General features: G+C 41.7%; 3 protein-coding genes across 6 annotated transcripts in view; 2 read left to right on the forward strand and 1 right to left on the reverse strand.

Annotated features, from left to right (window-relative positions):
• Positions 1-5,959, reverse strand: part of coa1 (cytochrome C oxidase assembly factor 1) — a 12,307-nt gene extending 6,348 nt beyond the window's left edge. The window contains exons 1-2 of one of the 3 annotated variants that reach the window (XM_085139412.1): positions 5,838-5,959; positions 3,136-3,243 (exon numbers count right to left, since the gene is read on the reverse strand). In XM_085139412.1, the coding sequence (XP_084995538.1) occupies positions 3,136-3,229 (94 nt within the window). In that variant the 5' untranslated portion in view covers positions 3,230-3,243; positions 5,838-5,959. Of the gene's footprint in view, positions 1-3,135; positions 3,244-5,551; positions 5,816-5,837 lie in introns of those variants that run through there. The other 2 variants (XM_085139414.1, XM_085139413.1) reach the window with 2 other exon arrangements.
• Positions 5,960-10,258: 4,299 nt separating this feature from the next.
• Positions 10,259-12,420, forward strand: LOC146498461 (tripartite motif-containing protein 16-like; the record flags this gene model as incomplete). The annotated part of the gene is made up of 1 exon (XM_085140526.1): positions 10,259-12,420. A coding segment is annotated over one exon (1,437 nt), but the record flags the coding sequence as incomplete, so codon positions are not given.
• A 23,409-nt stretch (positions 12,421-35,829) lies between these two features.
• Positions 35,830-57,093, forward strand: blvra (biliverdin reductase A). 2 transcript variants are annotated; one of them, XM_085139411.1, is made up of 7 exons: positions 35,830-36,025; positions 47,753-47,872; positions 48,941-49,060; positions 52,051-52,148; positions 53,590-53,697; positions 54,120-54,288; positions 54,737-57,093. In XM_085139411.1, the coding sequence occupies exons 2-7, from the start codon at positions 47,754-47,756 to the stop codon at positions 54,990-54,992; spliced, it is 870 nt and encodes a 289-aa protein (XP_084995537.1). In that variant the 5' UTR covers positions 35,830-36,025; position 47,753; the 3' UTR covers positions 54,993-57,093. The 2 variants fall into 2 exon arrangements, with proteins under 2 accessions (XP_084995537.1, XP_084995536.1); XM_085139410.1 differs by lacking the exons at positions 35,830-36,025; positions 47,753-47,872 and adding an exon at positions 47,884-48,646.
• The last annotated feature ends 14,792 nt before the right edge of the window (positions 57,094-71,885 follow it).

The following is a 71,885-nucleotide window of genomic DNA, read 5'->3' on the forward strand; positions in this document are numbered from 1 at the left end:
AATTTTTTACACATGGAGGGGCAAACACCTGGAGTGAAAGACTCTGGTCTCCACAAGTCTAAGCATAATTTCCAGTATTACTATTGGGCATCTAATATATGCTGGACCATATATGAAGGTAGTCACCTCTGCCCACTCTGCACCTTCTTTTGTTGAATCCACTTGACTCTATGTTTCTTATTTTTCCACTCAGTTCTCCTTGGCTTAGCTAAATGATGCAGTTTTCTATCCACTGTCTTCCCAAACATCCCACATGCAGGTGGCATCATTAGTTCCTGAACTGAAACATCCTGTCATGAGCCTCAAAACGTTGATTCTGATCATCTGGACGCAGCGTTTTCAGCGTTTCGTCACTCATCCAACTCAAGACACGGTCATAACAGTTTGTGCCTCAGTGAGCGACTCTTTGGTATACAGGGTGAGTAAATAAGTTTCATTTATATCACCTTTCAAAATGCAAATCACAAGGAGCTTCAAATCAAATAAAAACCATCTAAAAGGGAAATAAAATAAAATGCCAGTTTAAAAAAAGCAGGCTAGTCCCATAAAAGTAGACCTATCAGGCTGACCGTGGCTCTCCAAGGTAATGAGGTAGTGCAGATACGAGTGGGCAGAGGTGACTACCTTCAGAGGGCTGCAGATACAACAGGGAAGATGCAAGGAAAAGGGCCAGGAGCAACGCTGCACAGTAATAACAGGTCAGACAAGTGGGACTCAAAGCCAAGGTTTCAAACCACAGCGCAAGAAGGCAGGAAGTGGAGGCAGGCGAACCGACGGTGCAAAGTAGTCCCTCTGAAGGCTGCAGCACGTAAACACACGTTGTGCACCAACAAACGCTAAAGTGAGCAGAAAATATAGAAAGGAAAGAACCAGGGTGGACACAGCCAATCAGGTCGCCAAGAGAAAGGGAAGTGACTGTAGCTGCAGGAGCTGGAGGACGAGCTCAGCATCATCCTGAAGCATTCAGCGCATGGACGGGTCGAAGCTAAGCTTAGCTTCATGACGACATGTGCGGAGAAGAAGGTTCGAAAGAGGGAGACAGATCAAGCAAATGATGAAAAGCGATGGAGGAGCAGAGATCCAGCTCTGAAACTGCTACGATTCTCTTTGTTGAGCTGATGTGGGAGGAGGCTTTGAGGTTGGCAATGAGAGGAAGCGATCCAAGGAATCGACCTGGCAGCTGAGTCTCGGGAGGCTGACTGACATGCTGTAATATGCTCACTGGAAGTCAGGTATCAGGGCTCTGTTGGCTCCTCAACTTTACTCCTCTGCAGTCTACGCTGCACAGGAGCAGCGCTGATGCCAGAAAACTAGACAAACAGCACACTTGTTTTCATATTTGTCCGCTGAGTCTGCAGCAGCCCATCCTTTTGTGGCCATGGACTTCCTGTCTTATCTGTGATATATCCTGTTTCTTGGTTAATCCCCCTGCTTGTGGCAGCTGCTGGTTTTGCTCCAAACATCACTTCAGCACAAATGTCATTGATGCAAAAGTTAGATCTGAGCAGCGTCCAACAATTTAAAGGTGAAATCTGAACTGCACAGTTCCAGCTTGTGTTTGTGCATCACTGCATCACGTTCAGAGTCTCTGATGTAGTTTTCGGGTATGTTGTGGGTCTCTTATTATCTGTTGGTGGTAAGAATTGATTGATTCTTGATTCTTGTCTCGGTCACCGCTGTGCTAGGTCACTTTCACTTTACTGGTGGATGTTACAACTGTTACTGTGGCTACAACAACAATGCTCCTCTCTGCTTCTCTTCACAGTAAAAGTGCAAATGAAATAATCTTTGTAACCAAAACAGAAAAACACTCTCAGCTGCAGGAGATCGCCCCGGCAGCTGTGCACGTTTGATTTCACCTTTGTAACGGCCTTATGAAGCAGCTTCTCACCGTTTCAGGGTAACAGGATAAAAATACAGCAAGAAAAGCTACAAATGATTTTCTCATTTCACCTGAAACATTCTGCAATCAAAATCTACCCATTGTTACAGGAAACTGTCGTCAACATTAATATGGGTTTTTGAATGTACACTTTAATATTTACATTTTCTAAAAGGCTCCTCGCTTTACTCTGCACATTCATTTTAAAAGGGTTTTCTAAGTTATCTTAGATTAGACATTAAACTAACAAATGATTTTGAATACGGCTTCTGGAAAAGTCGGTATAAGAGGTTCAGACTGACAGCTGTCAGAGGTCGAGGCAGAAGAGGCTCAGATATTAGAGCAAGAAGGGTTAGGCCAGGGGTGTCGAGCTCCAGGCCTCGAGGGCCGGTGTCCTGCAGGTTTTAGATCTCACCCTGGGTCAACACACCTGAATCACATGATTAGTTCATTAGCAGGCCTCTGGAGAACTTCAAGACATGTTGAGGAGGTCAGTTAGCCGTTTAAATCAGCTGTGTTGGATCAAGGAGACATCTAAAACCTGCAGGACACCGGCCCTCGAGGCCTGGAGTTCGAGGCCTGGAGTTCGAGACCCCTGGGTTAGGCTTTATCATTCACTCACTGCACACATAACGTGCAAAATATTTACCATTAGTAAAAGTACATGATCATGCACCTCTCTTTTATCATTTCCTTTAACCTCCTAGGACCTGCGTCCACATGTGGACGTCACATTTTGGCTTATTTAGACCAAAATACTCAATTTAGCTCTACAAGGGCCTGATATCCACTTACGAGGACATTAAACTGCTACTGTTCTGTCAATATTTTAAACAAATATCCTCATATGTGGCTTTGATTTTTCTTAGAAACAAAAATAAAGTAAATAAATAATCTGGTAATTGTTTGTTTTTACATTCATCTGGTCCCAATATGACCAAATATCAAAGAGAAATTAAAAATGCTGCCGTGGAAGAGTTCAGGTCTTAGGAGGTTAAACCCGACTTAAATGATGTTAAACCACCAAAACAGGTGATGACATTCAAACAGTAATTAGATCACCATGTTTTTGAACATGTGCAACAAACCACAGGGTGGTGCTGATTCCTGAAGCAGCCCAGGTCAGCTGGAGCTGAAACCTGAAGATTCACTCTCAGCAGCTGAAGTTCACGTGTCAAATGACACATTTGTGAGAGCTACAGTACACGATCGAAGCTGCTGTAAATGAAGCACTACAGAGCTTTCGTACTCACGCTGTAGCAGGTAGTACATCGTGCCGATGCCTCCACCCGTCAGCACGGTGGTGAAGATGGTGAGCTGCTGCAGGTGACTGTTGGAAACCCTCATGCTCGCTTTCTCTCCTGAAAATAAAAACGATGATGTGGTCAGTGTACAGAGAGCATCTGTGTTTTAATAAGGAAGCATTCATGATTACCGTGAACTCTGTGTTAACTACAGGACAACCTGAACGTTTCTGAGACGCTTCAGTCTGAAACATTTCCTATTTTCTGATGTTTTGTCATTTTTAATAGCAAAACATATGGTGACCCACTGACCCCCCCTCCTACACGCATTAATATCACCGCCTACGTCCATGAGACAGTTCAGCTGATGGTGCTAAAGGTTGCCAACACAGGCAAAGACACATGCATGCACATCCAAATAACTGAATGCATCCAAGTCTGGTTCATGCTTTGATCTTTTCCCTTATTTTCAGTCACATGTATCCTGTGTTTATGGTGGATGCTAACATGAACATGTCCACACCTAGCACAGGTAATCCACAGGGTTGTGTGCTTAGCCCCCTCTTTTATTCCCTGTTCACACACGACTGTGGGGCTAAACATGAGTCCAACACCATCATCAAGTTTGCAGATGACACAACCATCAAAGGCCTCATCACAGGCAACGATGAGACGCCTACAGAGAGGAGGTGATGGCGCTGTACGAGTGGTGCCTGGAAACAACCCAAACTAGAGACATGATAGTGGACTACTGGAAACACCAGCCCATCCACATCAACGGTGTCGAGGTCGAAAGAGTCAGCAGCTTCAAGTTCCTTGGAGTCAACATCACTGAGGACTTCTCCTGGACCCTTCACACAGACGCTGCTATCAGGAAAGCTCGCCAGCAGCTCTACTTCCTGAGGAGGCTGAGGACGTTTGGCATGAACGCCAACATCACCTCAAACCTCTGCAGGTGTGCGATCGAGAGCTTGCTGATGAGCTGCATCACAGTCTGGTACGAAGCTGCTCTGCCAGCAGCCGTAAAGCACTCCAGAGGGTGAAGGCAGAAGAGCACATCACTGCCATCCGGGACATTTATCTTCAGCGGTGCCTCCGTAAAGCTCACAGCATCACCAAGGACCACAGCAGCACGTCAGCTGTTCTCCTTGCTACCATCTGGCAGACGTTACAGGAGTCTGTCTGCTCGACTACAAGACTCAAACACAGATTTTACCACCAGGTCGACACCTCGACCACAACACTTCACAGGATGCACTCAGCTGTCCTGCAGCTTCTCAGGTACATAACACACTCTGCACTGGTCACCCTTACTCTTACTGACTCTTAACCCTTACTGCACTGCTGAGGGACTGTCTCCTGCTCGTCAAATACACTTTGACCCTGTGCTAACTTGCACATGACAAATATAACTGAAGCTAATGAGCCAAAACGTTAGGCTCAGCCTGGCAGTTTTATATCAGGATCCTCAGACTGAGGAAGAAACCAATGGCTGCACCACAACAATGGGGAAGTTTAACTGCAGCTGAGAGTCTGTTTAGCTGACATGCAGAGGCCTTAGAGCAGGGGTGTCAAACTCAAACACACAGTGGGCCAAAATTTAAAACTGGAACAAAGTCGCGGGCCAGAGTTTGACACCTGTGCCTTAGAACAACTCATCACGAGTTTTTCACAAGACAAACGATCTACATAAGAAACAAGTAAATAAGTGCAGTTAAGTACACGGGGTTTTGAAAAGTAACACTTTTCTTTTTTAAATATCATTTTGCTTCTTGAGGGAAACCAGCAGAGGGCTGAGGTGTGCCGGGTTAAAGAAAACTGGACTGAGTGGTTCGTTTAAAAGTGACATTTTTGGTTCTGATTGTTGTCAGTCTGTCAGCAGAGCAGGGAGATCAGTTTCAATCTCATCAACATTGATGTTATTCTGACTGCAGAAGAGAGCTGTGGGGTTTTAATATGACCGGAAACAGCTTCACTGTCGGTGTTTATGGAGACACGCTCGCCTTCGACCTGCAAACGTGTGTTGGACGTCCAAAGAGTTTTTGACCGGACTGTATTACATGTTGGTTTTACCTATTACAGGATGTTTCTTGTATTAAACCTTGTTATGAGACCGTCTTCATAGGCCACCGGTTGGGACTGAACCAGCTGATACTAATTTGGAAGATTGCTTTCTAATTACTGACAGATTTACGACGGTGTCGCGACTTTTCGCGCCTCCCTTTCTTCGTATGTTCAACACTTTTTCCCTGCGTCGTTTCTCGTTATTGCACATAATCATCTGCGGTTTGATTTCGTTACATGTGTGGACTGGATGGGTTGCACCAGCATCTGCTCTATTTAGCATCGCACTAAGTCGGTGCACGAGTGAAACACGCAGCGTTAGCATGGAGAGAAAAAAGGAAAAGAGATGTAACAGCAGCACCGTTGTTGCTGCGCGGACTGTTGGTCGTTGTTGAGGGCAGATGAGCACCGGTGTGACGTACACGAGGCAGGCAGACGTGCTCTGTACCGGGTCCCAGCAAGAGTAATGCTGTAACTGTCCGGTTTGCTGAAACTCATGCAGCCGCAAACACCGCGCATGCGCTGCGTGTCCAGGTTATCTTCTATATACGTCGCTGCTCACAATGATATGTAAACAGCTGAGGTGCGTCCTTGGATACTATAACTATAACACCACACGCCGGCCACACATCCACACAAACACTCACCTTGCGTTACGGTGGACCACTGTGTTCTCTCTACATCCGGTAACGTCACAAAACCCGTAGCCAATCGGTTGTGGGTGCGCTTTATCAAACAACCGGTTGCGCCCGGTGTCGCTTGTTCGCGCAGGGGGTGTTTATGGAAATATAATATTAGACCCTGTGGGGCGTGGTTCTTCCTTTACTACATGTAAAGACAGCCTGTACTTCTGATTTTCAGACAAACTTTCTGAGCCATTTTAACATTAGAGTCTATGGAAGAGTTGGAGGGAGGAGGCTGTGCATCAGTGACATTTATGAAAAAACCATAACACGTATTACTATAATAAACACATTGGATGAAAGAGGACAGCGATGGCTACGTTTTGAGGGTAAAATCAGACCTGTAGAGCAAATGGTGCAGACACAGCAGCAGTTTTAAAAAAGATTTTAAGATAAATTTTTTTGCTCCTCTCACTCTAGCGGCAACATGTTTATGGTGGTTCATCAGCAGCAGCACGTCTCACCACCATCATACAGGCCCTGCATCACCTCACGTGTCACTCCTGACTTCTTCATAGTGATGTGATGGATACTGAAATATCGATTCCTCCGATACCAATCATTTATATTCTACAATCGATTCTCACATTAAAATATCGATATTTTAGTAATTTAGGGTAGATTTGTAGTTTATCATTAACAGGAACACAGTGGAAAGAAACTATATCATTCTGATCATCTACATTGGAAGGAACTACTTCCTCTTCCTCTTTCATAGTCATGTGTGAAACACAGCTGTATAAATGTGTGGCAGCTCCTTGGCGTGCACACTCACAACAATAGCTGAGCGTAAACGGAGTCATGTGCGGACGTATTTTACCTCCACAAACAGCAAAGACGTGGTTTGCGATACATGTGGCAAGACAGTGAGGTGATGTGGCAACACCACTAACCTCATCAAGCACCTCAGAGTAAATCACATCACAGAATATGACGAGCGTATGTTGAGACGAACTGAAGAGGAGGAGAGGGACAGGTGCTGCTAGGGCGAGACAGACGTCTCTCACGGAGTCCGTTAGTGCTGCAGGCAACGTGTTCAAATAGCACAGCTTCAGGTTCTTATTTCTATATGATAATTGTTTATTATTAAGCAATAAGAACAAGTAATCTGCTGTCCTATAAGCATTATGAAGCTATAATTTGAGACACAATAAATAAAATAAGTTTTTGTACAAAGTATCGGATCAGTATCGTCGATACCTGAATATTACTTGTATCTGATCGGACAGGACATCGGTGGTATCACACATCACTGCTTCTTCATGCCGCAGCTCCGCTCTCTGCGCTTCATCATCTGATTCATCTGATTTCTTATGGGGTTAAAAGAAGCCAGTTTAAAATGAAACAAAAAAAAAATATTGGCATTGAAAAATAATATCGTAAGTGAAAAAAAAAACTCATTGAAACTCTAAATATAGACATTAAAATAAATAATTCCCAACCAAGTCGCCCTTTTCTCCACCGCTTGTGTCGCCATCGTGTTCTTTCGATCACCACAGAAAGCTCGTGACCACAGGTGAGAGTAAGGATGAGACTGGTCTGTAAATTGAGAGCTTAGCTCAGCTCTCTCTACAATGGATCGGTGCAGCGTGTAGACCAGTATAATGGATTAGAGTGAAAATAGAGACAAATGTGAAGCAGAATTACAGAAACTGACTGAAACTGTCACGAGGGCTGAACCACGTCACCGTAGAAACTCAGCACTGATGTCGGCTCCACCAACCTCCTCAACCAATCCAGCAGAGTTCAAAAGTTCACAATAACATTCATATTTCCATAAGTTGAAGCTCTAAACGAGTCCCCAGTTTTGCTGTAAACTATCTGCATTGTGATAACGGATGATGAACATTTCCTGGGGAAATAATTATTCATGTTCCAGATGACTTAGTCTTAAAACCACATGCAGTGCGTGACCACGACTGTTCACTGAGACCATGAACGCCACTTCGCTGAAGCAGTCTTCTTCTTCTTGCCATCATAATGGAAGCAGACAGAGCACGAGCTGCTTTGATCTACTGAAAGGAAAAAGCAGAACATCTGAGCTGAAACCATTAAGACAGGAACAATCATTCAATGCAGTGTCTCAGGCGGCTTAGCCTGTTACAACTGTTGATACAAGCTAAATACGGTTAACACACAGTGTCAGGGAGCTCCAGTGTGGCAACTAGTGGCTTTAGGTTTGTAGTCATTTAACTTTCATCCATTCATTCATTTAATTCAGGAGGAAGAAATGTCAGGTTGGTGCAGGCTGGTTACATGCATTTGGTCCCATGCTGTCTTTAACTAAATAACTTGGTTCACTTTATGGCTGGGCTGTATGTGGGGTTATATCATGTTATTTGGGCAGGAGTACCTGTCCCCTGTTAGACTTAGAAGGTTTCTCCATAAGTAGACTCTTATAGCTTTTAGCACATCTGTATCTGTGCAGGCTGACAGCCTTTTGGTGGCTCTTTTTACCCCACACTGGTTGTGAGTGTGTAAATAGCCCCACTAGTTCTTTTGGGTTGCAGTTAACTTGGGAGGAAGAGGTGGGTCTGCCAGGACTAGATGAGTAACCATTATCTGGGATACATAAATTTCATAATGCATGCATGTATCTCTATCAATTAAACCTGGCCTGAGGGCTGCCATTTTTTACATTCAGTTATTTCTCTTAGAAATGTTGGAACTAAATAATGAATGTGTTACAGTTAAACTGACACTGGTCAGTGTAAATGGCTCATAGGGACAAAGAAACCTTCAAATTAAAGCTGATATCGAGTGTCAAACAATATCAAAGATGTTTACAGTCAGAATTTATAAAACTATGATTGTAAATAAATTCAAACAAGTGAGCTTTTCTCTTTGTGCTGAATATCAACACTGTGACTTTAAGCTTTACTTCAGCACAGTTGTAGAAGCCGTCACTCCAAATGTCTTTTGATAACAAGAAAAAATACCTTTTCAGTACACGGCCTGAAGTTCTTCTCCGACATCTTCTGCCATCAGCTTTGTCTGCTGGTTTGAAGACAATAAACCACAAAAAAGATGATTTAGTCACTTTGTCTGCGTCATGCAGCTCGAATGTGTCGTGTGACGATGTTGAATAGCCGTCGTTATCCCTCTGCTGTGTCAGTTTGTACTGTACAGCATCTCATTGATATGTGAGGAATGCTAATGTAACACGATAACAGACGTCTGGTCTTACATCATTAAAATATAACAGGCAGGAGATATTTAGATATTTTTATACTTATATTACATTTTATAGCTGACAGATATTACTAAATAGAATTTACTAAACAGCTGGATGAACATGAAAATATGTCCATAATCACAAATGACCATGAGAGCCAGTAGAATTAATTCAACTGGACACTCAAACGACGTCCTTAAATGCTCTTTAAGTGGCAGAACAGATGAACAAACAGTTAATCGCTTACTTAAGATGAAATCTGCTCAGCTACTTTGAAAACAGCTTCTAACTGGTTCCTCCTTTAACAGGATGACTGCTCAGGGCCATCATGCAGTCCAGCAGCCTTTATGGTTCTGCTTTGATTCACCAGGAACTATTAGGGAAACCGTCCAGCGCCTCCTGTGAAAGACACAAACATTTATTAACATGTTCCACAGTCTTCCAGTCTGATTTTCTCATCCTGTGGACAACAACGTACATGGATGCAGGTTTATTGTTAACTTTTGTGAGGTTTATTTACTGAACATATCCAGCTGCAGCTCCACTGTGATCCTGAACTGGATCAGCACTTAAGAAATGTGTCAATAAATGCACAAACATCAACTTACTATATTTATCCAAACAGACGGGACCAATAATGCTTCACTGAGTTAGAGACTTTAACAGACTCTTCTATGTAAGAATGTCTCGTACTGATATACCTGCAAACTTGACAACAAAGGTTTTTCAGACTGCATGTAGCTGTCGTCTATGTCAGCTCACACATTTACATTCATGTCACCCTTATTTCTGCTTTCTTATTTGCTTATTTGTTTATTTATTTACTTATTTATTTGCTTATTTCTGCTTTGAAAGTAATTGACCCTGTGTACGAGAAAATGCTAACTTCCTGGTTTGAGACCGGATGTGGGGTTGTACATTTCCGGTAACTTTACTTTGCGGTCAATCGCTACTGCGAAGATATTCTCCACAATCATGTCCACAACTCGAAAACTGAACGATCGCGTTAAGTTACAAAGAGCAGAAGGTGGGAACACTCACCACTGTTGTGTCATAAAAATCTAATGATCAACTTTGACGTTTAAAGAGTTTAGATCGATCAGTTGTTTCCATCACTCAACACAAGCAGAACTGCAGCAGAAGACACATCGTCCACATTCAGAAGTATCTCTGTGTAGTGACTGGTCTCATGATTTAAACAGGTAAATGTTCAGCGGTTAAGCTGAAGAAGACTGGACTCCAAGCTGCTCCAGCTGATCACTGCTATGCTGGACCTGAAGATGTGGCCTGTGATGTCTGCACAGGGAGGAAGCTGAAAGCCATCAAGTCCTGTTTAGTCTGTTTAATTTCTTACTGTGAGAAACACCTTCAACCTCACTATGATGCGGCTCCATTAAAGAAACACAAGCTGGTGGCCCCCTCCAAGAAGCTCCAGGAGAACATCTGCTCTCGTCATGATGAGGTGATGAAGATTTTCTGTCGTACTGATCAGCAGAGTATCTGTTATCTCTGCTCTGTGGATGAACATAAAGGCCATGAAACAGTCCCAGCTGCAGCAGAAAGGACTGAGAAGCAGAAGGAGCTCGAGGTGAGACGAGTAAACATCCAGCAGAGAATCCAGGAGCGAGAGAAAGATGTGAAGCTGCTTCAACAGGAGGTGGAGGCCATCAATCAGTCTGCTGATCAAACAGTGGAGCACAGTGAGAAGATCTTCACTGAGCTGATCCGTCTCATCCAGAAAAGAAGCTCTGATGTGAAGCAGCAGATCAGATCCCAGCAGGAAACTGAAGTGAGTCGAGTCAAAGAGCTTCAGGAGAAGCTGGAGCAGGAGATCGCTGAGCTGAAGAGGAAAGATGCTGAGCTGAAGCAGCTCTCACACACAGAGGATCACATCCAGTTTCTACACAACTACCCCTCACTGTCAGCCCTCAGTGAGTCTACAGACTCATCCAGCATCAATATCCGTCCTCGGAGCTACTTTGAGGATGTGACAGCAGCTGTGTCAGAGGTCAGAGATAAACTACAGGACATTCTGAGAGAGGAACGGACAAACATCTCACTGACAGTCACTGAAGTGTCACCACCAGAGCCAAAGACCAGAGCTGGATTCTTAAAATATTCACATGAAATCACATTTGATCCAAACACAGCAAACACACATCTGTTATTATCTGAGGGGGACAGAAAAGTAACATTAATGAAACAAAAATGGTCTTATTCTGATCATCCGGACAGATTCACTGGATGTTATCAGGTCCTGAGCAGAGAGAGTCTGACTGGAAGTTGTTACTGGGAGGTGGAGTGGAGAGGGGGAGGAGTTTGTATAGCAGTTGCCTACAAGAATATCAGCAGAGCAGGAAAGGGCGACGAATGTTTTTTTGGATATAATGACAAATCTTGGGCATTATATTGTGACACAAACAGTTTTCAATTTTTTTGCAACAAAGTCCAAACTGTCCTCTCAGGTCCTCGGTCCTCCAGAGTAGGAGTGTACCTGGATCACAGAGCAGGTATTCTGTCCTTCTACAGCGTCTCTGAAACCATGACTCTCCTCCACAGAGTCCACACCACATTCACTCAGCCGCTCTATGCTGGACTCTGTCTTTGGGATGATGGAGACACTGCAGAGTTGATTAAAGTCAAATAGAGAAGACAGGTTCATGTTGATCCCTGACCGTTATATGTGCTTGTGTAGTTTCTAAATGAGGCTTTACATTTTAGAAGCTAAGAAGTTCAGTGAAAATAATGTTGCACTGATTCAAACTGTACTTACATTTATATACCTTACATCAATATAAATCTGAATTTGTTCTTTAACCCTTTAAAGCCGGTCAGAGCAGCACGCTCCGTTTTGCGTAACTATTTTTAAATCCCGGTAGCTCTGCAACCACGTGAGCTAGCGCAATAATTATTTTTGCATATGAAACCGGAGGAGTTGTACTTACATCTTATGCCACCAGCTTGTCCTCGGTCACAGTTTCCTTCCACATATAGCTTTGTAAAAACTGCATAAAAAGCACTTGCAGCAACAAAAACATAATATTCCAGAAACACGCTTTGCCGATCCGATCAGCTGTTTGTAACACTTCCTACGTTGGAATAGACGTCAGCGCGAACTATCGCATGTCCGCCATGACCTGCCCGAAACAGCAAGTGACGTCATTTTGCAGAAATTTAGTTTTTTACCATCAGGGCCTCATGAGCCTATACTGGTGTTTTTAAAAGTTATCTTTGACTTTATGACTTTCTGTGTGGTTTCTGGGATGCTTAGGACTCATATTGCACTGCTGGAAATAGTTTATTTTGATGCATATGCTGCTTTTTTGCAAATCTGCATTATAATATTTATTTTCGTTTTTCCTGCAGTGTATAAAAATTGGTGTATTTCAAAAATAAAACTATGAAGACACTCAAAATAAATTTCCTGTGGTGGGAAACTATTTTGTGCAACTTTTTTGTATTTACAGTTTTGAGGGATAAGCCTCTTAAATTTCTCTAACTAGAAATATATGTTAAAAAAACAAAAACGATTTTCAATTTTTTTGTAGTTTATTGCACTTTTTTGCAGTTTATGTAATTTCTATGCACTTAATTCATACATATTATTAAAATCTGGGCTGTAATGGTTGTATTGATGTACAGCAACTTGAAATGCTCCCAAAAACAGCACTACAGCATGTAAACATATAATATAAGCTCTGGTGGACTTGGTTCTATGGTAGGTCTTAAAGGGTTAACTGATAATCATGTGAGTTTAAATGATACTACTCTTCATATTCAGCATGTTTGAAATCTTCCATCAGTCTGGTTAGTGGTTTTATTCTGTAGTTGCTGTTGTGGGTTGTCAAATGCAAAAATATATTAGAGCTGCAGTGATTCATCAGTTAGTCAATGATTAGAGAATTGATTGTTTTATAATTATTTGAGTCACATTTAAAGCTGGTTCCAGTTTCTGAAATGTGAAGATTGTTGATTTTCTTGATCATATATGACTGTAAACTTAATGTCTTTGAAGTTCGAACTTCTAAAATGTAACAAAAATTAAATACTTAATGTTTGACATTTAATGTAATTTTTCAGATGTAAGTTTGATCACACTTGATCATTTATACATTTAAATACATTTAAATTGTGGAGGATCGACATGTTTCATTGCCCTGAGCTGTGTCTGGCAGGCAGAGTGTCTCCACAAATCTGATGCTTCTGATTTGGAGTAAATGAGCCGAGGGAGACACCTGGAGTCTCAGCCTGGACACAAAGGGAATAAAATCAGCGTTATACACAAGTGGTGATGTTGAATGATTAGCAAATAAATGTCTTTTTAAATAACGGACAAAACTGGTTGAAATCGTTCCTCCAAAGCTTCTTTAGAAACTTGGCTTCAAAGAGGAAAACTGTTTGTTTGTTTGTTTAATCCAGCATCTGCTTTTACAAACATTTGTGAAAGAATGTGCTGTTCTCAGGATCTCAGTGAATTGCTCCTAAAAATTCAACCCTGCTTGTGATATTATAACAAACCCGAAGTAACTGGGAAAGACGGGAACTCAGCCAGTCAAATCAGGCCTTCTCGTCCAACATCAGTGTTTGACCTCACATGTATGTGTCTGGAAGAATGTTCAAAAAGTCTCATAAACACTCCTGAACCTTGTGGAAAGCCGTCCCAGAAGAGTTAGCTACAAAGGGTGGACTGACATCATATTAAACCTTGTGGATTAAGAATGAGATGTCCCTCAGTGTTATATGTGTGTGAAGGCAGTTGAGCAAATACTTTTGGTAATATAGAGTACGTATCAACATACGCAGTTTAAGTGCTGACTCATGTCAGGTTAGTATGACTGTAGTACTCTAACTTGTCACACACAGTTTGAATTAGACTGATGACTCAGGTTTGATTTGGTAGAAGGTGAACTGAACGGGTGTTCAAAAGGACCTATTTTGTGAACTATAGGGTTGTTTTGATTGCACGAGGACGCTCTGTGACTATTTTCTGGAAGTTTGAGAAAAGTCACTTGGATAGAAAGAGTTCCACCTGAAAGGGTCCAAGAGGAAGCCGTGATCTACAGGAAAACATAAAAAAATGTTTTTTTCCACTTGCAAAAGTTCAGGGTCAGGTGAAATCAATGGCTGATTCATTTTTGTTGAATGGAAGCATTAAAGATGGCGGCGCGCACAGACGCAGCGGCTCACTGCTCCTCACGTTCGGTGTTTTGTTTTTTACTTTTTCTACGTGTATCTGTTTGGATGTGTGTGTTTTTTACTATTATACATCGAGTAGAGTCCACCTACAGTCGTCAGGACCTTCTGAGTTTGGGATTACGCTGTGCAAGGAGCATTACATCGGACTACCACCACTTTCACGGCATTCCGGAGGACATAATAAGAGCGCCAGAGTCTCCGTGGTTGGTTCTTCCCAGCGGCAAGACAAAGAGGAAACGTAAACAAAGGAGGCAAAAGCGTGGCTGCAGGGCGGGCCCACTAGCTCGGCTAAAGAAACAGCCATTTGAGCCACCGCTTCCGAGTATTTTCCTCTCCAACGTCAGGTCCATAACCAACAAAATCGACGAACTGAGATTACAGATTGCAGTCAACAAGTGTGTACGGGACAGCAGCATAATATTGCTCACAGAGACTTGGCTGCAGCCATCAATTCCGGACTCGGCTATTGAGCTAGCAGGCCACACGGTCCACCGTCACGACAGGAACGGCCACTCCGGTAAGATCAAAGGAGGGGGTTTATGCATCTACACCAATGACAGCTGGTGCAAAAATACAAAGACTGTAGACAGCCATTGTTCCCCGGATTTGGAATATTTGACTGTGAAGTGCAGACCCGTCTACATACCTCGCGAGTTTACTGTTGTCATGGTAACGGCCGTGTACGTACCACCCGATGCTAATGCTAACTCGGCCATGGAGGAGCTGCACAAGACAATAAGCAACCAGCAGAGCTCCCATCCAAATGCAGTGCACATTATAGCTGGGGACTTCAACCATGCTGATTTAAGGTCAGTATTCCCCAGATTTGAACAGCATATTACATGTGCAACGAGGGGGAAAAACACACTGGATAAAGCCTACAGCAACATCCAAAAAGGCTACAGAGCAACCGCTCTACCACATCTAGGTTTGTCAGACCACATGCCCATGCTGCTGATCCCTGCATACACTCCCATTAGGAGAAGAGCCCCCCCAGTCACAAAAACTGTGAAAACCTGGCCAGAAGGTGCATCACATCAGCTGCAGGACTGTTTTGAAAACACGGACTGGAGCGTGTTCGAACATCAGGACCTTGAAGAGCACACAACATCAGTGCTCTCATATATTTACTTCTGTGTCAACAGTGTCACTGTGGACAAACGTCTCCAACCAGAAACCCTGGATGACTAAAGAGGTCCAGGTCCTGCTGAAGCAACGTGACGCCGCTTTTAGATCCGGTGATGGTATGCAGTACAGTGCAGCCAGATCTGAGTTGAAAAGAGGCATCAGAGAGGCCAAGGCAGCGTACAAGAGCAGGATCGAAGACCACTTCAGCACCAACAACTCACGACAGGTATGGCAGGGAGTTCAGCACTTAACCAACTACAAACCTTGCAATACCACGTTGACTGAGGGTAACGCGGAGCTTGCGGAGGAGCTGAACCACTTCTTCGCACGCTTTGAGGTGAAGGGACCAGAGGCAGCAGCAGCAAAAACATCGGACAGCAGCAGCAGCCCTCATAGTGCAGGAATATGAGGTGAGGCGCACACTGAGGGCAGTGAACCCCAGGAAGGCCGCCGGACCAGATGGGGTAACCGCAAGGGTCCTAAAAGAGTGTGCAGACCAGCTGGCTGGGGTCTTCACTAAGATCTTCAACTCTTCACTGTCCCAGTCCTGCATCCCGCCGTGCCTGAAGTCAGCCACAATTGTCCCACTGCCAAAGCGTACTAACATTAGCAGCCTCAACGACTACCGACCAGTTGCTCTAACACCTGTTATAATGAAGTGCTTTGAGAAACTGGTCCGACGTCACATCATGTCCTGGCTGCCACCCACACTCGACCCGCTCCAGTTTGCATACAGAGCTAACAGATCAACTGAAGATGCCATTGCTACACCGCTCCACACCACCATCTCTCACCTGGAAGTGCAGGGCCGTTACGCCAGGCTGCTCTTTGTTGACTTTAGCTCTGCTTTCAACACGATACTCCCGGACAAACTAATAGTTAAACTGCTGGAAATCGGACTTCCTTCTACCACCTGCCGCTGGATCAGAGACTTCCTCTCAGACCGTGTACAGAGAGTTAGAGTGGGGCCTCATCTTTCCTCAGCCCTCAGCCTCAACACCGGCTCTCCACAAGGCTGTGTACTGAGTCCCCTACTGTACACTCTGTACACACATGACTGTGTTAGTTCCCACCCAGACAACACAGTCATCAAGTTTGCAGATGATACCACCGTGGTGGGGCTCATCTCTGGGGGAGATGAGACGGCGTACAGAGCTGAAGTTCAGAGGCTGTCAGATTGGTGTGTAGATAACAACCTGGACCTTAATACCACCAAGACAAAAGAACTGGTAGTTGACTTCAGAAGGAGGAAGTCCGAGCTGCAGCCTGTCAGCATCAACGGGGAGTGCGTGGAAAGGGTCTCCAGTTTCAAGTTTCTGGGAGTGCACATAGACACAGACCTCCAATGGAGCTCTAACACCTCTGCGGTCTTAAAGACGGCCCAACAGCGTCTCCACTTTCTGAGAATCCTCAGAAAAATGGACCTGAAGAAGGAGCTGCTGACCGTCTTCTACCGCTGCTCCATTGAAAGTGTGCTGACGTATTGCATCGGTGTGTGGTTCTCCAGCTGCACCACAGCACACAGAAAGGCACTCCAGAGGGTCATCAATATGGCCCAAAAAATCATTGGACATCCTCTTCCCTCCCTGAAGGACCTGTACAGCACTCGCTGTCTCAAGAGGGCACGCAGCATCCTACGGGACGGTACACACCCAGGACACCGGGTGTTTAAGCTGCTGCCGTCCGGCAGGAGGTTCAGGCTGCTGAGGTCCCGAACAAATAGACTCAAGGACAGCTTTTACAACAGGGCAATAGCCCTGATCAATGCAAACAGCTGACCTGATTGGCTACCTCCCTGGACTTTTTTAGGGGGGAGGTAACAATGTTTAAAACAATAATAATAATAATAATATTTATATTTATAACAAGGTGCAATAATAATTAATGTGCAATAATAACAGTGTGCAATACAAATACACTTCTTCTTCTTTTTTTATTACTAAGTTATTATACTGTGTTGTGTTGTTTGTGTTGCGTTGTGATGTGTCATATCGTGTCGTGTTGTGTTATATGTAGTGCCGACGTAGGACAGTTTTCCAATTTCATTGTACTATTGTACTATGTATGACTGTGCAATGACAATAAAGAGTTATCTTATCTTATCTTATCTAAATAAATTATTTAATTTGTAATTAAAGTGAAAGTAAAGCGTTTCATAGGTATTTGTACTGTTGGTAAAATGCTTATGAGAACAGAGAAGGTTTGGGAAAAAGAGACTCAGAAAGTCCTTTGACTCGGCCTTTTGTGAATCAATTAGAAGTTTTCACTGTGCACTAATCAGCCAAGTCAGTCACACCACTTTAAAGTGAGATCTAGTGATGGGATTTCCAGCTCTTTTTAGAGAACCGGCTCTTTCAGCTCCCAACCGACTCTTCAGGTTGTTTTGTTGCTTTAATTAATTTATTATTAACAATAATATAAAATTATGTACACAATGAACTACTAATGTAAAAAATGTCTTTTTTTATTTATAAATGTTTATCATATAAATATTCTTGTATTTATTCACAGCAGGGTTTTAATAGTTTTGCAATTTTCATTAGTTTTTATTTTTATTTAGTTTTGACTTCAGATTTTCAATTTTATATCAGTTTTAATTAGTTTTTACCAATTGTTTGCTAGTTTAGTTTAGTTTTGATTTTTTTGAAAATCCTTAGTTTCAGTTTAGTTTTGATTAGTTTCAGTTATAGTTTTAGTTGTGTTTGCAATAATTAAGTGTAACAAAATCCCAGTTTCATCATATCAGTCATTCTGCTCATCCTTGGGTATGTTGCTATTCCAGCTACCATACTGCACCCTGGACAGGTCGCCTGTCTGTCGCAGGGCTAACACGCAGAGACAGACAACTCACATTCCCACCTATGGGTTCTTTAAATAAATAAATAAAGGCAGATGAACAACCATTGATACCAGGCAACTATAAAATGTATATCTTGGCCCCAATGAGACTATTAACTCTCGCAGCACCGGGTGTTCGTAATTGTGGTTCAAGTGAATTGATAAACTTTTTGAAGGTAATTGACTCACACAGTTGTGTAGATATCCCCGTCCTGTTGTCTCGGGATGCATCACGCTGCCTTGCCTGGGGTTAGCTTCTGTTTTCTGGGGATGAGGGTTGAGTGTGCTCCCTTACCTTCTTAAGGTAAGCTAGGTTAGCCTTCTTGTGTGAGCTTTTCAAGTGCACTTTAAGGTTTGTGGGATTTGTCCCTCATAATTTGTCTGTTTCCACTACAAGACACTTGCTTTATCCAAAACACAGTCATATTCAAAGTAATCCCAAATTGGACTCCGGCTCCCGACTTTTCCTGACATGATTCTGCGCGTGGACGGAGCAGCAACACAGACGACTCGACTAACGTGCTGCCACCTGCTGGCATAATGAGACACAGCAAGAAAACAATCTGGAAACTAAACTTCATTTTCACCCTTGACTATTGTATGACACGCACACATCAATGAAAACTAAACACATTTTTGCTATAAATTCAGTTAATTTTAGTTAGTTTTGTGAACACTCATTATAGTTTTAGTTAGTTTTCCTTTTTTTGTTTTTATTTTTATTTCCGTTAACGAAAATGTTTTTTCACTTCTAGTTTTCGTTATTTCGTTAGTTTTCGTTAACGATAATAACCTTGATTCACAGCACACAAAATGTAAAAAAAAAAAATTATAAAGTACAAAAACCAACTATTTACAATTCAACTTTTTTCCTTTTAAATTTTCAGCTTTTTTCCTTTTAAACCAATTCCAAACGAAAGAACACAAAACACTACAAACCACAACACAATAAAATATCGATTACAATACACAAAACAAAAAGAAAAAATGAACAACCAGATCTTTAATTGACGGAAAGGTTGGTATTCAGGAATATCGAGTGCCTTAGCTTTGAGGAGCTGATCCGGTTTCTTCTGTCATTCATTATTTGTCCTGTTTTGGAGAAGATTCTCTCTGAGGGGACTGATGTTGCTACAATGCAAAGTCTCCGTGTCATCATGGGTAAGACGTGGATGAGTATAAGCCTTTGTCTCCCACCAGCTCAGTGGATCTGCACTTCCCTGGCAAAGGGGCTCATCAATGTAGGATCTCACTTCCAGTATTGCATCTGCTGAGGGATTCCTTCTGGTGGTGTCTCTACTTGCTTGTTCTTCAAAGAACCTCCAAACAGCAGATGCTTGTTGCTCCTTCTGTTCATCCTCGTCTCCCTCTTGGTTCCCTGGCAGTGGAGTTGGTTGGCTGGATCCTGCTGCTGCAGTTATCCTCTGAAGAGCTTCATCCACCGCTCTGTTGTCATTAAATACCAGCTTCTTGAATCTTGGATCAAGAATGGTGGTTTCAGAGAGAACAGCATTATATTCCATTCTGTGGAATTTTCTGTCCATGGATGCACAGAGAGCATCCACCAACTCTTTCAGTTTTCCTGTAGTTACTCTGGTTTGGTGTTCAGCTGTCACTCTCTGCAGACCCTTGCACAGGATTAACATTTTGGAGGCTGTGACATGGCTGAAAAAGAGTACATAACACGTTTCAAAATTATGCTTTTTTTAAAATTCAGCAGTATATTATTATTTATGATCATGTCTCATCTAATTGTTTATTCATTTGCGTATAATATTTCACATTATACAATATCTCACTATAATGTAGCGTTCACTTCAGTGGCGTGTCTAGAAAAATTATTTTGGGGGGGCCAGGTAGGGGCACAGATTTGGAGATGAGTGGCAGATATAATTGGCAGATAATGTTTAAAAAAAATCTACCAACCGTTAACTATAATTCAATAACCCTATAAACCTAATAACCGAATGTGCTTTTACAGTTTTTTCTGATTGCTTAAGCACATTTTTTGTAACTATTGGCTATTTTTGCAAAACTCTACACACAAATAAGAAAACCTGTCACCCAATTATCAAAACATTGTAGTTCTCTTGCAAAAGCGAACACAGCTAGATTAACTCTTCACACCTTCGTAAAAATGGTGTTTTCGTATCAAACAGTACACACAAGCCATCATCTACTAAGCACACAATGCGCCAACTGCACACTGATGGTATGAATACAAAACACATCTGGCTTTTGCTTTCTCTGTGTACAGATGTCAATTGAACATTCTGCCTCTGCCCCCAACATCTGGACGTCTAGCAATTCTGTAAAGTAACAATTTCAGTGTTTTTGCATGTATGGTACTGTTGTGTTTCTCATTAGAGTATGGCAGTGCTACAAAGTACTTACCGATTCTCATTTCGAAATGTCCTAATGATGCTTGCCACAGTGTAGCGGCTCAGTTTAGGCTGAACCCGTTGGCCAGCTTCCCTCAGGGTCATCCCATGGTTGATGACATGGTCCACTATTGTAGCTCTGATGTCATCAGTTATTCTGTTTCTTACTCTTCTTACCCTTCCTCTTTCCCCTCCTCGTTCTCTTCTTGCTCCTCTTTGTCCTCTTCCTCTAACTTCCTCTAACCCTCTTGCTTCTTCACCTCCACGTCCTCTTCCTCCAACTTCTTCACCTCCACGTCCTCTTCCTCCAACTTCTTCACCTCCATGTCCTCTTCCTCCAACTTCTTCACCTCCACGTCCTCTCCCTCGGCCTCCTCTGATTCTCACTCTTCTCACTCTTACTGCTCCTTCCATTGTACTCCACATAGACAGCTTACCTGTGGCCTGTTTATAGTGCTTAGGCTGATTGCAAAGTGGACTAATTATCTAAAGCAGTTTTCACATGTGAAAGTGTGCCAGACAGTTGGCAAAATAGTGTTAATGATAGCCATACATGTGTATAATTTTGCTAGGAGTGTGTTGGAAATTTGGTAATTGAGTGTAAGCAGTGAGTTGTGCCTACAGTTTTGCAAAGTGTGTGTTACAAAATTGCAAACTGAGTGCAAAGCAGTGTTTGTGCTTTTAGTTTTGCAAACTCAGTGAGTGGTTTTGCTATAAGTGTTAATAGTTTTAGAAATTGTGCTGTAAGAATCACAGTTAGGGTTTAAGCATTCAGAAAAAACTGTAAGTCTTATTAGAACGAGATTTTACAGTTTTTTCTGAATGCTTAAACCCTAACTGTGATTCTTATAGCACAATTTCTAAAACTATTAACACTTATAGCAAAACCACTCACTGAGTTTGCAAAACTAAAAGCACAAACACTGCTTTGCACTCAGTTTGCAATTTTGTAACACACACTTTGCAAAACTGTAGGCACAACTCACTGCTTACACTCAATTACCAAATTTCCAACACACTCCTAGCAAAATTATACACATGTATGGCTATCATTAACACTATTTTGCCAACTGTCTGGCACACTTTCACATGTGAAAACTGCTTTAGATAATTAGTCCACTTTGCAATCAGCCTAAGCACTATAAACAGGCCACAGGTAAGCTGTCTATGTGGAGTACAATGGAAGGAGCAGTAAGAGTGAGAAGAGTGAGAATCAGAGGAGGCCGAGGGAGAGGACGTGGAGGTGAAGAAGTTGGAGGAAGAGGACGTGGAGGTGAAGAAGTTGGAGGAAGAGGACGTGGAGGTGAAGAAGTTGGAGGAAGAGGATGTGGAGGTGAAGAAGCAAGAGGGTTAGAGGAAGTTAGAGGAAGAGGACAAAGAGGAGCAAGAAGAGGACGAGGAGGGGAAAGAGGAAGGGTAAGAAGAGTAAGAAACAGAATAACTGATGACATCAGGGCTACAATAGTGGACCATGTCATCAACCATGGGATGACCCTGAGGGAAGCTGGCCAACGGGTTCAGCCTAAACTGAGCCGCTACACTGTGGCAAGCATCATTAGGACATTTCGAAATGAGAATCGGTAAGTACTTTGTAGCACTGCCATACTCTAATGAGAAACACAACAGTACCATACATGCAAAAATACTGAAATTGTTACTTTACAGAATTGCTAGACGTCCAGATGTTGGGGGCAGAGGCAGAATGTTCAATTGACATCTGTACACAGAGAAAGCAAAAGCCAGATGTGTTTTGTATTCATACCATCAGTGTGCAGTTGGCGCATTGTGTGCTTAGTAGATGATGGCTTGTGTGTACTGTTTGATACGAAAACACCATTTTTACGAAGGTGTGAAGAGTTAATCTAGCTGTGTTCGCTTTTGCAAGAGAACTACAATGTTTTGATAATTGGGTGACAGGTTTTCTTATTTGTGTGTAGAGTTTTGCAAAAATAGCCAATAGTTACAAAAAATGTGCTTAAGCAATCAGAAAAAACTGTAACATACAATTGGCAAATTAGCCAATGCAAAACTTTATCTGCCTGTTAAAAAAAGAAGATAATCTTCTCACAAACTGGTGTTTGATTTTGAAACAGGAAAAAAGTGGGGAAACAAATGAAAAGACTAACATTTGAATAAAACCTGAAAGCAAGTAAATACTTTCTATGCTGCCTTATGGTAAACTTTGGTAATATTGATGTATAAAGAACAACACTGGCTGATGATGAAATACAGTCAGCTGGCATTGTGACACTGCCAGTATTAACCTGCAGGGCTGGACTGGGACAGAAAATTGTACACTTGTTGTCTTGGTATATGTATGATTTCTATAAATTTTACGTCAGATAAAAACTTTGTTCGCAAGATTCAGATAATTATTTAATAAAAGCGAGACTTTTTAAATGAGAATAAGAAAGAAAAGTATTTCTTTGTGCCCCCCTTTCCCTGTTATAGTGATGGGATTTCCGGCTCTTTTTAGAGAACCGGCTCTTTAGGTTGTTTTGTTGCTTTAATAAATTAATTATCAACAACAATATAAAATTATGCACAAAAGGAATTAGTAACGTAAAAAAACGTGGTTTTCTTTATGTATGTTTATATATAAATATTTATGGGGACCCTAGAGACGAAACACGTACAAACTCCAAAACACATTTCTAGCGTGAACTGAACTTCCCAAACAGAGCAACTAGATCACTTAAATTACACAACTGAATGCATATGTCTATTGTTTTTGTATTAATACACAAACACTCATATATGTATATATATTCAAATAATTTAAAAAAAAACTTCATTTACCTGTTACTACCACACACCCAATCGGATTGTTGGTACTTCCTGGCTTGTGTAGCCACGAGGTAACAAAAGCTCAACACTGCCCCCTAGCATCCTGGAGCACTGCTGTTGTGTTTTGGAGTGTGTGCTTTGTCTGTAGGGGCCTCTGTAAATATACTTTTATTTATTCACTCCACATAAAATGTAATAAATAAATTATAAAATACAAAAACCAACTATTTACATTTCATACATTTCAACTTTTAACTACTTAAATTTTCAGCTTTTTCCTTTTAAACAAATTTAAAGTGAAACAACACAAAACACTGCAAACCACAACACAGTAAAATATAAATTAAAATATGGAAAAAAAAGGGGGGGGGGACGCCCAGATCTTTAATTAAGGGAAAGGTTGGCATTTAGAAATATTAATATCACACTCAACTGACTGCGTTTTATCTTCCCATTGCACTGATGGGTGGACAGTTCTCAGGTGCCTGTGCATGTTGTTTGTGGAGCCGGCTCTATATGATATCCTTTTCTCGTAGACTCTAAAACTCTGCCTTTGTTTTGTCAATAAGATTGAAATAGCTCCAGACTTTGCTTCTTTTCTTGGTGTCACTCATTTTCTTTACTGTACCTTTCCAATGTGCCGGTGTTGTCTCTTGTTGTTGCTCCCGACTCTCTTTCTTTCCCTCTCCCTCCTGCTCTTGTTGTGTGCTACTGCTGTTGTGAGTGTAACTACCGTCCCGCCCCCTCAGCTCAGCCCTGAGCAGAGGGGGGAGGGGCGCAAACGCAAGGATCTGTTTGGCGTCTCTGCTCAGCGCAAACACAAGGGTGACTTGCAGCGTGAAGCAAAAAAAAGTGAAAGAGAGGGCAGGAGAAAGAAAAAAAAACAACCCACGCCTCCCAATAAGGAGCCAGCTCACATCGTTCACTTCAAAGATCCAGCTCTAAGAGCCATTTCGTTCGTGACCGACCCATCACTACCCTGTTAATGCCCTACCTGCCCCCCTGGCAACACTTTGCTAGACCCGCCCCTGCACAGTTACCAGCTGTCAGCTACTTAGAAAAGGATCCTGGTGTTATTTGTCTCTCAGAAACAGTTCATAACTTCAACTCATCCATGTCACCTAAAAGGTAAACCTGTTTCTCCATCACCTGTTCAGCTCTGATGATTCAGTAAGGACATCTCCTGGTTTCATCTTCATGTTTCCCTCTCACCAGATAACCAAACCATCATGACCAGCAGCTTTACAGCTGTGGCTCCAGCAAACATCAGCTGATACTAGAAATTAATATTAAATAAATTCTAACAACAGCTGATCAAGCTTAAACGTGCTGCTGTTGTTTAGCACGACATCTGCTGGTTTCCTCTTTCTGGAGCAAAGTGATAAACAAACAAGAGAGACGATCAGCTGATCATTGATCAGTTTAATGATTGAAGTAGCAACAGGAGAGAGAGGAGAGAAGAAGAAACAGCTGTGCAGCAAAGACAGAATAAATCCAGCTTTGTGTCTTTTTTTCATTCTAGCTAAAGTACGGGACAAACTGCGTCTCTTCTCAGCTCAATACAAAACTCGTAATATTTTCTCTGAATGAGGGACCATTCCACTTTTAAAGGAGCCGTTGGCAACTCTACTAACTAAGTAACTAACTGAGTTATTTTTACACATCGGCCAGCATCTGGCCAGCCCACCACCTCTCATTGTTCATGCCATTAAAAAAAAAAAAAAGTCATCAGCCCACCGGGCAAATGGCCAAATCTGCAGCTCCATACAGCAATGTTACGACTTGGATTATATCTTATAACTCATAACTCTTATGTTAGCTCGCTCCAGCAGCCTACTGTCTGAAATATTCGACGGTTGCAATAATTCTTTAAGTGTTATTTTTTCCTTGGTATTCTAATTTCACCAAAGTTTACAAAACTCAACAAACTTTTATTCTCTCCTCATTTTCTTTCGCCGAAAAATTGTTTTCTGCGGTGCCGTCTTTCGTGCTTGGCTCTCCTACCTTTGCTAACGTGATGCTCATAGTGCAGAAGCCGGTGCTGCATTCACTTACACTCGGATATCTGAGCTTCACCGTGAAAACATAATCATACATTTGATATTTGATTGAATTCTTTGGGGTGGCACCTGGGGTGGCCAGTCTGCTTGAGGGGGTGGCCTGGGGGGGGGGGCACAGGCCACCCCACTGGACACGCCACTGGTTCACTTGACTTTGAAATTATCTGTCAGTGATGCAGTAAACAAGATACAACAACTGCTATGTACACTTTACTTTTTGACAATATATACAATATAGTACTTAAAGGAACACACTTCACTTTTTTTGGAAATAGGCTCATTCTCCATCTCCCTCAGAGTTAAAAATGCAGCGTCTTCTTTCTAGAGCCGTACGTTAATAGGACTCTGGAGCGTGATCTTATGGGATGGGGAGTAGCCAGGATTTTTGGTCAAGGCGCCATATTAGCAGGCCAAACAAATGCGTGCTGTGTGGTTGGTTGTAATGTTAGATTGCACTACTGGCAAAGGAATAAGCTTGAAAATGGGCTCTTGTCATTGTTTCCTCACCTGGAAGCATCATGAGGGAGCTTATGTGTTGGATGTTACCAAAAGAAGGCGTCTAGCCTGGATAGCAGCTGTGAGACGAGCTGATATTCAGTTCTCTACCAGCCACAGATATCTGTTGGTGTGCTCCAGTATTTTCATTCTGGTAAGTTCTAAATAAGTTCATATTACTCTTTTTATTTTCAATGCGCTCTGAGGTCATAGCAAATTACAGGGTGGGCCATCTCTTCAACATGTCAATGGCTGTGAACAAAGAGAAACTTGTAAATAACTCATAAAAGAATAAAGTTACGTTGAAACCAAGCACACCATTGTTTTTCTTGTGACATTACCAATAAGTTTGATGTGTCACATGGCCCTCTTCCTATTGAAAAAACAAAAGTTGTATCCAAGATGGCCGACTTCTAAATGGCCACCATGGTCACCACCCATCTTGAGGAGTTTGCCCCCTCACATATACTAATGTGCCACAAACCGGACTTAAATATCACCAAACATTCCCATTTTATTATGGTGTATCCATATAAATGGCCCACCCTGTAGAACAAACATGCAGAACTACCTTCTATTTATAGAGTTGCTAATTATTTGGCATTATTGCAGCAAACCAGCCGATGAAATGAATGAAACAAATCCTGACTGGGTTCCAACACTACACATGGGGCACTACGAAATCTTTGCTTCAAACTACATGCTACACACCACTATGCCAATCAGATTACTTCTTCCATGTGAGGGTGAAGAGGTGACCCTCCTGGATAAGATGGTGAAGGTTTGCTGCGTCTGGTGAACATGTGCCCCAGTGTGGTAGTAAAAGCAGGGAAATGCTCTTGTTAAATATTCTTAAAAGTCTTGTGCTGTATATGTAGTGATAAGTTTTCAAAAGAGACAGTAAATTACAGAATGCTAGTAGTGTGTGTGATGTTATTTAAATGCTGTCATGATTTTATGTGAACATTTTGTCATTTGTTAACTATACATGACATTGATTCTACATTGTAACTGATGTGATGTTCTACAAAGTGCTTTTAATTAAAAATAGGCAAACATTAGTTTGTTTCTTTATTCAACTTTTGAACAGTGGTACTTAGTAACTACATATTCAGTAAATGCTAATTATTTACATGGCCCCCTAAATACAACATTATGGGTTATTCAGAACAGAACTATGCTTGGAGAAATATTTCCCCATCAGTTGAGACAACTCCTCCACAGTAGCAGGTGGAATTTCTTTTTTGAGGACGGCTCCTTTTACCTGTCACTACAGATGGTCTGTTTATGTTTTGATGGAGAGCCTTTTTTGGGCAGCTGAAGAAGAGAAGTCTATCTTATGGCCAATCTCTGGCTGTATCTTGGTCATATTACCCAGCAAAACCCAGTGATAGCTTTGTAGCTTACCTGCTGGTCTGGAAGTCCAGCAGTTCATCTAAACAAAAGGCACTTAGACTAAAACAGATATAGATGTGTTTGCTATACCATATATCAGCAAGAAAAGATACGACCTCTTCCCATGACCCTAAGATTGTGAGTGTGCATGCCAGAACACTCTGGAATGCGCACAAAGTCTTTGCAGACTCCTAAGGATCACACATCCTATCACTACACAATCGATTATACACCTCTAAGCATATATGGTTAAATATCTCTAAGCATAAATGACAACCAACAATACAAATCTAACACCCAGTATTCAGGTTCATCTGTAACAGTCCTTGTGCCACAGCGACATGGCTGCAGGTCTCCATGACTCCGGCCATACAGCTGCAGTGGGCGGCTTCAACCTTCCCTGTGATGCTCACAATGACCCATGGCTGCAATGCTGGTTCATTCAGTCTTTGAGAGTGCAGCACCTGAAACACACACAGACAAAGTTCAATTAAAGACAAGAACTTTAATAAGCCAAGGCCGACATAAATGTGTTTAATCTACTTTCAAATCCATTTATCATAAATGTAACAAATAAAGTGCTTTTATGTATCCATCTATAGAACCCTGCATGTTATATTTTAAATCTGCCTGTTTCTTTTTAGAAACCTATCAGCAAAAAATGAACCTAAAGTATGTAATGCAAGGATGTCATCACTTTCAAGAGTGAGAAAGCATAAAGTTCGACTTTAAGTGACAATTATGGACACGTAATATGATAAGGAGATTCTGCAGGTCATTAATCGATGTATAAAACTAAAATAAAATGTATTTTTAGTGACACAGCACACAAACAAGGAAGCAAGATGTGTAATTAGGATTATTTATAATAAATATGAATTAATTAGTGCAATTTCTTTAACCATAGAGAATAACTAAATCCTTCACTGTCACATCAATGCACTGATCTCACTATGTTATCTTTCTAACAGAGCCTCCACATGTTCTCACTGTAATTTCCCCTCATGAATGAATTCATGCTGCACTAATCTGAATGTTCAGGGGGAATCAAACGCATTTTACTCGCAGTACTCAAGCTGACTTACCTTTGTTTGAATGACGGCGTACTCACAATCTTGTACCCAGTCCTTGGTGAATTGGATGAGTCCCTCCAGAGATTTATAATTGCAAAACTGGTGCACCGTGTATGCGCTGACTCCACAGACAAGGTACGAGAATATATCATGCTAAGTCAATAGCACTTTGGTCTACTCCACGGCTGTATTTCATATGGGTCCACATTTCCAATGCACGCTATTTTCTGCAAGTACCGTCTCTTTGCATCTGGACACAATCTGTCTCTATACCGTCCTTTTTCTTTTGAGCTGCTTTTCAGAATGGTTCGTAGCAATCTTGTTTTGATTCGTGGCCTGCCAATATGGTGCTGCGCTCCCACAATGCATTGCGACGTTACGTCAACTCCAAAGCCCGTTGCGTGCAGGAGAGTATGCACATGTATCCATTTGGAATTTTATTCCTCACTACATTTTCTCTAAGTTTGGTGGTCTAAGTTTTATCTTAGGTTGTGATTATAATATAGATAAGCTCCCAGAAAACCTTTCGATGTTTCACAAACAAGTTCTATTAGCTTGGTCCCTTATATATAAACATAACTTTACACCCCATACGTATTCAATTTGGAATAATAGGAACATAGTGTATAAAAATAAATCATTATTTTTTTTCTGGGTTGAGAAACGGATTGTTTTAGTGAATCAGCTGTTTAATCCTAATGGGCAGCTTATGTCTTATTCAGAATTCTTAAACACCTATAAATTTCCAGCCACACCCAAAGAATATGCCATATTATTTGATGCAATACCTACGGGTTTTATAATGCTTTTTAAAGGTATTCAACCTTGCATATCATCGGTTTCTCTCCCCAACCCTTTAGATTCACACATAGGAAGAATCTGTCTAACAAACCGTAGTAAAAGTGATAAGAATATTCGTGCTTTGTTCCAGACAGAATCTCTAACTATTCAATTCAATTCAATTCAATTTCAATTCAATTTTATTTATATAGCGCCAAATCACAACAAATGTCGCCTCAAGGCGCTTCATAGATACAGAGAAAAGCCCAACAATCATATGACCCCCTATGAGCAGCACTTTGGCGACAGTGGGAAGGAAAAACTCCCTTTTAACAGGAAGAAACCTCTGGCAGAACCAGGCTCAGGGAGGGGCGGGGCCATCTGCTGCGACCGGTTGGGGTGAGAGAAGGAAGACAGGATAAAGACATGCTGTGGAAGAGAGACAGAGATTAATAACAGATATGATTCAATACAGAGAGGTCTGTTAATACATAGTGAGTGAGAAAGGTGACTGGAAAGGAAAAACTCAATGCATCATGGGAATCCCCCGGCAGCCTACATCTATTGCAGCATAACTAAGGGAGGATTCAGGGTCACCTGGTCCAGCCCTAACTATATGCTTTAGCAAAAAGGAAAGTTTGAAGCCTAATCTTAAAAGTAGAGATAGTGTCTGTCTCCCGAATCCAAACTGGAAGCTGGTTCCACAGAAGAGGGGCCTGAAAACTGAAGGTTCTCCCTCCCATTCTACTTTTAAATACTCTAGGAACAACAAGTAGGCCTGCAGAGCGAGAGCGAAGTGCTCTAATAGGGTGATATGGTACTACAAGGTCATTAAGATAAGATGGGGCCTGATTATTTAAGACCTTGTATGTGAGGAGCAGGATTTTGAATTCAATTCTGGATTTAACAGGAAGCCAATGAAGGGAAGCCAAAACAGGAGAAATATGCTCTCTCTTTCTAGTCCCTGTCAGTACTCTTGCTGCAGCATTTTGGATTAACTGAAGGCTTTTCAGTGAGTTTTTTGGACATCCTGATAATAATGAATTGCAGTAGTCCAGCCTGGAAGTAATAAATGCATGAACTAGTTTTTCAGCGTCACTCTGAGACAGGATATTTCTAATTTTAGAGATGTTGCGCAAATGGAAGAACGCAGTCTTACATATTTGTTTAATATGTGCGTTGAAGGACATATCCTGGTCAAAAATGACTCCAAGGTTCCTCACAGTGTTACTGGAGGCCAAGGTAATGCCATCCAGAGTAAGAATCTGGTTAGATACCATATTTCTAAGCTTTTCAGCGCCGAGTACAATGACCTCAGTTTTATCTGAATTAAGAAGCAGAAAGTTAGTGGCCATCCAGGTCTTTATGTCTTTAAGACATTCCTGCAGTTTAACTAATTGGTGTGTGTTATCTGGCTTCATGGACAGATAGAGCTGGGTGTCATCTGCATAGCAGTGAAAATGTATGCTATGTCTTCTAATGATGCTGCCTAGGGGAAGCATGTATAATGTAAACAGAATTGGTCCTAGCACTGAACCCTGTGGAACTCCATAATTAACCTCAGTGTGTGAAGAGGACTCTCCATTTACATGCACAAATTGGAGTCTATTAGATAGATATGATACAAACCACTGCAGTGCAATACCTGTAATACCTACAGCATGTTCTAATCGCTCTAATAGGATATTATGGTCAACAGTATCGAATGCTGCACTAAGGTCAAGAAGGACAAGCACAGAGATGAGTCCACTGTCAGAGGCCATAAGAAGATCATCTGTAACCTTCACTAAAGCTGTTTCTGTGCTGTGATGATCTGAAACCTGACTGAAACTCTTCAAATAAACCATTCCTCTGCAGATGATCTGTTAGCTGTTTGACAACTACTCTTTCAAGGATTTTTGATATGAAAGGAAGGTTGGAGATTGGCCTATAATTAGCTAAGACTGCTGGGTCTAGAGATGGCTTTTTGAGTAAAGGTTTAACTGCAGCCACCTTGAAGGCCTGTGGTACATAGCCGATTATTAGAGATAGGTTGATCATATATAAGATCGAAGAATTAATCAATGGCAGGACTTCTTTGAGCAGTTTTGTAGGAATGGGGTCTAAAAGACACGTTGATGGTTTGGAGGAAGTAATTATTGAAGTTAACTCAGAAAGATCGATTGGAAAAAAAGAGTCTAACTTAACATCAATGGAACTAAGAGTAGCTGTAGATAATATTACATCTGTGGGATGATTATTGGTAATTTTTTCTCTAATGATAAAAATTTTATTTGTGAAGAAGTTCATGAAGTCATCACTAGTTAACGTTAAAGGGATGGTTGGCTCAAAAGAGCTCTGACTTTTTGTCAGCCTGGCTACAGTGCTGAAGAGAAACCTGGGGTTGTTCTTATTTTCTTCAATCAGTGATGAGTAGTAAGCTGTTCTGGCTTTGCGGAGGGCTTTCTTATAAAGCAACAAACTATTTCTCCAGGCTAAATGATGATCCTCTAAATTTGTGACACGCCATTTCCTCTCCAGATTACGAGTCATCTGCTTTAGGCTACGTGTTTGAGAATTATACCACGGGGTCAGGTACTTCTGATTAGAGACCTTAGTTTTCACTGGAGCTACAGTATCCAGAGTCGTACGTAGTGAGGAGGTGAAATTATTAACAAGATAATCGACCTCTGTTGGGGTAGCGTTCAGATAGCTGCTCTGCTCTGTGTTGGTACAGGGCATTGACGATGATAACAGTGGCTGGATTATATTCTTAAACTTAGTATTCCACATGTGGTCTCTTATTGGAATTCCTTTGTCAGTGACATTAACTGGAAAAGAGTATGGACAATTCCTATCAAGTATCTCGTAACTAATAAAGTGAAGGAAGTCTCATTTAAAATACTGCATAAATTTTATCCTGCTAATCATTACATGACAAAGTTCAAAAGGGACATAAATGTGAGCTGTGGATTTTGTGGAAGCCATCCTGAGACTGTGCAACACCTCTCCTGGATCTGTTCATACGCTCGAACATTTTGGAAAGACTTCAGTAGATTCATTGCTGGACATCTCTATAAAGACTTTACTGTGAAATGGGACAATGTTGTATTTTTAAGATGTTTGCTTTATAATAAACTTGTTAGTTATCTTAGCTAAATTTTATTTTAACAAATGCAAATACAGTAACAAAAAGCCTAATTTTAAACATTACTATAATGATGTTTTATGTTACATAAAATTGATTCGTGGATCACTTAACAAAAAGGCTGTGAAAACGATTACTATTTGTAGTAATTACAAATTATTTGAATGTTTGTAATTCTTTGTATTACACCCCCTGGCATATGTTAATTTTGTTCTGATTGTATACATGTTCTGTATACTGTTTCTTAATAAAGTTTTATATTTAAAAAAAAAAAGAAAAAAAAAGAAGAGAGTATGCGCATGCACATTGCCATGGTGATTTTAAAAATAAAGATAAAATGAAAAGTGATTAATAAAAAGTAAATATTTAAATATTCCCACAAATGTGCAATGGACGTGCAAAAACTCTGTTTATTAGTTGTTGCTCTTTCTTTCTTTCTTTCTTTTTTTTTTGAAAAATAACTCTCGGGCCTCGGACCGGTACCGGTCCATGAGTCGTTTGGTACCGGGCCGCGAGAGTTGAGGCTCAGGTGTGAAATGTATAGTTTTCAGGGTTTTTATCGGTTTTCAGCGTTATTTTGTTATCGTTTTTATCGTTAACTCTGTTTTCCTGGGTCTTTTCACGTGTGTTATGAATAAATCTTCTTTTTTTCGGTACCGGTACTAGTTTTATTTTGTTGTATTTATCCGCGACACCTTAAAGGCCGGTCCATGAAAATATTGTTGGGAATAAACCGGTCCGTGGTGCAAAAAAGGTTGGAGACCGCCGAGTTAAATGATGTTGAACACTAAGAGGAACTGCTGAACAACAAATGCAGCTACTGATGATCAATAAATGTGTTAAACCAACAAGTTAAGTATGTCTGGAGTTATTGGACTTTCTCAAGCTTCATTCGTAACAGTGGCAACCCCGCCATCCAACACCTCAGTGGCTTAGCCGCTATGTTTAAACCCCCCCCCAAAACATTTCTACATTTCTCAAGAGCTTCTGGTTTAGTGAGACCGTGCGGGCGGTTCTACAGGTCTGGATGGTGAATGTTACAGTTTTGGGGAAATGGCAGATTTCAAACAGTTGTATTGACAAGTGAGACTCCAACTGGAAATGCAATTCTTATTCCCATCATTGTTTGGGTTGTGAACATTAAACCAAGTGTGATGAAGAACCAGAGGGGAGCTCAGGGCCTCAAATAGGATCAGACTGATTTACTCGGACAATTTATATAATTTATGTTGCACACTTGGACAAAAAGACAATTCCAGGTGTGCATGAGTTTATAATAGTCTCCTTTAATTCTTTCATTCTGCAAACACAGAAGCACAAGCTCTTCAGCTCGCAGGCCGCTCGTGCACTGAATGAAACAGGGCTGCTGTGACGAACTCTGAGGTCACCCTAGCTGCCCCCCCCCCAGTACCTGCGTGAGGACCACTCATGGCAATCATACTTAAACTTCTAAAACGTGACAGTAGGATCCCAGTGACCCTCCCAGCAGGGAATCTTTGTTTTGCTTTGTTGCCAGAAAACCAAAAACTGAGTGAGAAATCCCCACTTTTCTCTAACTCACCAGTAAAAACTTCAGGTGTGGACGGTAACTTCTCTGGAGTCATCGTCATGCCTGTGCTGAGCTCTGAGGAGGATGAGGAGGGTTAACATAAGGTTCTGAATCAGCAGGTCTCATCACAGCTTTTAGCTGAGTCAGTTGCTGAATGACTGCTGTCCAGAGAGAAGTCTGAGCATTTGTTCGTGCCTGCTAAGGTGGACTTCATGAACACAGAAATGTAGTTTCAGTGCATTTTATTCTTGCAGTGTTGTGGTAGTACAGCACCTAGCCTGGACTACTCTTTCAGGTGTTCAATGGTCAACTGGTAGGGGTTTAGGGTGAGGTTGGTTCAGTAGCCACCCTGCTGAAATCTTGGAAGAACCTGTGGTGAAAGTTAACATCATCAAGAAAAACCACTGAGCGTTCACAAACCTGGCAGGTCCCTGAAAACGGGGCGGGATAGTTCTGCACTGGGTTCGAATCCAGTCTGTGGCGTCTCTGTGGGGAGTGTACGCGTTCTCTCTGGGTGCTTCCTCCCACGGTTCAAAGACAGATATGGGGTTAACTGGTGATTATAAAGTGTAGGTGTGAATGGTTGCCTCTGTTTTTAGCCCTGTGACGGATTGGTGACCTTTTCTTATCAATAACTAATGCAAAACAGAGTTTAAAAATGCATACACATATTCATTTTAAATGCACACAAGCACACAGAGTATGAGTGGAAAAACAGTGCAGTGTGGGTTATCTTTCTCTTCAGGCCAGTGTGCTATCAGCTCAACCCGAGGGCAGTAACTGAGAGATCAGGGTGGCTGTTCTGATAACTGGCTGGCTACATATTTAAGACAGGAGAGGTCTGCGATGAAGTAATTTGTTCGTTGGCTACACCTAGTGTCACGATAAAACAAGGTCATTTCTTATTTTTGGGTTACAAACAAGTCCAGTTTTAGTTACTGACAGCAGACTAAACGATAAAGATAAAAACAATGTCAACCATGTGGCAATGACAGTTTTTTTTAAAAGAGATAAATATTTCAGCCAACACAAGAAAGTAAAAATTCTTTCTTCTTTGAAAAACAAATGTGGTGTTCCAACGTTTGTAGTTGTATTTCAAACTGATTGTTTTATCATTTGGACAATAAAGTTGAAATTTCCAGATTAAAGTCAAAAATCTATTTTGAGAACGTTGCCACGTTTGCAAAATGCCTCATGCAGACGCAGCACACGTCTTCTTTATTGTACGAGGGTAAACTATTGATAAGCTTGCATCTGTCCACTGTCATTGTATTTTGTACAAATGCACTCTTCCAAGTTTGTGTTTTCACATGTGACCAAAAGCTTTTCAACATCATGACTGTTTATGTTCTAAGACAAATCATGTCTTTCCCTGTTACTAAAATCGACTCAGAGGGAACAGCAGCGCGCCTCTCCACATTTCTCAAAACAGAATTATGACTTCAATCTCAAAATGTGGTCGATAATATTTTGTTTTCTTAATGAGACCCTAATACTAATAGATTTTTCACAGCTGAACTTTTCACAAAGTACAATTTTGTGCTGACCAACAATAGTCTAAAGAAATGCAGCCATTCAACATATAATTCTGTATTCTGTATTCATGTAGCTCTGTGTAGCGTCCTATTGCATGTGTACCAAATAATAATAATAATGATGGATTTATATAGCGCTCTTCAAGGCACCCAAAGCGCTTTACAATGCCACTGTTCATTCACTCTCACATTCACACACTGGTGGAGGCAGCTACGGTTGTAGCCACAGCTGCCCTGGGGTAGACTGACAGAGGCGAGGCTGCCATATCGCGCCATCGCCAAGCTGCGCTTACTCGCTGCGAAATGTCGTACGACACTGCGAGCGACACTTCGCAGCGAGTAAGCGCGAAGTGTCGTTGTGTCAGGACAGAGAGCCCGGGGATCGAACCGGCGACCTTCCGGTTACAGATGCGCTTCCCAACCCTCTGAGCCACGGTCGCTATAACTCCGCTTGAACAAAACAAGCGCACCTAATGCAGGGCGGGGCTTTCGGCAGCTACGTCACAGTCGGTGCTGCTCGCTTACTCGCTGCGAAGTGCTGTTATGTCAGGTCGGTATATGTAACTTGTACGTAGCAGCACTTCGGTAATAGCTGCATTTTTGTGGGAATCACGAGGACATAAAGAAACTCAGGTAAGAGACAAACAGGATGCAGTTTGTTTTGTAGCTGAGTGATCGGCTCGTTACGGCGGCGCTGACTGAACATTTCGCGCCGGTGATGGTCCGACAAAAAGTGATCTCCGGTGTTTCAGTGCGGTGATATCTTTCCTTACATTAATAAATAATCTACATTGAAAGGGGTTATTTGATAAAATAAAGAAAGTATCTTCATCGCTGAAGATACTTTCAAAGCAGCTTTCAAGCAAATATGGGTTATAAAACACAATGCGCTGTTTTATAACACATATTTATCACTTTACCGCCCTCTGCTGCCCTCTGATCTCTCCTGTGAAAGACATTTTTAATTTTAATGAGCGTTTTACATTCACAAATAAAGGATAGAAAGTGAACTGGAGCTATTACCTCATAACAGAAATCATCTTTCTGGCTTGACGTCATTCAATAGAGATATTTTTTAACAGATTATGGACCAACACGTCACAGCTGCTAAATACTGACAGTCTGTTTGTGGCTTTTCTGAATGTTCTGGTGAAGTTGAGCACAGGTTAAACTGATAGTAACTGTGCTCGTTTTTTAAATGCTGATGCCTCAAGTTATTGTCACCAGTTACCTAACAGGTTACATCACAGGCATGTAGTCTGACCATTGCTTGGTCATCTATGCGCCTTCTTAAAGAAGCTGAACTGAGCTCATGTGGGATTCATTTCAGAAGCAAACACATCCAAAATCGTTTAGAGGCCTGCACCACGAAGACGAGTTTTGGCGTATCCAGGTAACTTCAGGGTTAACGCTGAGTTTTCTCTGCTGCAAAGGTGTCTGTGACACCAGATATTTATGTTCCAGTCGATTCTCATATTTAAAATATCAATATTTTAGTAATTTGGGGTAAATTCATTTAGTTTGTCATGAACAGGAGCACAGTGGAGAGTAACTGTATTTTTGGGGTCGTCTAAAGGGGCCAGTATTACCTGCTTTGTTCATCATTTATACCTGCTGTTAATGGGCAAGAAGCTGCTGCAGTATTCTCCTAAATGACAGGTCTCGCCACTGTTTCAACATTTGGACACACCCTCTGTGTGTCAGTCATTTCTCCCAGGCCCCGTCTTATCCTAATGACCCTGTAGTACCATATCACCCTATTAGAGCACTTCGCTCTCACACTGCAGGCTCACTGCTGGGGGATTCCCATGATGCAATCAGTTTTTCCTTTTCAGTCACATTCTTCACTCACTATGTGTTAACAGACCTCTCTGCATTGAATCATACCTGTTATTAATCTGTCTCTCCTCCACTGCATGTCTTTATTAGAGATGGACCGATCTGATATTAAGTATCGGTATCGGTCCGATACTGACCTAAATTACTGGATCAGATATCGGAGAGAAATCAAACATGTAATCCGATCCATTAAATATCAAAAAAGCATTTCACAAAGCTTGCAACACCTCGTAACTCGGCTCATAACCGTAGCACGTAGCAGCAGTGTGCATCACATGATAGAGCGGCTGTGTGTATTTGTAGCCTCAAACCAGCATTTCATCTCCGAGGAAGTTTTCCCAGAGAGAAGTAAAGCAAGCGTGTAAGTTCATCTCTGAATGTTTGTAAAGCTTAACAACCGATATATGGAGCGACTGCCTCTCTCTCTCTCTCTCTCTCTCTCTCCTGCTGCTACTTCAATCATGAAACTGATCAATGATCAGCTGATCGTCTCTCTTCTTTGTTTTTGGTCCACTTTGCACCAGAAAGAGGAAACCAGCGGCTGAACAACAGCAGCACTATTAAGCTTGATCAGCTGTTGTTAGAATTTATTTAATATTATTTCTACACCAGGATCTTTTTCTACAGCTGACGTAACTGTGCAGGGGCGGATCTAGCAAAGTTTAGCCAGGGGGGCCGATAGGGCATGAACAGGGAAAAGGGGGCACAAAGACATACTTTTCTTTCTTATTCTCATTTAAAATGTCGAGCTTTTAATAAATAATTATCTGAATCTTACAACCAAAGTTTTAATCTTGTGTAAAATATATAGAAGTTCATTACTGTATATAGTAACTGTTAAGTCTAATATACCCTAGTAAGCTATAGTACTTTTTCCTTTGGGAACCATCTGTGCAGTCTGCAGTTCTGTTGAAGAAAGATGTTGAATCTATTTAATTATTCTTGAAAAATAATTTATTTCTGTGCATTTTTTTTCACACTGCATCAAATTAAAGTTGATTATGTCGATTAAGCATCATGAGGTGGAGGAGGGGGGGGGTGGTGGTGGTTCCCTATTATCTTTTTTTGCTGGGAGTTTGCAACCCTGTTAGTTAGGTTGCTTAATATTTCCACTAAGTACTCTTTAAAATACCAGAATAGGGAGGATGGAGCAGGTTTAACTTTATTAGATTGATCAGTTTTGCTGAACTATGAAATATTTTGGGTGCAGTGTATTTTTTACATACAGGTATAACAGAATAGCTTTAGTGTTGTTGTTTATTTAAACTTGAGTATGAACTTATACAAAATGCAGCAATATATTAAAAAACAGTTTTATTGATTAAAAAACACTATATCGGATTCATATCGGTATCGGCAGATATCCAAATTTATGATATCGGTATCGGACATAAAAAAGTGGTATCGTGCCATCTCTAGTCTTTATCCTGTCTTCCTCCCCTCGCCCTGCAGATGGCCCCGCCCCTCCCTGAGCCTGTTTCTTCCTGTTAAAAGGGAGTTTTTCCTTCCTGCTGTCACCAAAGTGCTGCTCATAGGGGTCATATGATAGTTGGGTTTTCTCTATATGCATTATTGTAGGGTAAATGGTAAATGGCCTGTATTTGTATAGCGTTTTTCTAGTCCCTAAGGACCCCAAAGCGCTTTACACATTCAGTCATCCACCCATTCACACACTAAGGTCTACCTTATAATATAAAGCGCCTTGAGGCAACTGTTGTTGGGATTTGGTGCTGTGTAAATAAAATTGAATTGAAAATTGAAAATCCAGGCTGGTGTCGATGATACTGATCTGATACTTTGTACAAAAAAGTAATGTGTGGAAACTCAAAAGTAATGTATTTCAGATTATTCTTTCATAAAGAATACAAGACGTCAGACTCCTTGTTCTGATTCTTTAATTAGGAAGAATTATCAAACAAAAAATTAACAACACCTGAAAAGTCATGTGACTGAAAATAATAATATAGCTGAGAAACATTTTATAGACACATGTTATTATCTATCTTATTAAATATTTTTTGAGTTGAATTTCCATTATCTTGTATTTATTATAAAGGTTTTGCAATGTGGGCAACATGGTGGTTAGAGGGCTGGGCCATATCATACCGCTCACCGCTATAATGTTGGGCAACGATAACAAATTGAAATATGGTGATAGAATATGTGTAAAATGCGCATGCGCAGTGCCTTTGTTTACATACGCACATGGCGGAAAAAGTATGGCGGCGACGCAGAATGAGAAGAGCGAAAGTGGATCATTGAATGAAACAGATGAACCTGAACTGGTTTGTAAAAATGCAGCTTCAGTGGTGGAACTGGTTTAGCTTTCGTCCGTCAGATACACAACAAAGCACTATTTTTGGTAGAGCATGCTAGCGGGCCGTCGTTATTACCGTGTTGTTTGGAAAATACGGCGCACTTAAAATCAATCCTTTGATTTTTCTGAAAGTCGACAGAGCCCCTTATAATCCCGTGTGCCTTATGTATGAACTCTGGTTGTGTTTACTGACCTCGAGACGATTTTATGTACACGGCGCTCGAAAATCTGTCAAATGTTTTAGTACGACTTTGCTAAGCTACGAAGCCGCACCGCTTCATGGATTGTCGGAGCATTACGGCTATCGTAGGCGGAGCCTCGCGGAGTGATACGTACTGTGCTTCAACATAATATTACCGTATTGTGTGTGTTTAACCTCTTTTTAAGTTTTGTGGATATTATACATGGTTATGCTGAGGATATGTCGGCCAGTTTCCACTGGAAATGCCTTTTGGTTAAACTGTCAGCAAGGAATTTGCATTTGCACTGTTAAAGTTTATATAACTTTAATGCACATAAAAAACAGCTGCTTGTTTAAGTGAAAATTCATTGATGTTGGGTTTTTTTGCACTAATAAAGTGGTGGAGTTGTAAAGTATTTTGTCTAGTGTCAATTATATCGTCAGTTATATCGTTATCGCAAATTTTCAAATGTATATCGTGATAAATATTTGTGGTCGTATCGCCCTGCTCTGGTGGTTAGCACTGCTGCCTCACAGCAAGAAGGTTCCTGAGTTCAATTCCACCTTTAGGCTACGTCCACGTCGTGTTCTCTCCGTTTTGGCGTCCCGTCCACACTGAGACGGCGTCTTTGCTCAAGGAAAACACAGCGTTTTCAAAACGCTCTCGAAAACAAATACATTTGAAAACGGTGCTTTCGTGTCGCAGTGTGGACAGTGAAAATGGAGACTTTTGAAAATGATGACGCATTTTAGTCATGTGATGCAGTCATGTGACCAATTAAACAAAGATAGCAGAGGGCATTATACAGCTGTTGTTTTGTTTGACAGCCCTATTAAAGATCACTATCAGTCTGTACGTGCTCCAGATCGCTTTTCTTCAAACTCTTTAATTCTCACTCGCGTTTGCAACTTTGTACTTTTGTGTTACTCGCAGCAACAACTCCACCTCATTATTAGTCCGTTTAAAAAACTCGCTGCTTTTCCTCCACATTTTAACGAGCCGGAAAGTAAATAAGCGACAGACAGAAATGATGCAGGTCGAATCTTCTTGTGTTTCACACATCTGCAGGACTGGAACATCAGCGTTTTCGGCCGTTTCAGTGTGGACGCACAACTCTGTGAAAACGACTGAAAATGCTAGTGTGGACTAGCATTTTTCAAATCTGTCCAGGCTGGTGTGGACGTAGTCTAAATTAGTGCTTATGTGGTGAAATCCTTTAACACGTCTCATCCGCAGAGTGCTGCAGTGGCTTCCTGCACTGTAACGGTGGCATGAATACAAGTTTCTGTGAAGTGCAGTGGTGAGCGGAGCGACCATTACAGCAGGTGTACTATGGCCTTTATACCGGCCAATCAGACAATAATGCCACATAAGCCAGAAGCCAAGATTTGTTGAGTGTTTCTTTTGCAGTCTTTTTCCACAAACTCTCAAGTTTTCAAACTTTCTACATCTCCCCTGTAGATCGCTGAGCTGCTTTACTGGAACATTAATAAAACGGCAAAAACCCGACAGGCTCGTAAACGTGTGTCTTCAACCCAGTTGCCATGGCACAACGCACCAGCTTATAAAAATTGAGAGGTGCACTGCCAGCTGACAACACATGATGTGATGTCAAACGTTGAACATAAACACAGCATTAACAGGCGGCTCACATGCGACCTGATTTCTCAGTGGTGCAACTAAAAAAATCCGAGGTTGCACCGGTGCGACCAGCCGTTCCAGGTTAAAAAAGCAACTCTGAAAGTCTCCATGTGGTCAACAACAAAAACAAACACACATCATGCCCCTATCGTGGTCTAAACCAATCAGAGACAGTCAAACAACTCTTTACGGCAATATTTTTTCATGGTCTTGATGGTCACTGTAGTGGCTATATTCATTTCTTAAAGTTCTCTCTCTTATATTTAATAAATGGTAAATGGCCTGTATTTGTGTAGCGCTTTACTAGTCCCTAAGGACCCCAAAGCGCTTTACACATCCACCCATTCACACACTGGTGATGGCAGCTACATTGTAGCCACAGCCACCCTGGGGTGGGCCCACCACCAGTAGAACACAACGACCGAGACTGTCGGAGCCGGGGCTCGAACCGGCAACCTTTCGATTACAAGGCGAACTCCCAACTCTTGAGCCACGATCGGGCCACACTACGGACGGACAAGCGACAGTTTTTATCTTTTTATGCGTTGTCGTTAGCAACCATGACGGTTAAAGAATGGCGTGGCTCCACCGTCCGCTTATTAACATATTGACCTTTCACAATAAAGCTCAAGATCCTGTTGAGACTTTTCAAAATAAACAAAATCCCGTGAAAGAGTATTCAGTGTTTACGGATGAGAAGCATAAAGGAGGCATCAGGTGCTAAAGAATAAACCTTAGACTCCAACGTTAGAACAGGCTTTTCCCCGCAGCACGCCGTGTAATAAATACTCACAAAGAAAACGGCGCCGTTACAACTTGTGTCTAAAAATGTATTGTTTCATGCATCGGTTAAAAGTCTCGACTCCAGCTACACGACGCGCAGCTGGAAGCACTTCACACAAGTCGAGCTGATTCACAGAATTTACAGAAAATGTTAAATTTTTGTGATTTATATCGTTATCAGACGATAGATGTCTTAATATCAGGATATGAGATTTTGGTCATATCGCACAGCCCTTTGTTGATTCATGGTTTTCTTCAGTTTTTGTTCTAGTTATATTTTAACTTGTCGTTTTATTTGGATCCCCCGGCTCCCAAAATAACGATTGAAGGGCGAATCATAAACCAGAACGCCAGCAAAAGGTTCTCTGCCATGTTCGACGCTGAAATGACTTACAATGATTTGGACTCTCTTGTCTCATCCTTTAATAACCAGTGTAATTCTATTTTAGACATAGTGGCACCTCTGAAAAAAAGTACTGTCCTATGTTTGAAATCTCATCCTTGGTTAAATGAAAACATTCGTAATTTCAGGAGATACTGTCGCAAGCTAGAACGTTTGTGGAAGGCTTCCAAGCTTGAGGTTTATAAGTTACACCTTAAAGAATCTTTCCTCTTGCTAAATGACATGTGGAAAAATGCCAGAACAGAGTATTTTTCACACCTCATAGCTTCAAAAAAGAAAGATCCTAAATTCTTGTTTAAAACAATTAAGAGTATTGTTTCTCCTGATGCTCCTAGTGCATCAGTTCACTCAACGTCCGAATGCAATGAGTTTATGAACTATTTCAGAAATAAGGTCACTGCCATCAGGTCTAATATCTCTCCATCATCTTCTCAATATCAAACTTTCAACTTGCTCTCCTCTGATACTTGGTCCTCTTTTACTCCTGTTACATTACAAGACATCAGAGACCTGCTTTGTCATATAAAACAGACTTCAAGCCCCCTTGATGTCCTTCCATCTTCATTTTTCATTATTGTGTTTGACTCTATTGGTCCCTGTATTATGGAAATGATAAATACTTCTCCTCATACTGGCTCAGTCCCCAGCTTCTTTAAGCAAGCTATTGTTGAGCCAATATTAAAGAAACCTCAGCTGGATCCATCTCTTCCTAACAGTTATAGGCCAATATCCAAATTGCCTTTTATATCGAAAATTTTAGAAAAAGTAGTACTAGAACAACTTAACTATTTCCTGGATAAAAATGCTGTTATGGACACTTTCCAGTCTGGTTTTCGTAAACTGCATTCCACTGAAACGGCCGTACTTAGAGTATCTAGTGATATCTTGATGGCAGCAGACTCTGGAGAGTACACAGTGCTGGTCCTGTTGGATCTCAGCTCTGCTTTTGACACTGTAGATCACAGTATCATGATAAACAGACTCGAGAACTTGTTTGGGATTACTGGTGTTGTTTTAAAATGGTTTATATCATATCTGTCTGAGAGATCTTTTACTGTTTGCATGAATCATGTCACATCAGAATCAACAGTTTTGCTGTGTGGGGTACCTCAGGGATCTGTCCTGGGTCCAATTCTCTTTTTACTTTATGTATTTCCCCCTAGGCCAAATTATTAAGCGCTATAAATATATCTCCTATCATCTCTATGCTGACGACATCCAACTATACTGTTCCTTCAAAATGTCTGAGTTTTAAATTGTCTAATTTAAGTAATTGCCTGACAGAAATCAACAAATGGTTAAATGACAATTTTCTCCAACTAAACTCTGATAAAACAGAAACTCTAATTCTTGCTCCAGACCACATGGTCCCAGAAATTAGACAGCATATCAGCTTCTTAGACCCTTCTGTAAAATCAAGTCTTAGAAATCTCGGTGTCGTATTTGACAGCTCGATGTCGCTCGAGCAGCTGGTCCAAAACTGTTTTTATCATTTACAGAATATCTCTAAACTCAGACTAATGGTATCAAAGCTTGAACTTGAGATGATTATTCATGCTTTTATTTCCTCTCGTTTAGACTATTGTAACGGCCTTTTTACTTGTTTTAACAAATCAGCCTTAAATCGTCTTCAGACTGTGCAGAATGCTGCAGCACGTCTCTTAACAGGCACCAAGAGAAGATCACATATCACTCCAGTCTTGGCCTCCTTTCACTGGTTGCCCGTAAATTTTAGGTTTCATTTTAAAATTTTAGTTCTAACCTTTAGGGCCCTACATGGTCAGGCTCCTCAATATTTATCTGACCTGCTGAAACCACATACATCTTCTCGGGCTTTAAGGTCATTCGATCAGAGACTGCTGGTGGTACCGCGCACTCGTTTTAAAACTCGTGGTGATCGGGCCTTTCACACTGTGGCACCACGGTTGTGTCTGTCTCTTCGCTGCACGGACTCCATTGATTCTTTTAAGAAACAGCTGAAGACATTTTTATTAAGAAAAGCATTTGATTAATTTCTTCTTATGCTATTTTTTTTATAGTTTTATAGTTTTACATTGTTTTATTTACTGTTATATTGTTTTTATATTCCCATTTCCTGTGTTGTAAAGCACTTTGTGATTTTTATCTGTGAAAAGCGCTATATAAATAAATTTTACTTACTTACTTACTTCTACTGCAGAATATTTTTAAGGTTATCTGCTATAAAAAGCCAGGCCAGAAAAATCTCCTTCATGTTGTCTTCTGTTTTATCCTCAGTTACTTTGACACTGTCTGAGTCAGACCTGAATTGAATCAATAATAGAAATCAGTGTTGATACCCAGCCCTGACTAGGCCTGACAGAAGTGGATGCAGCCGTGGGTAATGAGAAAAGATGAAAAGAACGATTGATAACTTTTTCGTTAAGGCCTGATCCATCTGAAATTCATAGCCAGCTCTGACACGGAGCCATCAACCTCTCAGGTTACGTCTAACACCGGTCCGGAGACGGCATCCCATAATGAGCCACACACGATCGACTCTGAGCCAGAGCCCACTGAAAGTAAAAGGGGGAAGTGTATACATTTCAAAGAGAGTGGTTTGACCAGTTTCCCTGGCTAAGATACAGTAACGCTGACAACTTGATGCATTTACTGTGATGAGTGTGGAAAGACCACAAGCGGCAATACTGCATTTGTGACTGCTGCTTAGGGCTGGGCGATATGGCCTAAAATTCATATCGCGATATAATTTGAAGCATGTGCGGTAACGATATATATCACGATATATTCTTTTCTTCTGTATAACGTATTTTCCACACTTAAAATCCTTTAATTTTCTCAAAAATCGAGAGTGTTCCTTATGTATGAATTCTGGTTGTGCTTACTGACCTCGAACCGATTTTGGCTGCAGAAATCTGTTAAAAATGTTTTAGTACAGCTTTGGTAAGCCGCACTGCTTGATGGATTGTCAGAGCATTACGGCTGCCGTAGTGAGGAGCTTCACGGAGTAATCTGGGTCCTAAACTCCGTTTACTTCAGGTCCCAAAGTCAAACGAACACTAAGAGTTAAAAACGGTCTAAATTCTTTCATCTTTAATAAAATGATCAGCGTTGCTGCTTTATCGGGTGTAACAATTAAGTTTAACATCCATGAAAACAGAATTTATTAAATTTAACGGAGTTAGAAGTTAACAGGAAGTTAGCTCGCTAGTTTACACCTAAACATTTCACACCATGTTCTGACTGAGATTTTTGAAACTAATTCAAACGTACAGCTCTGCTACCACTTCAACATAACGAAGACAGAAAACTAAACAGCAGTGGCGTTTGTAGGGTTACTGAAGTTGGACTACCTGGTATATAATGTTGTGCTACGTGATTGCTAGCGACACAGCTATGTTAGCATAACATTAGCACAGTGAAGCTGGAGGATGAACGCTAACTTTTTTTCCACTCGATAAAAGTTAACGTGAGGGATTCTGGTGGTCAGGGACAAATGCAGTCGCATAGCAGGATGCTATACACGGGCCAGACTTCAGTCAGGAGAACAACTGAGATTATTTATCCACAATACGAGGTTAGTTATTAATATACTGCAACAACATGCGAATAGAACAGCTGCGAGATTTTTTTCCCCAGAAATCTCTCAGTCAGAACATGCTTAGGTAACTAGCGAATCTAGCGAGCTAACTTCCGCTAACATCTAACTTCATTACATTAAATGTAATAAATTCTGTTTTCATGGATGCCTGGATGTTAAACATCATAGTTACACCTGGTAAAGCAGCAACACTGATCATTTTATTAAAGATGGAAGAATTTAGACAGTTTTTAACTCTGTGATGTTCTTTTGACTTCGGGACCTTAAAGGACGGAGTTTAGGACCCAGATTACTCCCAGATTTACGAGCACCTTAGTCCGACAAATACGGCAATAACAACGGCCGCTTGCATGTTCTACAAAAAAATGTGCTTTGTTGTGTATCTGACGGACAAACACCAAACCAGTTAAGTTGCACCATTTTTACAAACTAATTCTGGTTCATCCGTTTCTCTCAACAATCTGCTTTCCCCATTCTCATTCTCCGTTACCGCCGTGCTTTTTCGGCACTGCGCATGCGTGTTTTACCCATATTCTATCGCGATATTTCATTTTCTTATTGTTGACAAGCATTGTACCGGTATTACCGTGAACGGTATAATATGGTCCAGCCCTAGTTGCTTGAAGACGTTTCACCTCTCATCCAAGAAGCTTCTTCAGTTCTAAGGTCAAATGGCGGAGATGAATCGAGCAGATATTTGAAGTTTACACAGAAACATTCTCACATGAAAATATCTTTAAAGTTTATTTTGTGACCCAGAAAGAGAAATATTTCAAACTCCGCCACTGCCTCGTTTGAGTTTTGGACGAAATGAATTCTGGAATATTTCATTTCGTCATTTCGAGCTGATTGGAGACAAAAACAGCCAATCAGATTTTTTTGCATCCAAGTCTGTGATTGGCTGGTTTTGTGGCACAAATATAACGGTGTACAGAAAGAGTTGAGCGCGCACGGGCAGAAATGTTGAGGGCGCGAGCAACACATTACGAGCGAGCGCAAGTGCAAAAACTGAGCAAGAGGGGCTGCTGGTGTGTGTGTGTGTGTGTGTGTGTGTGTGTGTGTGTGGATAATAGCAAACACTGAAATACATTTTTTGCACGCAGGAATGAATTTTGTTCACTCAAATTTAGCTTTTCTTCATTCAAAATAAATTTCTCCTCAAAATGCCACACTTGCACCTGCAAACTTTTTACGTGCGCTCAGAATAGTGACACAAAAATAACGCCATACAACAGTGCAACCGTGGCAACAAGTTAGTCTAGAGCTCTGACAGGTGTACTGCAGTCGTTATGCTTGGAGCCTAACCTACTCTCAAACAGGTTAAGTTCCAGATTAGAGATCAAGAAGTATGACATCATCACCCACTCACCAATCAGTTTTCCAGAAAATGGCATCACCATTCCTGGAAGATCCCATCAGACCTCCACAGAGTCCAAAGTTAAAAATTAGTGGCTGGCTAAGAAACCAGCACTGATACAAACCAAGTCTGTTTAGAAAGGAGGAGATTTGGAGATTGTGTGTTTTGGATGAGAATGAAACATGAAACTGTTCATTATAGTTGTTCATATATTGTTTACATTATATTTGTTACACAACCTGACCTTTTCTCACGCAGCATGCTTGGAGCAGTGGTGGTTGGCATCGGCACAGCTGGTTGTGTTAGGATCAGAGACATGCTGGTGCCACTACGTGGCAGTCCTGCAGAGAAGCTCGCTGTCAAAGGATTTGTATCCAGGTAACACACACATGCTGATGCAGCTCAATAATGATATGAGATATAGTGTATGTGGCAAAATTATTGTCATAGATCGTTAGCTCACGATGAGTCCAGAGGTGAATGAAAATAAAGCTAACTGATGGATGTCACAACATCAGCAGCAGTGTCAGCAGAGACAAGTTGTCCTTATTCCTACCCAGGTCCTCCCAGAGTCGTTCCCAAGGGCAGCTGAGATGTCTAATCTCTCTAGTTAATCTGCCCTGGGTTCTTCCACGAAGACATCTTCAAAACAGGAGGCGTCCCGCATCATGCAGAGGAATAGTAAAACTGCACTGAGCCCTTAACCAAAGCACGGGGATAGGAACGTAGGTCGATTGGTAAACCAGCAGATTTGTTTTCAGACTCAGCTCTGCACCAATCGATGTCAGTTTCTCACTTGTGAGACCCTGAGAAATTCCTTCACTTGGAGTAGCTACTCCCCTCCAATCAGCGGGCACTTTTTTTTTTACAGAGGACCATCGCCTCAGACTTGGAAGTGCTGGTTTTCATCTGAGTTGCTTCCAGCCGGGCTGTTAACCACGCTAGCTGAATGTTATCATCTGATCAAGCCAAAAGAAACAAATCTGCAGAAAGCCGAGGCCAGCCTGAGGCCATCAAACCAGAGATTCTCCATCGCAGCCGTCACAGATACAGTAGAGCACTTCTTCCACCTCTTCAGTTGCCGAACTGTTTCCCAGGATTGGAACAGATTCCAGCCCCATTCCAGGCTCTGGTTTCCCAAGCTGTGACGAGGTGAAGTCAGCTGTTTCCAGCTGGTATCTCAACCTCACACACTAATTCATGCTGTTCCAAACTGGAGCCATGACTTGCCATGTACCCATAAAAAGTCACAGTACACTAGTGTTCACTGCCCCGTGTAAAGTCGAGCACCCAGGACTGTGTTTACGAGCAGTTTGTAAGACTGTTAGTGAATTAAAGTTCATAGCGTTTAGCATGTAAAGCTGTTATATTGTTGTTTGTGAATCTTCAGTCTCAGGATGTTGTCTTAACTGTGACTATTCTTCCTTTTGCTTCGGTTTACTGAAGGAGAAGCCTGGAGCCTCAGCAGGGAGTGAGTCGGATCTCAGTGGAGGAGGCTTTGGGTAGAGACGACGTTCATGTGGCGTTCATCTGTACTGAAAACATGTCACACGAGGACAATGTCAGGTAAATGTGCAGCTACAACATGTTGTAGAAAACATGTACAGGGAGTTGGGAGTACTTCGATTACAAACGTGAACGAGGTTAAACATCAGATTTAAGGAAATATGCTGAGTCGTTTTTCCTGGAGTTTTTTTTTCAGTGAATCAGTAGCCAGACTCAGAGAGCATCTAGACTTAGGCTACGTTCACACTGCAGGCGAAAGCGCATCAAATCCAATTTTTTGACCCTCTGCGACCATCTATCCGATCATGGTGTGACAGTGTGAACGGCACAAATCCGATATTTTCAAATCCAATCTGGGTCACTTTCGTATGTGGTACTGAATCCGATACATATCTGATGTTTCAGAAAGCTGCTGTTTGACGGTCATGTCACATTAAATCCGTCTTTTATGTCACTGACACAAGACAGACGCTAATTATCAGCGCCAGAGAAGACATCGTGAACGCTTCCTGGCCATCCAGTGAAACTGTTCCCCTGATCCCCTGCAGCAGTTCACAGATTTGGACTTTGCGGACGATATAGCCTTACTCGCACCAACACACAGAAGATAACCTCATTTTTGGAAAGCGAAGCAGCACCGATAGGACTCAGGATCAGCGGTGAGAAGTCGAAGATTATGCGAGTTGGTTACGCTACACCATCAAACACAGCGGTTACTGTGAAGCAGCAGCAGCAGCTAGAAGAGGTGGACAGGTTCATGTACCTGGGTTGCACTTTTAGCAGTGACGGGGACGCGGAGCATGACGTTAAGTGCAGAATTGGGAAAGCATGGGCAGCCTTTCAACGATTACGACCTATATGGATGACCACCGCACTGCCTTTATCAACCAAGTTGCGGCTCCTGAAGACCATCGTTATACCGACGGCACTGTACGCAGCGGAGACTTGGAAATCAACTGCAAAGATCAACCGCCATCTTGACGTCTTCCAACAACGTTGTCTTCGACTGCTGCTCAAGATCACATATCGGGATCGCGTTACCAATGAAGAAGTATATCGCCGTGCGGGAGTAGAGCCGCTCCACGTCCAAGTCACCAAGCGTCGGTTCAGATTTGCCGGTCACATCCTTCGGCTACCGGACCCGAGACCTGCCCGTGTCGCGGTTCTGTGGAACCCGAAGAATGGAAAGAGACGGCGACGAAGACCTAAAATAACATGGAGGAGGACTTTCCTTGAAGATTTACGTTCAGTCGAACTGTCATGGGATGACAGATAGACCGAGTTCGATGGCGTTCTCTTGTCGCCCGATGCGCCGATTGGCGCGGGAGGATCTAAGTCTAAGTAATCTGCAGATTCTGACAGAAATCTGCAACTATCCTTTGAAGCAGCGCTCCTCTAAAACAGCAATAAGGATCATTATTAGGTTATTGACATTATTATGTAAATAACAAAATAACTTAAAGCCAAAATTGGGAAATGTGAAGTCTGAAGTCTTTATATTAAGGACCATCAGTCAAACAATACTGTTGCTCTGGGTCTAAACAGAGCGCGTTGTGTGTGACGTCTTCTTTTGCGCATGCGGCCGCTTTGAGCGTCACACTAGAGCGCGTTTGCTGTCACATTTTATTTGTAGTGTGAACGAGCAGACAAAAAAATCGGATTAGATCAAAAAATCTGAATTGAGCATCAAGACCTGCAGAGTGAACGTAGCCTTAGTAACACATTTAACAGCTAAAGGCCACATTGTTCCCTTGAATGTGGTAGTAGCCAAAGTCTCGGTGTTTCATTGATTAGGTTGGCTCTCAAGCAGAGCTTCCCAAAGTGTGGGGCCCGCCCCCTGGGGGGGGGGGGCGCGGTATGAAAAGAAAAACAAAAAGAACGCTTGGACACTGCTAGCATCATGGACAGGTTTTTGGGGCTCCCACACAAACGCAAAGCAGGAGATGAAGCGTCGCTGAATATGTTTCCAAACCAACTTCATTCTAAGCCAAAGACGAGAAAATATAATGAAGCAAATCTTCCCTTTGGCTTCACCTGCACAAGTGCAGAGGTAGGTCTCCCTGCAGGATTGGTTTTTGCTGCGTCTGTAGCAGTGCTGGGCTCTTCAAATCACGGACAAACAGGATCCCACATTCTTGATTTTTAGTTCACAAACACTTAATGACTAACTACTCCTGACATGTTGGAGATGTTTGCTCTTTATACAGTAAAGTTACAGCGGGATACAAATAACATCAGGCTGATCCTGCCACGATTTGTCCCCCCGTTCAAATCACGGACAAACAGGATCCCACAGTTATTTATGTGTTTAAACCCATTTTGCAGAGGAATTGAAAAATGTATTGATAACAATGTTGAATATTATTACACAGGAAAAAACAACTACACATAAAATAATCACAGCGTGACGCCTCTGCCTTTGTAAATAGAGGGACAGTAACTGCGTGTAAAACCTGCAGACAGTCAGATTAACAGTATTTCGTCTCTATCATTCTGCAGTTCATCTCATGTAAACAATAACGTGCACACAGCGTGACGTGAATAAAGACACATACCTTTGATGTTGTGTGACGAACTCTGTATTCCTCGTCCACACGGAAACACAAAAAAGTTTTAAAAAATCTCAGTTTTCAGTGATTTGAAACGCCGTTTACATGCGGGTGAAACAGCTGCGTGTTCAAAAAAACCCGTGTAGGTGTTAACACAGTGTAAAAGAGTTAGTAGTGTATTTTATTTCTACCTGTAATTTATTGCAGATTACTTGTATTTGCTTAATTGTTTAATAAATGTTTGAGGTGTGAAATAAACCACAATGGAGAAAAATATGGGTGTGTGTGGTTGGAGGATGTGTTTGTGCGGGGGGGGGGGGGGTCTAAACAAACATTCAAATATGCCTCAAGTAAAATGTAAGTACATATCTAATTTTGTCTCTATTATCTGACAGGCGTCTTTTTCTCCCATCGTAGGAAACATTTGTAACAAAATTCTGAATGTTTAAGTGACCTTCTATTCTTGTTGCTCACTTTGACCACGAACTCGTGTCTCATCAGGATGTTTCTGCAGGCACAGAAGCATGTCTGTGTTGAGTATCCGATGACCATGAGCTACAAGGCTGCTGTGGAGCTTTGGGACTTAGCTGAAGAAAAAGGTGATCATTTATGATTGTGTGCTACCGTGCACGTTCCCATGCACGTTCCCATGCACGTTCCCATGCACGTTCCCATGCACGTTCCCTTTGCCCGTCAAACGCTGAGTTTGGAGAAATGCTGTCAAACAGATAATTCAAAAGTTCAGCTGTAACATCTCAGAGTAATGGAAGCTCCTTTTATTAAGTACAGTGTTGTCATCACTACTGACGTGAGAACAGCATGAGCATTTACCCTGATGGTTCTGCAAGTGATCAATAATTCATAACAGCATTTGGATCGGTTGTTTTCCAGAAACACAGTTTGATGATACTGTGGGAAAAATAGTAGCTCATTTTGGATTTGATTGCAGCAACACTTCACTTGTGTCAAGATGGGGAAACAAAGGCTAAAAGAAACAGCTGAAGGAACATTTTGCGACAAATTAGGTTCATTGGCAGCAGGTCAGTAATATGATTGGCTGTAGAAAGATCATCTTAGAGAGCCAGGGTGATGTTATGGGCAGAGATTCACTAATCTGCAAAAAACTGAGTCTACAAAAGTTGTGTAACAATGTTAGAATAATGTCCTTCTGTTACCACAAAGACTCGATGTCTCCAACTACAGCAAATGATATTAATGATAGATCAGATTCCAAGAATCTGGAGAAATGTCTGTGTGCATGGGCACAGAAAGCCTGAACGCCCCTCAGGGGGAGCTGCATAATTGTCTTTTAACACAGTTAGCAGGTTAAAGCTGCAAAGAAGAAGCCATCTGTGAATATAAGAAATCTGCTGTGGACCAAACCTCTGAAGCTGAATCAAAATTTGAAATTCCTTCCCCAAAATATAAAGACGAGAGGGATCATCATGGAGGTGCATCAGACAGGAACAGGCTTCAGAGGCTTTAGGGCAGGGGTGTCAAACTCAAATACACAGTGGGCCAAAATTCAAAACTGGAGCAAAGTTGCGGGCTAACGTTAATATTTATTGAAATATATTTATTCCTCCAGATACAAGAATGAAACACGTTTTGCTGAAAAACTGAATATGGAACAAGCAAAGCTTAATACTAAACAATATATACATTAGCTGTATAATACCAGTAGGACAGCTCTAATAGTAATTTGGTATGGCTTCGCGGGCCAGAGTTTGACACCTATGCTTTAGGGCAACATGTTTCTTCCAGGTTGTACTCGGGGAGGGACTTTGCATACCAAATGAGATGCTACGCAGTGGCTGGCATCTTTTTGAGACACGTTGTCTTCAAATCCAAGTTCCACAACATTTTTCATAAATGGTAAATTTTCTCAGTTTAAACATTTCATGTTTTCTATATTCTGCTGAGAATAAAATATGGGCACACATGATCGCATCGCCTGTTTGCATTTTGTGCAGCATGCCTTCTTTTTTGTTTGTAAAAGTTTGAATCCTCTGATTCTCAGCAACTGTGTCTGTTTGTCAGGAGTGATTCTGCATGAAGAACACATTGAGCTGCTGTCAGAGGAATACAAACAGCTGAAGAGAGAGGTAGAGGGGAAAACCCTGCAGAAAGGTACTCTTCATTTTACTGGTAAGAGACAGAAGCTAAAGAGTATCTTTTTAAATAACCCTTGGGTTTAAAATCAGATCAGCAGAACGTTACCCAGGGAAGGGAATATTTGGAGGATCTGCAAAGAATGAACGAGGCTTAGTTTACATATGTTTATATGTAAAGCGCTTTGAGGTCCTTAGGGACTAGTAAAGCGCTGTACAAATACAGGCCATTTACCATTCTATACAAATAGAAATTTATGCTTTCTAAAGTAAACTCGTATCTTTAGAAATGCTATCCTTTGCAATCTTAGAAACAGTATTAGAGGAATATTTGACAAAAATTTGATGTGAGGTCTAATAATTCATCCGTACGATGCTTTAAACACACAACAGTTCTCATCGACTCTAATCCAAACTTCAGGAAACTCTTAGTAATGTATGTGCTGTCATTTTTTCAAGGTGGAGCTTTAAAGCCTGGATTTGGTTTCCCATCATTCAGCGGCATCTCCCGCCTTACCTGGTTGGTTGAGTTGTTTGGTGAGCTCTCAGTATCTGCAGCAACACTGGAGGAGGACCCTCCTAACAGCTACAGCAAGATGACTGCAAAGCTGCGAACATCTGACAGCAGGTACGGAGGAGAGATCCATCTGAATGAAGAACAAGAGCAGGGCTATACCCTAAGTGAAAATAGGACACCTCATCCCACATGTCAGCACACAAGACTGGGGGCTAGGGCCAACGTCAGAGCAGGGCTGTACCAAACAGACTAACTAAACCCCAAACAACAGGAATGTACATGCAGATAATATTTCAAAATCATAGCCAAAAGTCTGTTTGAAACATCACTCTTTTCTGTTGTCAGTTAGCTGGGATGTGATTGGTTAAATGTATAGTTTGCAGTACATGCGTCATAACTTCACTTCACCTAACTGGAATAAATAAAAGTATTTTTAAAGTCAGAAAACCATTGGAGTAGCCACTGAGTGAGAATATGTCCCAGTCGTTTGGTTGTCATGACGAAAGGACAGATGAGAGGCGTAAATGACGTGTAATCATTTCATCTTATGTCCATCCAGATCTCTGACATGGATTGAGGAACGGCAACCAGGCCTCCCCCGAGCAAAAAACATCAACTTTCAGTTTGATTCAGGGGCTCTGACTCAGATTCCTCCGGCACCAAGAGGGAGCGTGGGCCTTTTTATGCAAGACTTGATCCATTTCTCTGCTAAGCTGGCAGGCCAAGTGAGTCCTGAAGAGCTCCAGAGAGAGAGAGTCAGGGTCCTGCACTGCCTGGAACTGGCAGGCAAAATACAAGAGCTTTGCCAAGGTTAAAGGGAAGCTCCTTGATCTCATTGGATGATAGTTACATTTATACCCCTGTTTCAAAAACATTTGTTATGCTGTGTGGATAAAATAAAATGCAGTGATTTGAAAGTGTCATATGTTTATAGGCTACGTCCACACGTACACGGGTATTTTTGAAAACGGAGATTTTCCGTTTTCGTTTTAAAAAATAATCCCGTCCACACGTAAAGGCAGAAATGAAGGAAAACGCTGCTAGGAACATGCCAAAGCAGCAGGCAGAGATGGGCAGTAACGCGTTACTTGTAACTTGTAATGTGTTACTGTAATCTGATTACTTTTTCCAGGTAACGAGTAAAGTAAGGGATTACTATTGCAAAAACGGTAATTAGATTACCGTTACTTTCCCGTAGGAACGCTGCGTTACTGCGTTACTAAAACCGTGATTTTTTTGCGAGAATGTCTCATGACAGTGACGTAAGCGAGTGCGACGTTCGTGACAACAGCTGTGTGCAGATCAACAATGGATCATATATCGAGTGCAGAGAGAGTATGAGCGTGCAGCGTTTAAAGCGTGGAAGTACTGACCTTACTTTGAGTTTGATTCCATAAAAAGTGACAAAAACATTAGTGTCCGTTGTGCGTGGGAAGAAAACTTCTTTTTACAGCGAAAAAAACCCCTAAACTTCCGAGCAAGCAGCGAGTAGCTACGACATAATGGGAAACTCACAGAGAAACTGCCGTATCCTTCCACTGACCGCTGCGGCACACCTGCACCAGGGTAAACCTCCGCCTACCCCACTCCTGCTTTACAGGTGAAAATAGAGCAACAGGACCGCTAGTCTTTGACTTTATTTATTTTCTGCTGTGTTTTACTTGCATCTATTTGAAAGACTGAGTGTAAACACACAAAATATTTTATTTTATGTGCTGGAATGTGCAGAAAATAAGTTTAAATGTTAAACTAATTTCTTCCAGTCAGAGAATGTTGCAGATAATTAAATTTTTGCTTGATGCATAAAGTTAAAAGATTAAAACTAATAAAACAAGTTTTAAAAAGAGACTTTTCCATTTGATTACATTTTGTATGATGATTATGCAGAAAAAGTAGAATTGGGCTGAAAGATCTATCACTTTATCACCTATTCAGGTTGTAAATCGTGTTTTTAAAAAGTAACTAAGTAACTAAGTAACTAAGTAATTAATTACTTTTGAACATAAGTAATCAGTAAAGTAACGGGATTACTTTTTTGGGGAAGTAATCGGTAATTAGTTACTGATTACTTTTTTCAAGTAACTTGACCAACACTGGCAACAGGTGGCGCTATATTCCTAACCGTGTAGAAATGTTGGCCAATCAGAAGTCTAGAAGCCTCGGTGGGAAAGAGTAAGCAAAGCTGGGGCATAGAAGCAGAACCGAGTTGTATGTGTGGAGGGACAGTAACTGTGTGTGTATATGTAAGCATTTAAACACTGCAGAGAAGTAACAGTAACAGTATTGTAGAAATTCATTTCACCGAAACAATAACGTGGCGCACAGTGTGACGTCAAAAAAGGCGCACACCTTTGACGCTGCGTTTTCTGCGTTTTCTGCGTTTTCTCCGTTTTTCTCGTCCACACGTAAATGCAAAAACTGAGTTTTCAAAAATATCCACCCTGGCCGGAGTTTTTAGAAATCTCAGTTTTCAGTGACCGAAAACGCCGTTTACTTGTGGACGAAAGGTGCAAACGCATAGAAAAATCTGCGTTTTCAAAAATACCCGGGTACGTGTGGACGTAGCCATAGTTTATTCACAATAAAACAACAACCTTCATAAGTATCTGGGAAGTGAGGAATGCTGCGTTTGTAGCAGAGGAATGTCGTCCCATTGTTGTGTGATAGAGAATTAACAGAACTCTTCTTTTGAACTGAGTGCTGACAACAACCCTTTCCATGTGCCATCCATGTTTCCCAAAAAGAGTTGCTTTAATCATTTGGCTTCTTCTTTGCACGACATAATTTTAACCTGCATTTATGACATTATTGACTTGCAAGCTTATACCAGTTGGACTTTTCTAAGCGGGGACATCCCAGTTGTTTTGGGAAGTCAACAGGATGGTGATGTACACGAATAAAGTAAATATTAAACCACCTTAAAGTCTGACTTCATTATAGATCAATATTGGTAGGAGAGGATGGCTCGCAATGACAGACTTCCTCCAGACTTTGACGGATGAAAGCTGAAAGAATGAAGGTGCTATCTGGATACGAGTCACAGCTCAGAGATAAGCAAGCAACTGATGTTTTCATGGTTTCCAATTGGATGAGAGAAACAGTGGTGGAAACACTGGTTGATGACTTGAACGAGGACGCTGGTACGAACACATTACTCACGAATCTCGACAGTGTGTTTCTTGAAGAAAAAGACCAGACCTATGATGCTTTTTGCCTTGAGAAGATAACGACAGACCCCAGTGTAACTGTGACAAACTCTACCATGGACTTTGAACAATGATACAGTCATACGTGGACATACAAGATGGAGCTTCCCAATGCAGTCTTGGCTTTTAAATCATTAGATGCTGCATGTTTGGATCTGACTTTTACATTTATGAAGTCGACTCTAAAAAGGATATTTGGAAGGAAATCAGAGTCTCAAGTAGGGGAATTAACCAAGAAATGGTAAATATCCCAAAGCAAAAGCGACGGAAACGCTAGCCACTGGCACAAAGGGATCAGGAAGAAACCCACTGTTTGGCTGCAGTACTAAATGTGCAGTTTATCCGTCTGCTTTTCACTGGGTTAAAGACTGTCCACAAAGGTGAGCAAGTCAAGATAACTGACACAGATAAAGGTGAAGAGTGTAATCCCTCCGTCTGTAACCAAAGAGTGAGGCAGGAATCCTTGTGACAGTGCTTTGGGATGCAGTTACTGACATTGCCTGCACGCAAATTATGTGTGGGAAAACAGTGGGTACCAAACTACATCACTGAGCAAAGCCAGAAAGAACTGAGTGCACTGAAGAAAACAGAATACAGTATGAAGTATATTATTCGTATTGTATTCTAATTTTTGCTATATAACTTTTGCACTGTCCACTTCCTGCTGTGACAAAACCAATTTCCCACGTGTGGGACTAATAAAGGTTATCTTATCTTATCTTAGCTTATCTTAGCTTAGCTTAGCTTAGCTTATCTTATCTTAGAAACACCCAACTGAAAACTGGTGTATTCAACAATAAAGGTGAAAATTACAGCAAAAATTGGTGAGACCAAATGTCTCTTAAGACCTTCTTTTCCAGAGCCTGAAACACAGCAGACACATTTGTTAATCCAGGAGTATTAAAGGTCTGAGACTCGTCGCCCTCCTGGATGCAGAGATGAGACTTTTATTTTTCTTTTCTATGTTAGGAAGTTCCAATACTTGTGAACAGGCTGTGTAAAGATGAGACAATCCAGCACATAACAGCAGGGTGCAAGATGCTAGCAGGCAGGGCATACATGGAACGCCGTAACCAAGTGGCCGACATAGTGTACAGAAACATCTGTGCCGAGTATAACCTGGAAGTCCCGAGGTCAAAATGGGAGACGCCCCCAAGGGTGGTGGAGAATGACCGAGCTAAGATCTTGTGGGACTTCTAGATACAGACGGACAAAATGGTGATGGCTAACCAACCGGACATAGTGGTGTTGGGCAAGCAAAAAAAGACGGCTGTAGTGATCGATGTAACGATACCAAATGACAGCAACATCAGGAAGAAGGAACACGAGAAGTACCAAGAGTTAAAAGAAAAACTTGAGAAGATGTGGAGGGTGAAGGTAACAGTGGTCCCAGTGGTAATCGGAGCGCTCGGTGCAGTGACTCCAGCAGATCCCAGGAATAACATCCAAGATCTCTGTCCAGAAGAGCGCAGTCCTGGGAACAGCTAAGATGCTGCACAGGACCCTCAAAACTCCCTAATGAACTGTTATCTTTGTTTCTGCAATTTATGCTTTTCTTTTGATCTTTCATGAGAAAAACATTTTTAATCTCAGGAAACATTTATACCTGGTTAAATGAAGGATAGAAAAAAAAGGCACTTTGACAAAACTGATTGCAGCTTCTACCTTGTGACAGAAATGTTCTTCCATCTCAAAATGACTCGATACCATTCATGACAGATATGTTTGGCAGAGTATAGGACAACAAGCCATTTACAATGGTTTAAATACCCATTCAGGTCTACAGTAGTCTTTTTTAACTGCAGTTTATTATGCATTTGTTTTTCACATGTTACAGAGCCTTTATGTGTCTGTAAACAATAAGTGTTGCTAGTCCACCCAGCACGCCACAGTAGTTGTTTTGATTCCTAATGACCACTTGGTGGTTTTAGTGTTAAACGTTTTATTAGTAAATTTACATTTCAAAATGTTGTAACATTTTCATTTGTGGGCTCTGAATCTTAGACTGAAGACACTATTTACTGCTTTCGTAGTGGAGCTGCAATCAATGAGTTGTGTGAATCATTTCTGCTATATCAGAATCATCATTCTATAGAATCTGCAGAAATAATTCTACAGAATTATTATAACTAAATTAAATAATACAACATATAACAAAGTTACAAAATAAAAGAAATAGATCAAACATATACAAATAGTTCAATCCTAAATATCCAGAATATCACAGAGATAAAATATATGTCATAGACATTTTGCTCTAAACTGTAAAACTTCACTGTAGAGCTCGTGCAAAATGGTTCAGTTATTGCACTGTTTGGATTAGATGGAGGAGTCGTACAAGGACAGAGCGACAGGCAGGAATAATTTCCTGTGTTGTTCAGTGGTGCATTTTGGGTCATCTCAGTCTGTCACTTAGACTTAGTCATTATCTTGGACAACATCCGCCTCTCTGACTGTTTATTGCAGCTGATCACTAGGATAGGATTGTCTTTGACTCGTTTTTTGTACAATCAGGAAGAAACCTCACAAAAGCGCCACAAGGCTTCATCCGCTCATATCTCTGGAAATGTATTTGGACTCTAAGCTTGTCATAATATGTGTGGAATCTGGACCCAAAATGCTTCAATACAGATTCTAATAAACAGAAACGAACCTTTATCTAATGAGGCAGCAGGTACAGATGGCTAAAGATGGACCGTTTGAAGCCGAAGCTCTGATACGTGTCAAAGAAACGCCAAAATAGAGGCACTGTGTCGAGGTTTGGTCCGTCTGGCCAGGGTCACGTGATCAGTGACGTCCGAAGCTTTATTCAGTGTATCACAGCTTCAGCACCTGATTCAATTATTTATAAGGAAGTGAAGAATTAGCAAAAATCTTTCACAGTGATTTTGTGCAAAAAAAAACCCCAAACCAGCACGAGATGCAAGAGAGGACGCGCTGTCATTCCTGAATAAAAACCAAATAGAATAACCACAATAACAATAAATGTGCTGTTTCTATTTTAGTAGTTCACAAGCAATTCTACCCCCAAAACATAAATAAAAAATACACTATATGTATAAGTTTTTATATATTATATATAAATGTACCAGTCCAACCTCACAGCACACCCCCAACTTATTATACGATTGTGTTGTATATTATTATTTATATTGTCATTTTTATCGAATATGTTTACAAACATTAAGATGTCACAGGCAAAAGGAGACTGTGGCACATGCTTAAACAAAACGATTATTTATTCAAATAGATATACTGACCCAAACAAACAAACAAACAAACAAACAAACAAACAAACAAACAAACAAACAAACAAACAAACAAACAAACAAACAAACAAACAAACAAACAACACAAAAAATGAAAAACAAAGCACAACAACAGGGCAGCCCAATCACACAGAGCTGTCAGTTGATACTATCGTGGCTATCGTGGCACTATCGGGTGTTCGTCTTGTAATCGGAAGGTTGCCGGTTCGAGCCCCAGCTCGGACACTTCACCCGTTGCCTACTGGCTATACAAATACAGGCCATTTACTAAACAACTGAGCTCGGTATCAAAGCAGTGATCTGCGTGACTTAGGGACCTGATTCTGTGGTTTATGAGAAAGTGAATCACTGGTGGGATTTGTGTTGTGATAAATAGCAGACCGGTGTGCAACACAATGACAGACATTGAACCAGAGAGGAAGTTCAAACAGAATAACATAATGTGTTGTTTTTATTTCACCAGTTCATAAGCAATTTTACCCACAGGTCCAAAACATAAATAAGAAATAGACTATACATGTAAATGTACCTGTCACTGGTCAATGACAAAGCCATGTGGAGGCAGGGACCTTACAGCACAAGCATACTCCCAACCTATTATTTATTAATCAACAGGACATAACATCATTTTTTCACCCCCCCAAAATGCAAGTTCAAAGCACCAAAATGGGAGCTCAGTATCACACAGAACTGTCGTGCCACTATTCTGAGCGCACGTAAAAAGTTCGCAGGTGCAAGTGTTGCATTTTGAGGAGAAATTTATTTATTTATTTTAGAAAAGCTAAATTTGAGTGAACAAAATTCATTCCTGCGTGCAAAAAATGTATTTCAGTGTTTGCTATTATCCACACACACACACACACACACACACACACACACACACACACACAACAGCAGCGCCTCTCACTCAGTTTTTGCATTTGCACTCGCTCACAATGTGTTGCTTGCGCTCTCAACATTTCTGCCCGTGCGCGCTCAACTCAACTCTCAAAAATAACGGCATACTAAACAGCAGCTATCAGCTGGCTCTGCAGACTGGGCAATCATAGTGATTCAAGCTGCTCTTCATATTTTTGGCCACCAGATGTCACCAAACACATGAGAAAACATAAAGAAACCAAACCGGAAATGTGTCACAACTCAAGACTGCAAAAACGACACAAAGAACTCATTTTAGTTCTTCTTAGAAGCATGACACAAAAACATTAAATAAGAGAAACAGAGAGCTACTTAAATTCTCTGAAAGTTACTTAAATTGCCTAAAGTAAATGTACTCTTTACGTAGAATGGCATTTTTCAGAATTATATTATCGAATCATTGCAGATCATTATGTCGATGGTGCTGGACAGCTTTATATATAATAATGTTTACATAGACGAAACAGAGGTTTTTAACATAACTAGAATGATATACAAAGTACAATATTTTCATCCAAAATATGCCAGAACAGAAGCAACATAACACGTGACATAGAAATACTTAAAGTAGATTAAGCTTGTCCTTTAGTGAAAGTAATCTTAAATGTTCTGAGTTGTGTTCTAATCCATTTGCACTGGATACTGCACTACTCCACCAGGAGATCCAATCATATGCTTCCTCTCAGAAGCGGTTTTTGATACGGGCGACACGGGCGGTTGCCCGGGGCAGCATTGTGGTGGGGGGCAGCATCACGGGCATCAGCAAAAGAAATAAAAATTAAAAAAGCTTTCTATTAGAGCGGACAAAAAGCACCACTTAGACTCTACAACTAATTAAAATGATCTTACACAAATGAGACTGTCTACATGTGGAATGATGAATCAAATTAACGACATACCTAAGAACACATCTGTGTAATATCTACCACTCAACTTTGTGCAGCACTTAAAATAAAATAAAAACAGAACAAGAACCTAAAGATTAGCTTACAAGTTTATTTTCAGCAGTGACAATGACACTATTTTCTTTCACAGTTGCAATAAAAATAATCTTTGATGTTGTGTTGCACTTTCCAGCAGACATGACCATTTTGGTAATAGAAAAGCCACGCCCACTTATGAGGTGGAGGATTTCTCATAGAACAGAGTAGAAGGAAAATACAGCGTTATGCTCCCTGCCATTCCCGAACGGCCCTGACTGTTGAATGCCACGGCATCAAAGTTGGCTATGCATGTGATCTAATTATCTATATTCCATTTTACCAAAGTGATCACAGTAACAGTAATTTCTTTGGCACAGACTGAAAACAAAGACACTGGACCAGATTACACAAACACATCATGTAACATGAAATCCAGTTTTAAATGCATCTCCTTAGAAACAACTGAGGGGAAAAAAACAACAGAAAATAAACATTTATTGCACAATAACACGTGACAACATGACAAACGTGTCACTGGTAACAGTCAAGATGATAATTACCTTTAGAAGTCAAGCCACAGTGGTCACTACAGTGGACAGCTATTCAAAGGCTGCTGTCTTGTATTTGTGTCAGTGTTGATGGTATACTTGCACATAAATCACTACACTGATGTGGTCAGCCAGTGGCCTGACAATGTGGACATTTTACATGTAAAAAACTCTTTGAAAAGTTTACAAAATTAAATTCAAAAATCGTTTTTTTCATGTCTAAAGATGAATAAAAATACTTAAGAAAAAAGTAATTAACGCATGAAAGGGTTAAAATAAAGACTCTTAAAACACACACAGCATAGAGTCAAGTACAAACCCTAGAAACGAGCAGACTGTCATGTTGGTGTAAAATCAATACTAAAATAGACTCCACAGGAGAGATATTAATGCTTAATCCAATCACATACTTTTATTTGTCACAAAGGCTGAAATCTAGCTCAGACAAAATATCATTTACACATTACAGACATTTATTTTCCATAAAGAAACTCTCCCAGTGTGTCGTCACAAACAGCATATGATCAAACTGTCAGTCCTGGGCTGTCTCCGTCTCTTTGCTACTCATACAACTTCTTTCTATATCAACAGTTTTGCTTGGACTCTAAAAAAGAAAAGAAAAAATCAGACCTGAGTAAAATATTATGTTTCATAACGCACTGCCTGCCATAAACCTCGACCATGGAAAGACACAGACTTTATTCCTAATAAGCAAGTGTTCAGGCTTAAAATAGCACAGCACTAAAAAAGCAGGAGGGCCTGTTATGTGTGGGCCTGTTGCTATATTGAGAAGATGACATACTATACAGTAATCAGCCTGTCAGATGCTCCAACACTGCATGGTACTCCTGAGACGGGAGCTGACATCTAAGAAAGTTAACGGGATCATTTATAGTCTGTAGCGAGAAGCATGAAGGAAATAGTAGAACAGACGATTTCATCAGGTTAAGTTTTGAATCAGAATCCGGTCGTCTACAACCTGATTTCCAAAAAGGATTCAATGCAACTTCCAACAGTAAAGATGTGGAAGGATTCAGCAATCTGTAAAAAACTGGAAGAGCAAATAGTTTCAGAATTACAGCATCGTGCAAAAGTCTTGAGTCATCCCTCTTTTTTACATATTTTTCTTCAGACGCTGGGATTTCCAAGGTCTGAATCTACCAAACGTTTCCAAAGGCGACAGAGTATTGACAAGAATCAAATTATCATTTTATCTAAAATCTACATCAGACCAACAGTATCTGACACACAGAGCCAAACTTTGTGTCATTCACATAAGACTTTCTGATGATGTTACTATTTTTGTCATATGTGCTCAACAATTCAAAGTTCATTGAAAATATTTTCTTCATTTTGTTAAATAAGAATTTCATGTTAAAAAAAAATATTGGACATATTTTATTTGAGATTTATGTGACATATAACTATATACCATTATATAACATATACTGTATATTATATACCACACTGTAAAAAACAGCTATACTTGAAACAAGCCAAATATTCTTAAATCTGACAAAATTTTCTTGTTTTGAGCAAAAAAATCTGCCATTGGGGTAAGCAAAGGTTGCTTGACTAGAATTCTTAAAACTAGCAAATTAACCTAACTGCCATATGCCTTTTAACTAGACAAAATTGTCTAAAATGTATGCTTATTTGAAGAAAATGTGACTTATTATAAGTAAAAGACACTTTGATATTTAGAAAATCTGTACCTAAAATGAGTATTATGCTTTCTTGAACAAGCTGTTTTCAAGAATTATTTGCTTACTTTAAGATTCTACACCTTCATTTAGATTTTTCACATAAAAAAAACACCTTACTATAGGACAAATTGTCTTAAAACTGAATTGTTTCTTTCTTGATTGAGCTAACTATAAGATTTATGTTTCGACTCTGAGAACAATAATCAGCAAAAATTCCTGAGAATAAGACACCATCTCTTCAAAAAGCTATTAAAAATGTACACTGCTTTACATGCATGAGCTGTATTATCAGGTTATTGTTTTGGACAGTTTTGTTGTTGAGTTTTCTATCAAATCTGACAGTTGAATGTGATTGTAGCATTGCCATAGTGAAGATATGTGTACTGATACTTGTCTGATGCTGATCTATTAATCTGTTCGACCTGGCCTAAAGTGAATGAGTTGTGCTGTTTCTGTTTTTCAAATGGGCCTGTATTTCATGTTTATCATGTGCTTTTAGTTCCAGCTTTTGTGCATGTTGTGTCAAACTTGACAGCAATTATATTCCACCTTAGTGTCAATAAATACATTTCTTAAACTGAGCAGCTGTTTAAGTGGCCTTACTTTTGAAATGAGAAAAATAATCTTGTTTTTATTTCAACCAAACCGTTTTCATACCTTGTAACTGGTAAATAAAGCTCAAGATGAGCTGAAATATCCTTTTAAGGAAAAGTTAGACATATTTTCCTAGAATAAGATTTATTTTCTTGTGCAAAACTTGCTTGTTAAGAATATATTTTCTTTTTAGACAAAAAATAAGAAAAAATGTCCATAAACAAGGGTTTTTTTACTTTCTTGAAAATCGTTTTTTGCAGTGCACATAACTATATACCATTCACTCCTGATTAATTCTGATGTTAAGAAACAGCAGTAAAGAGTTTTTGAGATATGTTTAAATATTGCTTCAAATTTCAATGTGCAGAAACCAAAAAGACTGAAAATTGCAGGATGGACCTTTGTTTGACTTTTGACAAAAAAAGATCAGGTATTTGATATATGAAGATTAAATTTCATGTCAATCTTTATATATTTTGTGCAAATCGGAGACTGTTGGAGCAGAAGGCCTATGTTCATTTCAGGTGGAATTACTCAGTGGCTCAATTTTAGCTCAGCAATGATTCAGAGCGTATGGCTGGGTCTCTCCACAGCGTTATTTATTGAAGCAGTGTGTGGTCACCTGGACAGAGAACAGAAGAAAGTCAGCCAACATCCAAAGAAGAGTTTTAAATATCCTTCGACAAACCCGAAGAACTATTTCTGATGGCTACTTTTAAAAATATTACCAAACAGCTTCTTGAAGAGAGTTAAAGCTGGTCCTACCAAATATTGACTTTAAACCTTGTTATAATTGTGCAAACTCTACTTTTGCCTTATGGACTGTATTTTCATGTATATTGCACAGCTCAATAACACCGCACCTATTTTAGACTAGAAAAGTTTCACACAGTACTGTGAAAAATGTACAGAAACAGGAATAAAATGTACTACACGCTGTTGCAGTACTAGTAATGTTTTATTTGCACCCCACCCTCCAAAGATCACTCTGAGCAGCTTTTCAGCCGACTTGTTCCTGGCACAGCTCTCCCCAAAGCAGTCCCAGCCCACTGCCTCTCCATTCTGGAGAGTGGTAGGTACCACTCCTACCACAGACCTCCACCGCCCTGAGGCCGGGGAGCCATCTGGCCGAGCCTACCGAGTCAAACAGATAGGTGGCAGCACATGCAGCATGCGGACGCAACACTTGGTCCATGAGAAGCTAGAAATTGACTGGGGCTCGAAACAAGCCGAACGGAAGTGTGACAAATTGGTACAAACCGTACTGAGTGGAGAGCGCCGTATTTTTCCTTAAACTCTGGACAAAAAGAATCTGCCACTATCCCTTGGTTAAATGAGCAGTGCCTAACCGGTCCAGGAGCTTGTCGACCCAGGCCCTGGGATAAGTGACACCTCATTCACCTTACGATGGTCAGCACAGAACCACATAGACCCATCTTTGTTTTCCACACGAACTATGGGGCTACACAAAGCGCTGTAAGACTCTTCTAGTGGAGATATCATCTGAATTTCAGGAGCAGGACCACTCCTCCTTCACGCCCCCTCTGGCCTCAGGCTATTAAAGCCCCCCTTCTCCAATACCCACTGTTCTCATTTTCATGCGAACACTCGTTGTCGTCAGACGCCTCGCAAATCCTAAGAGCTCGATTCCTACTCACCCTTCGGCTCATCACCACGAATTCCCCGTCGCTCAGCCCAATTGGACTGTTTTATGATAGTTACGGGTCAGAGTATCTGTTAAGATGTTAAGAATAGAATAACAAGTATCTCTTAAAATGTTTCCAATAATGAAACATTTCAATATAATGTAGACAAAAACGAAAAATAAAAAGATAGTTACGGATCAGGACTCCCGATCCTTACTGCGCATGTACAAAGTCGGACCGTACAAATTGGGTCTACCCGATCTGTACCGTGCATGTGCAGGGGTTTTCTTCTTCCTGTGTTCGTTTAATGGCAGTTTACTCCCCAGTGTACGAGGATACTGCCACCTGCTGATCGAGCAAATGAACCCTATTATAAATTTGATTTAGTGATAATCGAGTGTGTTTATGCTTGTCTGTGTGGAGAGGATTGTTGGAATAGTGATGATGATGTCCGCTATCACTGTCAGTTGTCAGTAAACACTTCATCTGGCTGATGAATCTACACGGGACATATTACAAAGTCTGTATTATTAACTCTGTAATTAGGCACCATTCTTCTTATTTTACGGCGCTGTTGTTCAATCGGGGAACGTTCTTTGTTGAGGAGAAAAGCATGAATTTGTTTGTATACGGATTATCCCTTTTTTAAATGTCCCGGTAGTCGAAAAGGAGGCAGAGCTGTTGAGAAATGCTAGGAGCTAACTGGGCGCTAACCGTGTCATTCAAATATATTGAATATATATTGAATGTCGCAATGTTGGCAAAGAGAGGAAGTGACGTAAGATTTGCGCATGCGGGGTACCGATCGGGTTTCCGGTACGGATCAGGTAGTGACAAGCCTCACCCAGCCAGCTACAGCCACAGCTCACCACCACTCCGCATGCTCCCTCCCCAGCTGCTCCTCCCACCCAGCGTGACACTCGCCTAGGGTTGCCGGTTCTGCGTGCCTCTATTCCCCCTTCGCAGCTTGCCCACAAACCCTCTCGGCACCGAGTTGCCAAACCCTCAGCCACGCATTCCTCCTTTGCTAAACTTTGCCTCCAACCTCGGCACCGGGATGCCAGGTTTTCAGCCATTCATTCCTCCTCCGTTAAACGCCATAGCTAACACCTGCACAGCGTTGCCGGGTCCAACATGCTACTTATTCCGTTTCTTTTAACATCTCAGCACCCCTGCTCTCATTCACCGAACTCAGTTAATTCTCTTCCGGGCACAAATGCAGCTAGTGCTTCCATGAACAACACCTCCTTGCTCCTTTCAGCCTCACCCGACCAGCTATAGCGGCAGCTTGCCACTTCTCCGCACGCTCCCTCCTCAGCTGCTCCTCCCACTCAGCGTGACACTCGTCCAGGATTGCCAGTTCTGCGTGCCCTATAAGCCCCTTCGCAACTCGCCCCTACAAACCCTCTCAGCACAGAGTTGCCAAGCCCTGAGCCACACATTCCTCCATTGGTAAACTCTGCCACCAACCTTGGCACCGGGATGCCAGGTTTTCAGCTGCCTTCTCCTCCTCTGCTAAACACCACAGGTAACCTCAGCACCGGGATGCTAGGTTCTCAGCTACTCATTCCTCCCCCGTCAAACGCCACAGCTAACATCTGCACAGCGTTGCCGGGTCCTCTCACCTCCGCTACTTCCCACCGTATTTCAGCGAACATTCCTCAAACCAGCCGTCTGACTGCTCCTACCTCCAGTTCAGAGCTGCACCTGGCCTAGCCTTTTCGCCCAGGCCCCATTTCTCCAAGCTAACACCACCCAGTTTTTGCTGGCCACAGCAATTCTTCCTTTCAACCCACCGGCCCCAAAGCCTTCTCCTGTATCTGCTAACCTTTGCTAACTAATCACCGCTGGTAAACATGTGGATTTGGCCGAGTTTATTCCTCATCCTCTCACGCAACCTGCTCTTCCTAGGTGATCAATGGCCATGACGGTTCCATTATTATACATGGTGCGGCCCCTTCTCAGTTGAAAGAGCTCTCCCGGCTGAGTTTGCTCTAGCCTTCTCGTTATATACAGACGTCCTCCGTACCGCTTTTCCCTCCCGAAGACCAGACATCGACTCCATCTGACCATTATTCTCAACCTCGCGTTACGATTTGGCGGCACCGGATTCTGTCAGTACCTTATTCAGTTCGCTTCTCAGGCAGCTGCTCACCTTCAGCAATTTAACCAAGACACCTTCCGGGGCAGTCCCGATCAGGAAATCTACTGCCGTCTTCGCCGCCCGTCTTCTCTCTCCCGCAAGTTGTGTGGCGCTCCGTCACTTCCCATTTCCACCTGTATAGCCACAGCCCAAAACGATTCAGCCCTCGTGCCATCCTTCTGTTCTCTCCCGCTTGACCCCAGCTCCCGTACCAGAACCTCTAAACCCGCAATCTCCACCCCAGCATGCCTTTGCCTCACGGTTCAGACAGGCGGGGCAGGCCCATCACGCACCTCGGAGGCCGCACCATTTGCCATGACTTCAACGACTCCAGCTGTTCCTTGCCTCAATGCCGCTATCTTCACTGCTGCTCCCTTTGTGGCGGCGCCCATTCCCGCCCCGCATGACCCCTCAATCCCACCAGCCTCCACCCCTGTCCACATTCTGGCACCAGAAGTTGCCTCATTAAAAAAAAAAAAAGGTGCTTCACCCCCTTGATGGCTCCCAGTCTTACCCCCTCCCACGTCACCACCAGCTCACGGATTATCTACTCCGAGGTCAGTCTTCTCCGAACTCAGCGCCCCTTCGTCTGAAGAGAAAACCCGGGATCTTTAACATCCCCGAAGTTCCTTGGGATAACCCTTGACACTGAACAGCTCCCCTGCCCATTGAAAAGCCCAATCGCATCACCCTTCTTCCCCAAAGCTTCCTCATGCTCTTTCTTGCTTCAGACGACGGCTGCTCTCCCCATTGGGATGCTTAAACTTATCCCTCACTTGCTTTCACCCGCTGCATCCAAACCGCCACTCCTCGACTCCGCCATGCTGCATAGCTCTCCCAGGGCCAAACCACGTCTCTGGCAACTTCCCGCCAACTGGAACGGCATCACCTTCTTCTACAATGATCGGCTGCCTTGCCCCGACGACGTCCTGCTCTTCACAGATGCCGCCCCTTCTGCCAGCTTTGGGGGTTATTACGGGCGAAGACATTCAGAGCCTTGGCGCCCCACGCAGAGGCAGCTCCGACCCCAGGTCCTCCATTTTCAGCCACGTCTTTCGAGATCTAAACCCCAGCATCGCAGAACTCATCAGCATCTCCCAAGAAGCGATTATAAAATAGCCTTGCAGCAAGCACATTGCCCTCCTATTGGACCGCTCGGAACACGTTCTATTCATCACATCACAACTTCAACCTGCCCTTTCCATCACTTGACATCACAACAGTTTCCAGCTTCATATCTCATGCCTTCTGGTTTCTGAGCATCAAAATTCCCTCCATAAAGACAGACTTCAGCGGCATCAATTTCTTCGCCGAACTGCTCACAGGTCCACCATGCCCAACCATTACATCACCCCAGATATCACTACTCATCAACAGTCTCCAGCATCAGTCACCTGCCACGACCCTACACTGCTTACCCCTAACTTCAGATCTACAACATCGCTGCATCTCTACCCCCCAGCTGAAGCATAGCGATTACTTCCTGGCATGCACACTCAAGGCCACGTTCCTACTCGCCTTCTTCGGCTTATGCTGTTCTGAATTCACCTCCTCATCCTCGAAGTTCCATCTCTTCACCTCTCTTCACCCATGCATGAGTGTCATCCACCCAGCCTCCGAAGACTGCTTCATTTTCATCCTCAAATGAAGCAAACCAATCAATCGGGCAGCACCACGCCTACATACTACTTCAAAATAAACTAGTTTAAGACCCTCCACTAACCCTTTACCTTGACCTCAGAAAATCTCAGCACGCCTTACATTCGGATCCTCTGTTCATCACCAAATCCGGCCACGCCTCAATCAGGACATGGCTCCTCTCACACTTTCGGCAAGCGCCCTCGTCTTCCGGGATTCCTCCAAATCACATCCCTGGCCATCCCTTCCTCACCGGCGTCGCGACTTCTGCCTCCTGCAAAGGAATCCCTGACCACTTAATCAAGCTCCTGGGTCGATGGTCATCACAAGCCTACCTGGTATACATTCACAACATTCTCCAAAGCCTCCGTTATGCCCAGTCTTGCTCCTGCAGGGGATGCTGTCTTTGGGGGTTCTGCCCGGCCCGAGAGCCATCGCCAGTCCCCTTCAAGGCCTTCTCCAAACTGCAGCACTAATCACACTCCCTCATCCCTCATTGCTCATCGTTACCAAGGGAGTGGACCCTGCTAGTGAAATACTCCCACATCGTTTGCACCTCAGCCAATTCTTTCTGAACAATTTGTCCTTCAGGTAACCTGTAGGGCTGTGAGTGCACTGTCACACCAGGACACGTTTCAAAATGGAGCTCTATGAGAGAGGTACGGCTGGGCATGGGGAGAACATCTGCAAAATGCTGTTGCAACACAGCAACATTCATTTGCTCAGCCTGAGTGTGATCATAATGGAGGGAGGGAGGAACTGGGCACCTCTGGCCAAACTCATCTCTCTCCCTCACCAGAGAAGTGGGTTTGGCCTCTCTCCATGTTTTGAGAAGGTTAACCCTCTCGAGGCAGGCGTTGCCGATTTGCAACAGTTAAAAACTAACAACCTGATTACTCTACATACATATTTTATGAGGTTTTTTTACTCAGAAGTACGACTGCAGGACTTGGTTGTGCATTAGCAACAAAAAGTTTAATTTGAGCCTGAGAGTGTGATATATATGATAAGGTGATATACCTGTGTGGCTCCTCTCCTGTCTGACCGCACCACTGCATAGTCAACACCTATTACCCATTCACTGTGTGACCATGAAGGCTCCTTGCAACCTGCTGAG

Source organism: Neolamprologus multifasciatus, chromosome 18 (genome assembly GCF_963576455.1).
Source record: "Neolamprologus multifasciatus chromosome 18, fNeoMul1.2, whole genome shotgun sequence".
NCBI classification, from domain to species: Eukaryota; Metazoa; Chordata; class Actinopteri; order Cichliformes; family Cichlidae; genus Neolamprologus; species Neolamprologus multifasciatus.

Bases quoted from the DNA above. Each gene is read 5' to 3' on its own strand.
- blvra (XM_085139410.1), top strand. From the start codon at position 48,444: ATGTTATCATCTGATCAAGCCAAAAGAAACAAATCTGCAGAAAGCCGA. The intron at 49,061-52,050 runs GTAAATGTGCAG...GTGTCTCATCAG, and splicing joins TCACACGAGGACAATGTCAG to GATGTTTCTGCAGGCACAGA. The intron at 54,289-54,736 runs GTACGGAGGAGA...ATGTCCATCCAG, and splicing joins CTGCGAACATCTGACAGCAG to ATCTCTGACATGGATTGAGG.